The sequence below is a fragment of the Rutidosis leptorrhynchoides genome, chromosome 6 (genome assembly GCF_046630445.1).
Source record: "Rutidosis leptorrhynchoides isolate AG116_Rl617_1_P2 chromosome 6, CSIRO_AGI_Rlap_v1, whole genome shotgun sequence".
NCBI lineage: Eukaryota > Viridiplantae > Streptophyta > Magnoliopsida > Asterales > Asteraceae > Rutidosis > Rutidosis leptorrhynchoides.
In genome coordinates this window covers 109,381,052-109,453,140 of record NC_092338.1, presented here as the reverse complement: position 1 = coordinate 109,453,140, position 72,089 = coordinate 109,381,052, and the positions used below count along the sequence as shown (strand labels likewise).

The 72,089-nt window shown below is 33.7% G+C and overlaps 1 protein-coding gene across 1 annotated transcript; it reads right to left on the bottom strand.

Annotated features, from left to right (window-relative positions):
* Positions 1-49,551: 49,551 nt before the first annotated feature.
* On the bottom strand, positions 49,552-55,463 carry LOC139851797 (probable glutathione S-transferase). Its single transcript, XM_071840973.1, has 2 exons — positions 54,922-55,463; positions 49,552-50,087 (listed from the first exon to the last, which is right to left on the bottom strand). The coding sequence occupies exons 1-2, from the start codon at positions 55,231-55,233 to the stop codon at positions 49,746-49,748; spliced, it is 654 nt and encodes a 217-aa protein (XP_071697074.1). The 5' UTR covers positions 55,234-55,463; the 3' UTR covers positions 49,552-49,745.
* Between the last annotated feature and the right edge of the window lie 16,626 nt (positions 55,464-72,089).

Here is a 72,089-nt window from a genome sequence, read left to right as displayed (position 1 = left end):
ATACATTTTTATATATTACCATATAATAATAATTATTGATAAGAATCATACATATATAGTTTCATATCATATATATGTGTATATATATTCATTCTAATATTACTAAATTATCATTATTATTTTATATTTTTAATTACACGCAATTGTTCGTGAATCGTCGGGCATAAGTCAAATGCATTCATGGAAATAGTTCAAACATTATGAGACTCAGTTTAATAGACTTTGCTTATCGTGTCGAAATTGATGTTATCGCTAGATGTATATAAAATAGCTTATATTTTACAAGGAAATACTATTAAATACGATACAATTTTACACAAGATATTTATTTATTTATAGAATGGATATACTTAAACCTTGCTACAACACTTATAGGCAGTGTACCTAATCGTACAGTAGTGTAGTTTTTTGTAAGTCCGGTTCGTTCCACAGGGAATCTTTTAATCAAAGCTTAACGCTATATTAGTTTTATTTTATAAAAATACAAATATATATATAAGTAATATTATTATAATAAAGGGGGGTTTTTACCGTTTAATGACCGGTTTGTCGATTTTAAAACTTTAGTCGCAGTTAAAACCAAATGTAAAATATTAAATAAATAAAAGACTTAATTTAAAGCGTAAAGTAAATAACGATAATGAAATTGTGATAAATAAAAGTGCGATAAAATAAACTTGCGATAATTAAAAAGTACGATAATTAAAAGTGCAATTAAATACAATAATAATAAAAGTGCGATAATTAGAAGTGCAATTAAATATAAAATAAAGGAAATTAAATATGAAATAAAAGAATTATGCTTATTTAAACTCCCGTAATCATGATGTTTGACGTGTTGATTTTAGTTTTATGCCCATGGGTTAATTGTCCTTTGTCCTGGATTATTTAATATGTCCGTCTGGTTTTTGTCCATAACAGTCCATCAGTCATAAATATAAAGTGCGAGTATCCTCGTCAAATTATCCTTATACCCGAATTTAAATATTCCAACTAATTGGGGACTTAAACTGTAACAAGATTTTAATACTTTGTTTAATAATTACACCAGGATGTCGACTGAGTGTAACCCATGGTTTTAAAACTTTGTTATCAATTATGCCAAGTGTCCTTGTACATAATTTCACCCCTGTTTTAATAATTCCATAGACTATTAATTCATTCCCGTGTCCGGTTAAATGAACGATTATTCGTACATATAAATACCCCGCCCATCGTGTCCGATCGAGTGTATATGGTTATTTATAGGGACGCCCAATTGTAAATCTTTATATTAAAATTAACAAACTATCATTTAGTTAAACAAATATAAAGCCCATTAATAGTCCATAGTCTAATTTCCACAAGTGTCGTTCTTTTGTCCAAACCCCAATTATGGTACAAAGCCCAATTACCCAATTTTAGTAATTAGCCCAACATCATGATTACTTCGGATTAAATAAGCATAATAATAACTTAGCTACGAGACATTAAAAAAAGGTTGAACATAACTTATAATGATTAAAAATAGCGTAGCGTTACACGGACAGAATTTCGACTTACACCCTTACAACATTCGCTAACATACCCTTATTATTAGAATTAAAATTAAAATTAAAATTAAAATATAAATTATAAATATAAATATTACGTATAGATATAGAGAGATTGATATATTGATGATAAAAATGATCAGAATTCGTTTGCTTTTATAGGGATTTGAGTCCAGGGAAGCTCCGCGACTCGCGGCATTTTTGCTCTTCAAACTCCGCGAGTCGCGGAGTTTGAAATTCCAGCTCACTCCATTTTGGCTCCTTTCTTGCCGACGGATTTTTATATAAATATAATATATATATAATATATATAATTAATTATATATTATATTATATTTATATACATAGTTAACTTGTAATTTTTAGTCCATTGCGTCGAGCGTTGAGAATTGACTCTGGTCCCGGTCCCGGATTTTCGAACGTCCTTGCGTACAATTTAATATCTTGTACTTTGCGTTTTGAATCTTGTACTCTTGTAATTTCGAGATGTTTCTTATCAATAATTGGAACCTCTTTGATTGTCTTTTGTACTTTTGAGCTTTTTGGTCGTTTGCGTCTTCAATTCGTCGAATCTGTCTTTTGTCTTCACCTTTTATTATTTAAACGAATATTACTTGTAAATAGAATAATTGCAACTAAAAGCTTGTCTTTCTTGAGGAATAATGCTATGAAATATATGTTCGTTTTTAGCATTATCAAATATTCCCACACTTGAGCGTTGCTTGTCCTCAAGCAATATAGTCTTGAAATACTAGAATCACTTCTTTATTCTTTACACTTTGTACATCAGTGATTTCTTTACAGCGGTATAAACAATGGTAGTAACGATATGGTTTACAGTCCCACATGACTATAAAAATTTAGATCCTTTAGGAAATTGGATCTTTATGAAAACATTTGATCTTTTGAAAATTAAATCTAGTTTTTACCCTAGATAAGTTTTCTGGAATAACCCTTCACCGGTGTTTGCAAATTGTTTTTGTGGGTTTGGTGGGTTTCATATTTGAAAATTTTAGCTCAAAACTTGCGGTTTTGTGTCACCCACTTGCTAACCTTGTATTAGGAAAGCAACACGTCCAGTATACTTGTTCCGAATATTACCTTTCGATAAACTACCGTCCGGTTGTAAAGGAAAGCGTTGAACAAGCAACTGTTAAGGCAATGTCCCCTGACATGCTTTTAATTATGGTCTATAATGTGTCGGACGCAATTACTATCCTTTGTAGGAGCAATAGTAAAGCTCACCCTTATAATTTTCCGGTCTGGCACAAGGTCCTGTCTTTGACCATGCTATGCAACCACCGTTCTTACGGTTGACACCCGATTTGGTTCAGATGACCTAATGAATTCCAGATTAATTCCTAGGATTTTACGTTCAAAGGTAATGAACGCATTGAAAATAGGGTTTTCAGAAAACAAATCGGTTTTAATTTGATCAAAATATTTTCTCGTTCAAGCTTGAGTTTAGATATCATTGAATTCCATGAGTTTGTAATTCTCAATCTTTAAGGTCAATCTCTAGGATTGAGTAATATCAGTCTTAAAAGCTGATTTTTGATCTTTAAAGGAGATTATCCTTTCTGGAGATCTGATTCATTAGTCTTATCCAGCTAATTTGCACGGTGCCCTCCATTGTACGAGATAAATCCTTCTCATGGTTAGGATAAATCTGACCACTTGGCGACCCTGTTTTATGCTGAGGTCCGTGGATTTCATGCTGATTTTAGAGATGACTTTTCTAGATTTTTCGTCAACCTACAGCTGGTCTGGACGACAACTTCCTGACCTAAATCAAGAAGCGCGTTTCTTTTTTGGAAGACTTTACTTCCTTTTAATGATAGAATTGATTCATCGTGTAGATCCATCTCTTCTTTTCTTTCATCGGGTAAAACAGTTAATTTAGTCCAAAACAAAAGTATCTTCAATTATTTGTACAAAAATATGTGATATATATTTTGAATAACTTGGTAAAAATTTCCCACACTTGGCTTTTATTTTCCTTTTTATTGTCCTCTATTCCATTTTAAATGAATTCTAACATTTTGGTTTGTTTCTCAATTTTTGTCCTTTCCGAGGTAACAATAATTTCGGTGTTAAAACCTAGTTTTATCATTCATAAATATGTATAAACATGATTTTGAGTTCATTTAATTGAAAATTTTGTAAAATTTTACTAGAATTGGGTAGTCAGTATATAAGACTAGGGCTGTTCTTTATTATCAGAGAGCACTAGATTCTAATACAACTACTGCTTTACTAGTATTTTTAATGGTAACCAAGTGTTTAAGATAAAAATTTTAAAAATCCGAAAGAATTTAACCCCTTCCCACACTTAAGATCTTGCAATGCCCTCATTTGCAAGAAATCAGTAATAATTTAAATTATTGAGGGTGATTAGCGTAGAAATGATTAAATTTTACCAAAGTTTTCAAACATATTGTTGTTTGTGTTGAATGATAAATGGTGCACATCATTTGTTCATTCCGTCTTGTTGTTATTTCACATATATTTTGCATCTTGTCGTCAAAATTAGTTGCTTTTGCTGAACTTAATGCCAGTCTTTGAAAATGCGTTGTTTTACCCTGTTGTGTACATAAGATAAACTGCAAACATATATACATATTTTTGAAGTTTGGTATATTACCCCACATTCAAAAATTATTAAAATCTAATAATAAAAGTTAGAAAATTATAAAACTATTACAATATTAACATAAGTATCAACATTACAAATAATAAAATAAATAAAACTAAGTAGACTGGGGATGATACTGATACCAGTAGGGGTTCCATGCATAACCGTATGTGTTATAGAATGCTTCGGCTGGGTTATACGTAGGATACGGTGGTTGGATCTCTATAGACCAGGGAGGAAATACGGGCGATGGAGTAGGAATATAGTTTCTACCTACATGTTGGCAATGAGCTATGATTTGGTTTTGATGAACTTGTCAATCTTCAAATGCTCGATGTCTAGCATTTTCATACTCTTGTGAAGCTATAAACCTTTGCATTTCTGTCATTTCATTTCCCCCTCCCACATTACCTGGCTGTTGGTTTCTCTCAACCTGTGGATGTCTACCATGGTATTGTACTGCGGCGTTATTTCGCCTCTTCAAAACCTTCACACCATGGTATACATTTAAACCAATTGTATCGTGGGGTTCTGGTTCTTCGACTAATAATCCCCCCCGACTTATATCCACATTGAGATACTCAGCAATTAATGTAATAAATATACCACCTCCTATTATACTGTGTGGTATCATCCCCCTAACCATAGCTGATAAATAATAACCCACACAATACGGTATACTTACAGCGCTTTGTGGGTCTCGAATACACATATGGTAAAACAAATCCTGTTCATTTACCTTTTCCTTATTCTTACCTCTTTGTGTAATCGAATTAGCTAAAACCCTATGAATTACTCTTAACTCTACTCTATCTATATCCAAATAAGAGTAATTTCCCCCTTTAAATCGGTGATGGCTAGTCATTTGACTCCATACACCATGCGTATCAAAATTTTAATCAATTTTCTTACCGTTCAATATCAACCCTCTACAATCGGCAGATGCTAACTCCTCAGGCGTATATATACGTAAGGCCTGAGCCATGTCTAGTAGAGACATGTGGCGCATCGAACCTCCTAACAAAAATCTAATAAAAGATCAATCGGTTAAACTAGCTACCTGATCATTTATTTCTATACTACACAATAATTCTTCACACCATACTTTATATACAGGTCTACGCATGCTGAATAATCGTACCCAATCGTTAAAAGTAGAATTACCATACCTCTGTGTAAGTAATTCTCTAATTGGCCCGGCCAATTCTACAGCTTCTAATGGTGCCCATTCTATTACCCTAGGTACTTCAACAGCTTTAGAATGAAGAGTATGCAAGCCCCTTTGGTATTTTGGATAATCTATCCAACGTCTGTCAAATCTCAAGTTCGGGTGCAAATCTTCCAAGTGCATATCTGAAATTATCATAACTGGATGAGGTATATCTGGTTTATAATAGCTATCAACATCCTGTTGTTCCGCATTCTCAGGAGGAGCATTGCGAGCTTGGGATGAAGATTCACCCCTTTCAGTCTGCAAAACACATCAAACACAATTTTTGTGCATCCAAATATGCATTAGTGTCAGCAAAATCATCAATCAAAATAATTACAATGACATGTCCAATTTATATCAAACTTATGCTCATTTTCATATTTTTATCAAATCTACACTTTTTCAAATAAGCATATACGAAAATGTTCGCCAAGTTCATAAGCATTCAACTCAAATAACATGTCAAAATAATCATTACTAGCAATTAAACAAGTTTCAAATGGCATTATCTCTCAAAAATCAAATTCATGAATTTTAGACTTGAAAAGGTCCACTTTAATTCTCAAAAATCATGTTTAGGCTCAAAGTTTGGATCATTTAACTACCTAAACATGTTACACTACTTAATTTAGCAATAATTCATGACAAAAATCGGCCATAATCTGTTTATATCAAAAAGCCCCAAATTGCTCAAGAACACAAACCCTATATTATTCAAAATTTGAAGTTTAAAGCTTCTAATCATGTTAAATAGCATCAATCTAGGTTATACAAGCATAATACATAAACAATTTAAGCATAATTACACTAAAAAGCATCAAAATCGAATTGGGTATAAAATTGCTCAAGAACACTAATTTTCGGATTAAATGGTGTTTAGGTGTAGAAATTTACCGTTTTCCTTGAGTAATTCCTTGATAGCATCCTTCTCAACATGATTTTAGTTAAAAATGTGATGAAAAACGGCGAAAAATTGTGAATTTCGGAGGTTTTAGTGTGTGTTTTTTGGGTGTTTTGTTCGCAGTTTTTGTGGATGGGGAAGGATACTGATCTGTTTTTCGTTTTTATTTTTTTCTGTATTTTGGACCCTCCGCGAGTCGCGGCATTTGGCAGTTTCAAATACCGCGAGTCGCGGTGTTTGTTTATTTTTTTTTTTAAATAAACCTTAACTTATAAAACAAATATAAAATAAATTTAAAATTTTGTTTTCCTTTGTTTTAGGACGAGGTCGTTTCGGATCGATGTCCTAGTTCGTCCTTCGACAAAATTTTAAAATTTGTCCTTTTGTAGCGATTGTTTTTAAAAGCTAAGATTTTTGGGTTTTTTTAATGTTTTTGGCATACTTTAATTCAATAAGATTAAAAATAATGATAATAAAAGTTCTCGTCCCTCCCTCGGGTAAAGCAATTTCGGTTCAACGACCTAGTCTTCAACTCACGACGAATTTTAAAAATCATATTTTTAACTTAGCGAAATAAAGTAAATTTTTTTTTGTTTTTAAATTCACACCACTTAAATTTAAAATGCATAAAATTAAAAATTCATATTTTAAAAATTAAAAATTCACACCAAACTTAATTTAAAAATTCATATTATAAATTCACACCAAACTTAAATTAAAAATTCATATTATAAATTCACACCAAACTTATATTATATTTTTGTTGTTATACATACAAACTTAAAAATATTAATTTTTCAAATATTGACAAACTTAAATATATTGATTTTACAAAGTTTACAATATTAATTTAAGATTTATATATTAATTTTAAAAACATGTTAAAAATAAAATTAAAAATCTTTTTGGCTTTTTATCCCACTTTAATCAATCAAATATTATCAAAAATATACGCCCCTCTTTTCGGTAAAGTAATTTCGGTTCCATGACCTAATTTAACTCATGACGAATTTTTGAAATATTTTGGGTTGATTGATGAAAGATATTTATACCTTAAGAATAAACGTTAAATTTCGTCGTGATGTAATAAATTTTTGTATGATATCAATAATTTCGGCGGCCAAACCTAATTTCATCGAATACCAATTTAATACTTTATAGCGAACAAATTAACGTTTATTATCAAAAGGTTAAAATAAAAAAAAAAAAAAACCTGTACAGACTTACCTGTGAGATAGTATTCTTAGTGATACGATCTATTCCACTCATAAGATAGTCGGTTTAATTGATTTTCCATGGCTACATAGGCGTAACCTCGAGCATTCAGTGTTTTTTCTTCTAAACATATGAACGGTCCGTCTCTGCATAAAGTAACAAATTTAGTGTTTGAATAGGTTTGATTATTTGAACATTTACCTCCATGTGACCATTTTTCGCATTTGTGACATCTTTCTAGGTGTCGTGCTCTTCTTTTCGCTGCGGATTTTGATTTTCCTTTACCAAATTGTAACTTATTATCTTCGCATCTGGATTCTTTTCTTACTCCGTCCAATCTTTCTCTGATTACTGATACTATTTCACTCGGAAGTGTGTCATTATTATGTTTAGTGATCAAAGCGTGTAGCATTAGACCATGGTTTAGTTCACAGGAAGTCTTCATTTCGTAAAAACCTAAAAAAAAATAAAAATTCAGAATGGGGGGAGAAGACTAGTTCTTTAGGGTCTGCTAGGGAAAGACCATTCGGGTTCCATTTTCGAGAACTACACGAAAACAGACAATCTAACTCTAACAGAAATACATAATATCCTTTAAAGACTTGATTCTCTCCACACTTAGTTAGATGTGGTATGGAAATTGTGATTAACTTCGTTGTCGACTTCCATCGGACTATCTATGTAATGTTTAACTCTGTGACCATTAACTTTAAATTCAATTCCATTTGAATTTATTAATTCTATCGTTCCGTATGGGAAAACTCTTTTGACTATGAATGGTCCAGACCATCTTGATTTCAATTTTTCAGGAAATAGCTTGAATCGTGAATTGAAAAGAAGAACTCTGTATCCTTCTTTAAATTCTTTTAAACTTCTGATTCTTTTATAATGCCATTTCTTCGTTCTTTCTTTATAGATTAACGAATTTTCGTATGCTTCATGTCTTAATTCTTCTAATATGTTTAGTTGACTTAACCGTAGACGTCCAGCTTCATGTAAATCAAGATTACATGTCTTCAAAGCCCAAAATGCTTTGTGTTCAATTTCTACTGGAAGATGACATGCTTTTCCGTAAACGAGTTTAAAAGGTGTGGTTCCAATTGGAGTTTTGTAGGCTGTTCTAAAAGCCTAGAGTGCATCCTCCAACTTAATGGACCATTCCTTCGGATTTGATCCTACGGTTTTTTCTCGAATACGTTTTAAAGCTCGGTTGGTATTTTCAACTTGTCCACTAGTTTGTGGATGATATGCAGTGGAGATTTTATGAGTTACTCCATATCTTTTAAGAACTTTCTCAAGTTGATTATTACAGAAATGAGTTCCCCGATCACTTATTAAAGCTTTCGGTGTTCCAAACCTTGCAAAAAGACGTTTTAAAAAGTTGACTACAACTCGTGCATCGTTAATTGGGAGAGCTTGTGCTTCCGCCCATTTAGATACATAATCAATGGCTACGAGAATATATAGATTATTATGAGATTTTGGAAATGGACCCATAAAGTCAATACCCCAAATGTCAAATACTTCACATACTTGAATGACATTTTGTGGCATTTCATCAAGTTGACTTATTTTTCCAGCCCTTTGACAAGCATCACAAGATTTGCAAAGAAGGTGTGCGTCTTTGTAAATTGTAGGCCAATAGAATCCAGCATCATAAACTTTTCTTGCTGTTAGTTGAGGCCCATAATGCCCTCCTGTTGGTCCTGTGTGACAATGGTTTAAAATTTTACTAGCTTCATCTCCGAATACACATCGGCGTATTATTCCATCGGGACAACTTTTAAACAGATGTGGATCTTCCCAAAAATAGTGTTTTATATCACTGAAGAATTTCTTTCGTTTTTGGTACGACAATCCTTTTTCAAGGAATCCACATACTAAGTAGTTTGCATAGTCTGCAAACCATGGAATTTCATTATAATCTATCTTCAATAGATATTCATCAGGAAAGTTGTCTTGTATGGCCGATTCATTTAGAACTTCTAATTCGGGATTTTCAAGACGAGAAAGATGATCAGCGGCGAGATTTTCTGCTCCTCTTTTATCTCGAATTTCAATATCGAACTCTTGTAAGAGTAAGATCCAACGGATTAATCTTGGTTTGGCATCTTGTTTCGAAAATAGGTATCTGAGAGCAGAATGGCTGGTATAGACCACCGTTTTTGCTAGAACGTGATATGATCGAAATTTGTCAAAAGCAAAGACAGTAGCAAGGAGTTCTTTTTTAGTAGTTGTGTAATTTGTTTGTGCTCCTTGTAATGTCTTACTAGCATAATATATAGGTTGAAATCGTTTTTCAATCCTTTGTCCTAAAACGGCTCCCATTGCAAAATCACTTGCATCGCACATTAATTCAAACGGTAGATTCCAATTTGGTGTTATCATGATCGGCGCATTAGTGAGTTTCTCTTTAAGAATATTAAAAGATTTGATACATTCATCTGAAAAGATGAATGGAGCATCCTTTTCTAGGAGTTTATTCATAGGAGTGGCAATTTTAGAAAAATCTTTTATGAAACGTCGGTAAAAACCGGCATGCCCTAGAAAACTCCTAACTCCTCTAACATTGGTGGGATGTGGAAGTTTAGCAATTACATCTACTTTAGCTCTATCCACTTCAATTCCTTCCTTTGAAATTTTATGACCAAGAACGATGCCTTCTTTAACCATGAAATGGCATTTCTCCCAATTAAGTACTAGATTTGATTGTTCGCATCTAATAAGCATTCGTTCCAGATTAACTAGACATGATTCAAATGTATCACCGAAAACTGAAAAATCATCCATGAAAACTTCCATGCATTCTTCTATCATGTCATGAAAAATCGCCATCATGCACCTTTGAAAGGTTGCAGGGGCGTTGCAAAGTCCAAATGGCATACGTTTGTAAGCAAAAGTACCATAAGGGCACGTGAATGTGGTTTTCTATTGATCTTCGGGTGCTATTGGAATTTGAAAATATCCGGAAAAACCATCAAGAAAACAATAGTAACTATTTCCGGCTAATCTTTCCAACATTTGATCAATAAAAGGTAAGGGAAAGTGATCTTTTCTGGTGGCGTCATTTAATTTTCTATAATCAATACATACACGCCATCCTGTTACAGTCCTAGTAGGAATAAGCTCATTTTTTTCATTTGTGATGACAGTCATGCCACCCTTCTTAGGCACGCATTGAACTGGGCTTACCCATGGACTATCAGAAATTGGATAAATTAAACCTGCATCTAGCAGTTTAATAATTTCTTTTTTAACAACATCTTGCATATTAGGATTTAGTCTTCGTTGGCGTTGCACATACGTTTTATGACCTTCTTCCATAAGGATTTTATGTGTGCAATACGAAGGACTTATTCCTTTAATATCATGAATCTTCCATGCAATAGCTGGTTTATGAGCTTTCAACACAGAAATGAGTTGTGATTTTTTATTTTCAGTAAGAGAAGACGATATTATTACAGGTAATTCAGATTCACCATGTAAATAAGCGTATTCCAAATGGTTTGGAAGTGGCTTTAACTCTAATGTTGGAGGTTCTTCTATCGATGATTTATATCGATATCTGTCTTCTTCTTTTAGCATTTGAATTTCTTCTGTTGTTGGTTCATATCCATTAGCTATAAGTGTAGCTAACATTTCAGCTTCATCAATTGGTTCAGTACTTTCTCCTAAAGAACATTCTCCTGTTCCTTGTAATTCTGGAAATTCTTCTAATAATTCTGCATGTGAATCTATAGTTTGAATATAATAACATGTATCATCTGCAGATTGCGGTTGTTGCATTGCTCTATCAACTGAAAAGGTAACACTCTCGTCCTCTATACTTAGGGTCAATTTTTTACCAAACACGTCTATCATTGCTTTAGCCGTGTTTAAGAATGGTCTTCCTAATATGAGAGGAACTTGAGAATCTTCTTCCATGTCCAGAACAACAAAATCTACTGGAAATACTAAAGTACCAACTTTAACTAGCATGTTCTCCATTATCCCTCTAGGATATTTTATTGATCGATCGGCTAGTTGTATGCTTATTGTTGTTGGTTTCAATTCTCCAAGGTCTAGTTTAGTGTATAGTGAATACGGCATTAGATTTATACTAGCACCTAAGTCTGCTAATGCTTCTATTGAACTAAGACTACCCAGAAAACATGGAATTGTGAAACTTCCTGGATCAGATAGTTTTTCTGGTATCTTATTCAACAGCACTGCTGAACAATTAGCATTCATAGTAACAGCTGAGAGTTCTTCCATTTTCTTTCTATTCGTGATTAGATCTTTCAAGAATTTAGCATATCTAGGCATTCCTGAAATTACATCAATGAAAGGAAGATTTACATTTATTTGTTTAAACATATCCAAGAATTTGGATTGCTCCGCTTCAAGTTTCTCTTTTTTCATTTTACTCGGGTAAGGAAGTGGTGGTTGGTATGGTTTAACATAAGGTTTAGCCTTAACTGTGTTATCTTCATTAACCTTTTCAACTACCGGTTTTTTTTCCTTATCTTGATCAGGTTGTGGTTCTTGTGGAGTAGGAATAGCTTCATCAGAAGCTACAGGTTTTTCAGGTGGTTTAAGTGTTGTACCACTTCTTGTGGTAATGGCTTTAGCTGTTTCATTCCGGGGGTTAGCATTTGTATCACTAGGTAAACTTACCGGTTTTTTTCACCTATTAACCTTGCTAGGTTACTTACTTCTTGTTCCAAATTTTGAATAGAAGCTTGTTGATTTCTAAATGCTTGAGCATTTTGTTCATTAGTTTGTTTCTGAGATGTAAAAAACTGCGTTTGAGTTTCAACTAGCTTCGTCATCATATCTTCTAAATTCGGCTTTTTATCATCGGTTTGTGGTGGTTTGTTTTGAAAATTAGGTCTTTGCTGATTGTAAGTATTATTGGATACTTGTTGATTGCTAGGACCTTGTTGGTTGTTGTATGGAACATTTCGATTATAATTCTGGTTTTGATTGTAAATCGGTCTTGGCGGTTGATAATTATTCTGATAATTATTTCCAGGCCTTTGGTTTATGTATGAAATATTCTCTCTTTGTTCCATTGTTACTTCAATACTGAGACAATCTTTTGTCAAATGTGGTCCTCCACACTGCTCACAACTAATTCGTATTGAGTGGATATCTTTAGTCATCTTTTCCATTCGTCTCTCGACAGCATCTATCTTTGCAGAAATGGAATCTAAGTCATGGCTAGAATCGGCTCTAGCTGCTTTAGATGATCTAACGATATCTTTTTCTTGATGCCACTCATGTGAGTGGGAAGCAGTGTTATCAATAATTTTATAAGCATCAGTTTCGGTTTTCTTCATAATGGAACCACCAGCTGCTATATCGATGTCTTTTCTTGTAGTGATGTCGCATCCTTGGTAGAATATTTGTACTATTTGACAGATGTCTAAACCATGTTGCGGACATCCTCTTAATAACTTTCCAAATCTTGTCCATGCCTCATATAGAGTTTCATTCGGTTTCTGTGTGAACGTAACAATTTCTCCTTGAAGTCTTACGGCTTTAGATGCCGGAAAGAATTGTTTAAGAAATTTTTCAACTAAAACATCCCATGTATCAATCGCCCCTTCAGGTAATGATTCCAACCAATCTTTGGCTTCTCCCTTTAAAGTCCAGGGAAATAACATGAGATATATCTGTTCATCCTCCACTTCTCTTATTTTAAATAGTGCAGATCCTATTAAAGGTACGAAGATGTTCATTTGGATCTTCCTTCAGCGCACCACTAAATTGGCATTGATTAGTCACCATGTGTAGAATTTGTCCTTTGATTTCATAATCTGGCGCATTAATGTCTGGATGAGTAATTGCGTGACCTTGGCCAGTGCGTTTAGCTCTCATTCGGTCTTCCATACTTAAAGGTTCCAGATTCTCCATAATTGAATTTGTTGAATCGGAATCACTAGAGGATTCTGATTTAATGGTTCGTTCCTCAACAATCTATGTTTGAATGATTGGTGGTTACGGAGGAAAGATTAATGGTTCAGGATCTATGAATTGTCCCTGAATATTCTCCGGATTCTCAATTGTGAGGTCGGGTTCAAAAAATGGATTATCGGAAATTTGAATTGGAGTACTTGGTCGACTGGATGACGATTCTAAAGAAAAATCAACGGCGGTAATATTTGCTAGATGTCTTGATCTAGTTACAGGTGGTGAACGTACAAAAGGTGGTGAACGTCTTGCTCGGTGCATTCACTGAATATCCTATTAGTTTTTAAAAGGAAAGAAAAATTATATAAGTTATCCAATTAATAGACTTTTCTGATTTTGTCCACGTTTCGAATAGCCAAAAGATGCAGCAGAGGGGCAGGATTGGTTTGGTCTCAATATAATTGAGGACTGTTTGGCTCCAATAACCCGGTCCACGTACAAATCCAACTATTACTACGAACCAGAAAATTTTGATGTCTATCAATTTAACCACTTAAAATAAATTTTCGTAATTTTAAGAAATTTAGATAAGAAGTAGAATAAAAATCTATGTCTTAAAACTAGAATAGCGAGAAATAAGAAAGAAAAAGAGCGCGTCGAAAAAGGTCGAAAAAGAAAAAAATTGAAAAAGGCGTCGAAAAATGAAAGAAACAGAGAATGACTATAAAACTTAAAAACACTCAACTAACCCAACCTTATTACTATCACTAACTTAAAATTATAATCGCAAATTGAGATTACTAATTGGAATGATAATTGATACATAGGTAAAAGGCGTCTAAAAATATTAAAGCTTACAAGTAAAACTATATCCCAAATGGAAATAACTTAAAAAGGTACTAAAACTTAAAAAGGCGTCGCAAAATTCTAAAGCACCTAGATCTTAGTCTAAAGAAAAAGCACTTAAGGGATTTTTACGGCAAAGCCTAAAATTCTAGATATAAAAATAACTATGGCAAAAATTATATCTTAAAACTAAATACGAGCGAAAAATACAAAAATTACGCTAAAACAATTAAAAAGAGACAAAATATAAAAATATACTAAAAGTTGTAAAAAGTACAATTTTTATAAAAATATTATTTTTATATTATTTATTTTATAAAACTATTAATTTTTATATTTTATTTAAACTAATTTAACTAAATAATACAACTAATAAAATAACTAAACTAATTAATATAATATAAATAACCTAATTAGGTTTAAAGTTAATAATAATAATAATTACTCCGTATTAATTGCGATTAGGGTTTCTGGTCACGTGTGTCAGGGCGGCTCCGCGAGTTGCGGTGCCTGATGCTGGAAAACTCCGCGAGTCGCGGGGTTCAAAAATTCAGATTAGGTAGCTTCGTTTGACAGGTTTCGGTTTTTTTATTTATTTATATATATATTTTTTTATTTTTCTGTTTTTACTTTAATTAAAATATTTATATAAATTTAAAAAAACTTATATTTTAAAAACTAGAATAGAAATAAAAATATGTTACAATTTTATAAATAAAAATCTTAAAACTAGATTTATATATAAAATTTTTTTCGATTTTTGATTTTATGTTTTAAATAAAAACAAAATATTTAAATAAAACTTATATTTTTATAAAATAAAAATAAAGAAACTTTATAAAAATTAAATATTTCACAAACTCTTAAAAATATTTATATTTTTGTTTTTCTTTTTATATTTTCGAATATATTAAAACGTATTTTTACAAAAGCGTATTTTAATAAAAGTAAACTAAAAAAAAAAAAATTTTTGTTTTTTATATTATATTAGCGTTGCGCTTCCGGCTTTTAAGCTAGATGATCCCCGGCAGCGACGCCAAAAATACTTGATGTTATCGCTAGGTGTATATAAAATAGCTTATATTTTACAAGGAAATACTATTAAATACGATACAATTTTACACAAGATATTTATTTATTTATAGAATGGATATACTTAAACCTTGCTACAACACTTAGAGGAAGTGTATCTAATCGTACAGTAGTGTAGTTTTTAGTAAGTCCGGTTCGTTCCATAGGGAATCTTTTAATCAAAGCTTAACGCTATATTAGTTTTATTTTATAAAAATACATATATATATATATAAGTAATATTATCATAATAAAGGGGGTTTTTACCGTTTAATGACCGGTTTGTCGATTTTAAAACTTTAGTCGCAGTTAAAACCAAATGTAAAATATTAAATAAATAAAAGACTTAATTTAAAGCGTAAAGTAAATAACGATAATGAAATTGCGATAAATAAAAGTGCGATAAAATAAACTTGCGATAATTAAAAAGTACGATAATTAAAAGTGCAATTAAATACAATAACAATAAAAGTGCGATAATTAGAAGTGTAATTAAATATAAAATAAAGGAAATTAAATATGAAATAAAAGAATTATGCTTATTTAAACTCCCGTAATCATGATGTTTGACGTGTTGATTTTAGTTTTATGCCCATGAGTTAATTGTCCTTTGTCCTGAATTATTTAATATGTCCGTCTGATTTTTGTCCATAACAGTCCATCAGTCATAAATATAAAGTGCGAGTATCCTCGTCAAATTATCCTTATACTCGAAGTTAAATATTCCAACTAATTGGGGACTTAAACTGTAACAAGATTTTAATACTTTGTTTAATAATTACACCAGGATGTCGACTGAGTGTAACCCAAGGTTTTAATACTTTGTTATCAATTATGCCAAGTGTCCTTGTACATAATTTCACCCCTGTTTTAATAATTCCATAGACTATTAATTCATTCCCGTGTCCGGTTAAATGAACGATTATTCGTACATATAAAAACCCTGCCCATCGTGTCCGATCGAGTGTATATGGTTATTTATAGGGACGCCCAATTGTAAATCTTTATATTAAAATTAATAAACTATCATTTAGTTAAACAAATATAAAGCCCATTAATAGCCCATAGTCTAATTTCCACAAGTGTCGTTCTTTTGTCCAAACCCCAATTATGGTACAAAGCCCAATTACCCAATTTTAGTAATTAGCCCAACATCTTGAGTACTTCGGATTAAATAAGCATAATAATAACTTAGCTACGAGACATTAAAAAAAAGGTTGAACATAACTTACAATGATTAAAAATAGCGTAGCGTTACACGTACAGAATTTCGACTTACACCCTTACAACATTCGCTAACATACCCTTATTATTAGAATTAAAATTAAAATTAAAATTAAAATATAAATTATAAATATAAATATAAATATTACGTATAGATATAGAGAGATTGATATATTGATGATAAAAATGATCAGAATTCGTTTGCTTTTATAGGGATTTGAGTCCAGGGAAGCTCCGCGACTCGCGGAAATTTTGCTCTTCAAACTCCGTGAGTCGCGGAGTTTGAAATTCCAGCTCACTCCATTTTGGCTCCTTTCTTGCCGACGGATTTTTATATAAATATAATATATATATAATTTATATAATTAATTATATATTATATTATATTTATATACATAGTTAACTTGTAATTTTTAGTCCATTGCGTCGAGCGTTGAGAGTTGACTCTGGTTCCGGTCCCGGATTTTCGAACGTCCTTGCGTACAATTTAATATCTTGTACTTTGCGTTTTGAATCTTGTACTCTTGTAATTTTGAGACGTTTCTTATCAATAATTGGAACCTCTTTGATTGTCTTTTGTACTTTTGAGCTTTTTGGTCGTTTGCGTCTTCAATTCGTCGAATCTGTCTTTTGTCTTCACCTTTTATTATTTAAACGAATATTACTTGTAAATAGAACAATTGCAACTAAAAGCTTGTCTTTCTTGAGGAATAATGCTATGAAATATATGTTCGTTTTTAGCATTATCAGAAATCATATAAGATTAAGTTTAAATTTGGTCAAAAATTTGCGGGTCATCACAGGGTGCGGCAAGGAGACGTTAAGGTACGTTTCGTTTTAATAAATATGTCCTTTGATTATTTATTAAGTGCCGTTCGAATTTGAATTGTTAAATGCCTTGTGTTGTGCATATTGTTGTTATGGGTGACGTTCCTAATGGAAGTACCCTATGGTGACATTTGATTATCGGGCGAAGGGCGTAAGACTTGGTGCAACCAAGAATTCCTTAGTATTTGGGAAATGTATCTACCAAGCCATGGGAATGGGTTTGGTGTTCAGTTGTTAAGCGCGAGTTTGCTTTTGTGTTGGAGTTGATGAAACATGAGGTTCGACGGGTGGGATGAAAACCTTGAGATCGAGTGTTTTGGATCTCGATGTGTGTTGATAAAGGAGTCTACGTGACGCGACATTAGGTGCCTCTTTTATACCTACTAGCGTGGTGTTCGACTCCGATTGTGTTGTGGTTACATTGTACTTAGGGTACCGAAGTGAAACCCTTAAGTACATGAGTGACTAGGTGGAATTTGACAAACTATAGCAATTGGATGATTGCGAGAGTATAGTTTGTGAAATTTGTGGTACAATTTTCGTTCGAAGTGTTTAAGGATTGATTGAAATCCTTCGTGTGCTCAAGGTTGGAGCAAGATGTGGTGATGGGTCATGTGAACCCAATCGTTGTAAAGTCTACCTTTGGTAGCATTGTACGGTTGTACGAGTTGTGGAAATGGAACGTAGTTCCAAGTAGGGAGGAGACCTTAGGGTGGGAAGTCGGATAATGCTTATGGTAGATCCGAAACTTGTGTTGGAACCTAGTTTTGGTCGATTAGTGGTAGAGTACAATTTCGGTTAAATTGTACTTATGGTTTGGATTTAAATTATCACCGAGGTGGTAATATGGTGAATCTCATTGAGAGATAATGGACGTGTTTGGCGAGCAAGGTGAAATCCCTCGGTTAAGGGATGTGCGTATCGGATTCTCTTCTAGAAAATTATTGTTTTGTACCTATGTTTGATATAGGTAGTTTTTGCTCGATTGTGTGAATGGTTAGTGGTATCTGTTAGGATTCACTATGGTGTAGCAGAGCGCGATGTTACGCTACTCGTTGTTCGAGGCCAAAAGGGCGTTGATTGGTGAAGCATGACCTTCGGGGTCCGCTGACTTCATCATGGGATTATCTATTGGTGAAGCATGACCTTCGGGGTCCACTGACTTCATCATGAGAGTGTTGTTATATCGGTGAAGCATGACCGTTGACGGGGTTCGCTGACTTCATCCGGTGTTGAGATTTGGAAGTGGATCGCGTGTGTTTTCGGATTCACAAATGACTCGTGTGGTTTCGGTCATTGTATTGTGGAAGTGAATCTCGTGTAGTTCGGATTCACAAATGACTCGTGTGGTTTCGGTCATTGTATTGAGGAGTGAGTGTGACGACCCCGTCAAAACACTTAACGGATCCGTCAGTTGGTCCCATAGCTTGATCGGACTTAAATGAATTAAATAAACAAAGTTGCATTCTTTTATTTCAAAATGTTCCCCAAAAAGGAAACATACCAAATTAAGTAGTTTGAAAACCAACCAACCATAATATGAAACCAAAAGTTGACACAAAACATTGCCAACAATCCCACAATTTAAATTATCCAAAATAGAATGCAAACTTAAGTTTCATAAATTGTTTCATAAAATCTGCCCAAATGCATGCAGACTCTTCTAACGACAGCGGAAGCATCAAATAACTCAAGTACCTGTGAAAACATGCAAGTAAACTGTCAACACAAAGGTTGAGTGAATTATAGGTTTAAATAAATAAGTAAACTTTAGACCACAAGATTTAAAAATGTTAGAAAACATTAAACATTATTCCATTATCAATGAGCCACCTGGTAACCACTTAACCCTTTATTTACCCTTGCCAAACACAATAAAAATATACACTTGGACAGTGTATCTACAACAAATTACGAAGTACTAAACATTCCGATTATAAATTGCTAGCGCGACTAGCTCGAAATGGGGTTGTCAAACCCGATAGATCTATCCGTAGGATTCGCGTTCACCGGTAGAAACCAATGATTACAGTTACCAGACTAGGGAATATTTTTGTCCAACTCACAATGAATAATTAAATTTAACTGTTACTTGTGTCTAAACGTAAATAAAAATCTGCATGTAATCACATCCCAAAAATATACTTTGAAAAGTATGTAAAAACGGGACTATAACTCACCTTAAATAGCAACTGAAGAAATCTCACAAACAAGCGAACAGCACGTAAAGTAAAGTGATCAAGAAAGATCACAACGCCGACCTATAAATAAAGCAGGTCGAAATAAATAACTAACTTAGGCCAAGTCTTAGTATGATAGCTATTGTACATGTTGCAAGTAGGCATAGAACATTACTCAACAAGCATCGGTTTGATTGGAACAGCATAAGGACACACACTTTCTATTTTTAGAAAGTTTCTATTTTTAGCAGGTTTCCATTTTTGGAAAGTTTTCTATTTTAGGAAAGTTTCTATTTTTGGAAAGTTTCTATTTTTGGAAAGTTTCTATTTTTGGAAAGTTTCTATTTTTGGAAAGTTTCCAAATTTAGAAAGTTCTATTTTTAGAAAGTTTTGAAGTTAGGAAAGTTTCCTTATTTAGAAAGTCAACAGAAGTCAACTGAAAGTCAAAGTCAACCGAAAGTCAACTCAAAAGTCAACCTTGGTCAAACCTAGTCAACATTAATTTTAAAAGTGTAAGTTATAATAATAACATAGGTTATAATGTTATTTAAAGTCAAAAGTGTATAATAATGTCTTAACATAAGTTTAATTAAATAAAATGAATTATTAAAGTTAATATAAGTTGAAATGTTATAATTAGTATAACATAAGTATTTAATTAATTAATTAAATATCAATCATAATATAAATATTATTAATTTATAATAAATTTTAAATCATATCATAAGTATTATTAATTAATAATGAATTATTAATCATATCATAAGTTTCTAATTAAAATTATTAAATCATAAGTATTTAATAATTAAGTCATAATTAAATAATAATTAAGTCTTATAATAATTAAATAATTATTTAATATTTATTATAAGTCTTATAATAATTTCTCATAATTAAATTTAATACTTATCATAAGTATTTTCCTTTAACAATTAAAAGTGTTATTAATCATAAGTTTAGTTAAAATGTTAATTAAATTATAATTAATAATTAAATAATATAATAAATAATTATATTAAAAGTCTTAAAATAAAATAATTACTTCTTTAACATAAGTAATTAATTAATAATGAATTCCATAAATTTTATCATAAGTTTAATCATTAACCATAAGTTTTAAGTTTAAAAGTTCGCCGGTTCGTATCTTGAGCCCCGGGTGTCGGTTTCGGGCAAGCCACATATGTAACTTCACCTACTCAAACCACCCGACACATTTATGAACTCAAGAACACTCCAAGAACAGTCCCTAGGTCGTGGATATCAGCCATGACAACAATTGGGAAATCAATTTACTCAAAACCCTAATTCGGGCAAAACGGGTGAACCGTGGCTCGGATTTAGGTGACCCGAACATGAATATTCGTCTCACCATCAGTCCTAACCAAATGAGACACCCTAAAGACACCAAGGATGGTCACAAAGTCGGACCCAACCTTGTTCATGCCAAGAACACCTTTCAATCTTTAACAAAAACCAAATTAAGCGTATCTAGGGCTCCGGGAATCGAAACGACATGAATCCGGAGTCTAAAATTAATGTCTTGATGAGAGGAACTCATTTATGTACTTTATTTTAACATTCATAACAGTTATATAGTCAGAATATACGAATCAAACTGCTGTCCAAAATTTACAAACCGAACACATGAACAAACGAGTAATTCTACGCATTCAAACAACATTACAACAACTTATACATATCATACTAATCATATAACATCAAAATACAGAAAAATAAATAAAAATGGAAAGTTCTAGGGTTAGGGTTTATACCCTAATCGAGAATCAAAGTATATGATCGCGTAGAGAACGGAGAGAGGAACACGATGGTGTTAATTGATTTATGATCCAAGCTTTAATTTTGTTGAAGAATGGTGATGATGGTGGTGATGTATTCGACGGCCAAAGGGGGAAGAGGGAGGAAGAGAGCACAAAAAAATAAGATTAGGTTTTGATTTTGTAAAATGAAATGGAAAAAAGAAAAATCAAGGGAGTATACCCCCTCCCTTGGTGGGTTTCGGCCGAATGGGGGGTGTGGGGTGGGCCCCACAAGCCCGTCTTGCTAAATAATGAAATCCTTGTGGCCCGAGATCCCGTACGAAGCCCGAAACGCGAAAACACGCTTACGCGATTAAAAATCCGGAAAGATAACAAACGCGCGACGAAAAATAAATATAAACACACCTATTAATAATATGACCTTAAAATATCATATTTAAAATATTTAGGATTTAAAAATCCCGAAAGCTCGACCGTTGGTTTAAAAACCGAAAAGATTCGCCGGATGGAAATCCGCGGAACGTAGAAACGTATAATTTAAAATATGAATACATATATCCACGTAACACATAATAATTATTATATATATATTATTACAAAAATAATAATATAGGTCATGGAAATGACGTGGCACACTAACAGTTAACGGTCGTTAAATAATTAACGGAAAAAGATAACGGAAAAAGTAGGGTCGTGACAGTACCTCCCCGTTATGGAAATTTCGTCCCGAAATTTAAGCAGGCGCAGGGGTTGACTCGGCATCTGAGAACAAATGCGGATACTTCTGCTTCATTTGGTCTTCACGCTCCCAAGTGAACTCGGGACCGCGTCTAGCGTTCCATCGGACCCGAACAATAGGAATTTTGCTCTGTTTAAGAGTCTTAACCTCTCGGTCCATGATCTCAACTGGCTCCTCAATAAAATGCAATTGCTTGTCAACCTGAAGTTCCTCCAAAGGAATAGTCTGATCAAATTCAGCCAAACACTTCTTTAAGTTCGAAATATGGAAAACATCGTGAACAGCACTGAGTTCTTGTGGCAACTTCAAACGATAAGCCACCGGTCCAACTCTTTCAATGATCTCAAACGGTCCCACAAAACGAGGACTTAACTTCCCTCTTTTACCAAAACGAATAACACCCTTCCAAGGCGAAACTTTTAACATAACACGATCACCAACTTGAAATTCAACATCTTTCCTTCCTTTGTCGGCATAACTCTTTTGCCGACTTCTAGCAGTTCTCAACCTTTCTTTAATTTGAACAATCTTCTCAGTAGTCTCGTGAATAATCTCTGGACCTGTAAGTTGAGCATCCCCAACCTCATTCCAACAAACAGGAGACCTACATTTCCTACCGTACAAAGCTTCAAACGGTGCGGCTTTAATACTTGCGTGGTAGCTGTTGTTATAAGAAAACTCAGCTAACGGCAAATACTTATCCCACCCATTCCCAAAATCAATCACACAAGCTCGCAACATATCTTCTAATGTCTGAATGGTCCTCTCACTTTGACCATCCGTTTGAGGATGATAAGCGGTGCTCATATCCAATCTAGTGCCCAAGGCTTCTTGCAACGATTGCCAAAATCTCGATACAAATCGACTATCTCTGTCGGAAATTATAGAAACGGGAACACCATGCCTCGAAACAATCTCTTTCAAATACAAACGGGTGAGTTTCTCCATGGAATCGGTTTCCCTAATCGGCAAAAAGTGAGCCGACTTAGTGAGTCGATCTACAATCACCCAAATCGCATCGTAGCCACCCGAAACTCTTGGTAACTTAGTGATAAAATCCATAGTGATACCTTCCCACTTCCACTCGGGAATTTCTGGTTGTACCAACAATCCGGACGGTTTTTGATGTTCAGCTTTGACCTTAGAACAGGTCAAACACTTAGCCACATACGTAGCCACATCACCTTTCAAATTTGGCCACCAATACAGCTCCTTAAGATCATGGTACATCTTCCCTGAACCAGGATGAATAGAGTACCTAGACTTATGAGCCTCATCCAAAACAAGTTGTCGCAGTTCACCAAACTTCGGAACCCAAAGACGTCCTACAAAGTACCTAGTACCATCTGCTCGAATCTCGAATTTCTTAGCCATACCTCTTACGTTTTCTTTCACAAAATTCTCTTCCTTTAAGGCTTCTTGTTGTGCCTCAAGAATCTGCCTTGCGAGGTTTGATCTAACTGTCATATTCAAGGCCCTAACCCTGCGAGGTTCAGTCCTTTCTTTACGACTCAATGCATCAGCCACAACATTGGCCTTACCCGGGTGATACAAAAGGTCACAATCGTAATCATTCAACGTCTCAATCCATCTTCGTTGTCTCATGTTCAACTGTTTCTGATCGAGGATATGTTGAAGACTTTTTTGATCTGTGTACACAGTACTCTTGACCCCATACAAATAATGTCTCCAAATCTTAAGTGCAAAAACAACGGCCCCCAACTCTAAATCATGAGTTGTATAGTTCTGCTCGTGAATCTTCAACTGACGTGATGCGTACGCAATAACCTTCTTTCGTTGCATCAAAACGCAACCATAGCCTTGTCGAGATGCGTCACAATAAACAACAAAATCATCATTACCCTCCGGTAGAGACAATATCGGAGCGGTAGTCAGTTTCTTCTTCAAAATCTGAAAAGCATTCTCCTGTTCATCCTTCCACTCATACTTTTTCCCTTTATGCGTTAAAGCAGTCAGAGGTTTCGCTATACGAGAGAAATCCTGGATGAACCTTCGATAGTAACCTGCCAATCCTAAGAACTGACGAATTTGAGTAGGAGTTTTCGGGGTTTCCCACTTTTCAATCGCCTCAATTTTAGCAGGATCAACTTGTATTCCTTGTTTGCTAACAATGTGACCAAGGAACTGAACTTCTCTTAACCAAAAAGCACACTTAGAGAACTTAGCGTACAACTCTTCTTTCTTTAACAAATCAAGCACTAACCTCAAGTGTTCTTCGTGCTCTTCATCACTCTTAGAATAGATAAGAATGTCGTCGATGAAAACAATAACGAACTTGTCCAGATAGGGTCTACACACACGGTTCATGAGGTCCATGAACACAGCAGGTGCATTTGTCAATCCGAACGGCATAACAAGAAATTCAAAGTGACCGTAACGGGTGCGAAAAGCAGTTTTTGAAACATCAGATTCTTTAACACGCAACTGATGATAGCCAGAACGAAGATCAATTTTTGAATAAACAGAAGAACCCTGAAGCTGATCGAACAGATCATCAATTCTCGGAAGAGGATAACGATTTTTAACAGTGAGCTTATTCAGTTCACGATAATCAATGCATAAACGAAAAGAACCATCCTTCTTCTTAACAAACAGAACAGGAGCTCCCCAAGGGGACGAACTAGGACGAATAAAACCTTTGTCTATCAACTCACGGAGTTGACTTGACAATTCTTGAAGTTCAGAAGGCGCAAGACGATAAGGAGCACGTGCTACAGGAGCAGCACCGGGAACAAGATCAATTTGAAATTCTACCGCGCGTTGCGGCGGAAGGCCAGGTAAGTCATCGGGAAACACCTCGGGAAAATCCCTAACAATATGAACGTCATCAACGTTCTTTACCTCCTTACTAGGATCAACAACATGAGCAAGAATAGCATGACAGCCCTTACGGAGATGTTTACGAACTTTCATACAGCTAATAAGGTTTAACTGTGTGCATTTCTTATCTCCAAAGACCATCAGTGGCTCTCCAATCACATCAGTAATACGAATAGCCTTATCATAACAGACGATCTCGGCACGGTTCGCGGACAACCAATCCATACCAATAACAATATCAAAACTACCAAGTTCAATCGGTATCAAATCTATCTCGAAATTCCTACCACCCAGATTAATGTTACACTTACGATGTACAGTCTTAGCAGTAAGTTCCTTACCATTAGCTACTTCAACAACATAAGTATTGTCTAAGAGAGCTAACGGCGTTTTGATTCTCGGACTTAATTTACTCGACACGAAACTTAAATCAGCCCCTGAATCAAATAACACATAAACTGATAAATCATCGACTGAGAACGTACCAGTAACAAGCTTAGGATCTTCCTCCGCATCCTTAGCATTAATGTTGAACGCTCGGCCGCGTGCAGTCTCTGCAGTCTTCTTGTTGGGACAAGCATCTCGAAAATGCCCCGGCTTCCCACACTCATAACAAACCCTTGGATTACCTCCATTATTCGATTTCCCATTACCGTTACCGTTACCACCTCTATTACCAACATTATTATTATTACCACCAGTCGCGGGAGTAGCAGACCCCGGCAAAAGCACTGTACAATCTTTAGCAATGTGCCCTTGCTTAGAGCACCTCTTACAAGTAACTGTGCAGTAACCATCATGAACTTTATAGCAACGAGGACACACACGCTGATTTCTGTTGTTAGCACCTGAGGTATCCTGTTTCTTCTGCTGATTTTGGTTTTGATTGCGGTTGTTATCCCACTTTCGTTTCCCATTATCAGCCTTCTTGACAACCTCCTCACTACATTCAACAACTGTAGTCTTGCTTCTTCTCAACACCTTGTCATTAAGTTTGTGGGCCATAGACATAGCTGCCTCAATAGTCTGGGGTTCACTGGACTCAACCCCGTGTTCAATCTTCTCGGACAAACCATCAATGTAAGCCTCAATTTTGCGGTCCTCATCCGCATAAACCCTAGGACACAGCAAAGTTAACTCGAAAAACCTTCGTTCATAGGCATCTAACTCGGTGCCATGCATTTTCAAATTCTTGAGCTCAACCTCTAGCTTCTTAAGCTCACCCCGAGGTCTATAGCGGGTGATCAATCTTTCCTTAAAATCATTCCAGGCCAAACCATAAGCTACATCGCTTCCCAAACTACTAACCAGATTGTTCCACCATGTCAAGGCACTATCCTTGAGAGTGCAACTAGCGAAACTAACTTTGTCCTCTTCACGGACCCGACTGACCCTGAAAATAGATTCGATTTTCTCGAACCAACGAGTAAGCCCTATTGGTCCTTCCGTACCACTGAATTCTTGAGGTCGACCAGCCATAAAAGTTTTGTGGGAGCATCCCACGTTGTTGTTCGCATTGGCGTTAACATTAGCATTTGCTGCCATAGCAGCAGCAATTCCTTCATTGATCAGGCGTTGCATACGCGCTTCAGTGGACTCTCTTGGAGGCATGATCTTCAAAATAGAATAACACATCCGTTAGTACCAAGAATAATACTAGTGTCATAAAGGAATAGATCAAAACACGAAAAGACTAACCATTAAGATATTAGTCAACTAACACTATGAGTAATAACATGACAGTTATGATTGTTATAGAAATAACCATCACATGCATACATATTTTATGATAACATCATACAACATACATAGCACCTAACATACATGAACATATATTACGCATAATATAACATGCCAAGAGCCACAACATCAGAAATAAAACATGATAATGATAATAGATGTCATAAAAATAACCATCCATACATAATGAAAAATATCCCATAACAAAATCTTAATAAAATCCTCGGCAAAACGCCGTACATAACCCAAAATGTATGTATAAAAAGGACATTAAGTCTGATGAAATAGATAATCAATATGAATAATCACATCACATTCGCTTAGAGCGGGTGTGATAAGCTGGTCCAGCATGAGTCTCAGCAGGATCCTCATACTTACACAACTTCCCTTTCACAACATCCAACTCTTCCTTCAACACACGAACAGTGCTCTCGAGAGCCTCGAACTTAGCATTAACTTCCCGATCACGCTTGCGGTTCGCATCCTCAACCCTATGCTTGAAAGTGATAAAGTTACGCATGTCGGCACGGATCTCGTCCATAACTTCATTATGTGGCAAGGTGCGCAAACAATCACTAAGGGCGTTAATACGTGTCACCTCATTATAAGCCCGGTTCATATGAGTAATGGTAGAAAAATAGTAATGAACAGGATCATCGATCTCCGGTTGATTAGCACGACGTCTAGCAGGAGACGGAGGAGCAGGAGCAGCAACAGAGTTATCGCTCGAAGTCGACATCTGCAAACAGCAAAACCGCAAACCATATACCAAAAGATATGAAAGCTAATAATATAACATATACGAAATGAAATGCATAATAATGCTATAGCAAAATGGTCGGGCTGTAGACTAGACTCTAATGCACCCTAATAACCACGGGTTGACCACATTAAGACCGCCTAGTTCCCTACAACCAGCGCTCTGATACCACATGTGACGACCCCGTCAAAACACTTAACGGATCCGTCAGTTGGTCCCATAGCTTGATCGGACTTAAATGAATTAAATAAACAAAGTTGCATTCTTTTATTTCAAAATGTTCCCCAAAAAGGAAACATACCAAATTAAGTAGTTTGAAAACCAACCAACCATAATATGAAACCAAAAGTTGACACAAAACATTGCCAACAATCCCACAATTTAAATTATCCAAAATAGAATGCAAACTTAAGTTTCATAAATTGTTTCATAAAATCTGCCCAAATGCATGCAGACTCTTCTAACGACAGCGGAAGCATCAAATAACTCAAGTACCTGTGAAAACATGCAAGTAAACTGTCAACACAAAGGTTGAGTGAATTATAGGTTTAAATAAATAAGTAAACTTTAGACCACAAGATTTAAAAATGTTAGAAAACATTAAACATTATTCCATTATCAATGAGCCACCTGGTAACCACTTAACCCTTTATTTACCCTTGCCAAACACAATAAAAATATACACTTGGACAGTGTATCTACAACAAATTACGAAGTACTAAACATTCCGATTATAAATTGCTAGCGCGACTAGCTCGAAATGGGGTTGTCAAACCCGATAGATCTATCCGTAGGATTCGCGTTCACCGGTAGAAACCAATGATTACAGTTACCAGACTAGGGAATATTTTTGTCCAACTCACAATGAATAATTAAATTTAACTGTTACTTGTGTCTAAACGTAAATAAAAATCTGCATGTAATCACATCCCAAAAATATACTTTGAAAAGTATGTAAAAACGGGACTATAACTCACCTTAAATAGCAACTGAAGAAATCTCACAAACAAGCGAACAGCACGTAAAGTAAAGTGATCAAGAAAGATCACAACGCCGACCTATAAATAAAGCAGGTCGAAATAAATAACTAACTTAGGCCAAGTCTTAGTATGATAGCTATTGTACATGTTGCAAGTAGGCATAGAACATTACTCAACAAGCATCGGTTTGATTGGAACAGCATAAGGACACACACTTTCTATTTTTAGAAAGTTTCTATTTTTAGCAGGTTTCCATTTTTGGAAAGTTTTCTATTTTAGGAAAGTTTCTATTTTTGGAAAGTTTCTATTTTTGGAAAGTTTCTATTTTTGGAAAGTTTCTATTTTTGGAAAGTTTCCAAATTTAGAAAGTTCTATTTTTAGAAAGTTTTGAAGTTAGGAAAGTTTCCTTATTTAGAAAGTCAACAGAAGTCAACTGAAAGTCAAAGTCAACCGAAAGTCAACTCAAAAGTCAACCTTGGTCAAACCTAGTCAACATTAATTTTAAAAGTGTAAGTTATAATAATAACATAGGTTATAATGTTATTTAAAGTCAAAAGTGTATAATAATGTCTTAACATAAGTTTAATTAAATAAAATGAATTATTAAAGTTAATATAAGTTGAAATGTTATAATTAGTATAACATAAGTATTTAATTAATTAATTAAATATCAATCATAATATAAATATTATTAATTTATAATAAATTTTAAATCATATCATAAGTATTATTAATTAATAATGAATTATTAATCATATCATAAGTTTCTAATTAAAATTATTAAATCATAAGTATTTAATAATTAAGTCATAATTAAATAATAATTAAGTCTTATAATAATTAAATAATTATTTAATATTTATTATAAGTCTTATAATAATTTCTCATAATTAAATTTAATACTTATCATAAGTATTTTCCTTTAACAATTAAAAGTGTTATTAATCATAAGTTTAGTTAAAATGTTAATTAAATTATAATTAATAATTAAATAATATAATAAATAATTATATTAAAAGTCTTAAAATAAAATAATTACTTCTTTAACATAAGTAATTAATTAATAATGAATTCCATAAATTTTATCATAAGTTTAATCATTAACCATAAGTTTTAAGTTTAAAAGTTCGCCGGTTCGTATCTTGAGCCCCGGGTGTCGGTTTCGGGCAAGCCACATATGTAACTTCACCTACTCAAACCACCCGACACATTTATGAACTCAAGAACACTCCAAGAACAGTCCCTAGGTCGTGGATATCAGCCATGACAACAATTGGGAAATCAATTTACTCAAAACCCTAATTCGGGCAAAACGGGTGAACCGTGGCTCGGATTTAGGTGACCCGAACATGAATATTCGTCTCACCATCAGTCCTAACCAAATGAGACACCCTAAAGACACCAAGGATGGTCACAAAGTCGGACCCAACCTTGTTCATGCCAAGAACACCTTTCAATCTTTAACAAAAACCAAATTAAGCGTATCTAGGGCTCCGGGAATCGAAACGACATGAATCCGGAGTCTAAAATTAATGTCTTGATGAGAGGAACTCATTTATGTACTTTATTTTAACATTCATAACAGTTATATAGTCAGAATATACGAATCAAACTGCTGTCCAAAATTTACAAACCGAACACATGAACAAACGAGTAATTCTACGCATTCAAACAACATTACAACAACTTATACATATCATACTAATCATATAACATCAAAATACAGAAAAATAAATAAAAATGGAAAGTTCTAGGGTTAGGGTTTATACCCTAATCGAGAATCAAAGTATATGATCGCGTAGAGAACGGAGAGAGGAACACGATGGTGTTAATTGATTTATGATCCAAGCTTTAATTTTGTTGAAGAATGGTGATGATGGTGGTGATGTATTCGACGGCCAAAGGGGGAAGAGGGAGGAAGAGAGCACAAAAAAATAAGATTAGGTTTTGATTTTGTAAAATGAAATGGAAAAAAGAAAAATCAAGGGAGTATACCCCCTCCCTTGGTGGGTTTCGGCCGAATGGGGGGTGTGGGGTGGGCCCCACAAGCCCGTCTTGCTAAATAATGAAATCCTTGTGGCCCGAGATCCCGTACGAAGCCCGAAACGCGAAAACACGCTTACGCGATTAAAAATCCGGAAAGATAACAAACGCGCGACGAAAAATAAATATAAACACACCTATTAATAATATGACCTTAAAATATCATATTTAAAATATTTAGGATTTAAAAATCCCGAAAGCTCGACCGTTGGTTTAAAAACCGAAAAGATTCGCCGGATGGAAATCCGCGGAACGTAGAAACGTATAATTTAAAATATGAATACATATATCCACGTAACACATAATAATTATTATATATATATTATTACAAAAATAATAATATAGGTCATGGAAATGACGTGGCACACTAACAGTTAACGGTCGTTAAATAATTAACGGAAAAAGATAACGGAAAAAGTAGGGTCGTGACAGTGAGTCTCGTGTAGTTCGGATTCACAAATGAAGCGTGTAGTTCGGTCATTCTATTGGGATAGTGACACTCGTGTAGTTCGGATTCACTAGGGCGCGTGTAGTTCGGCCAATCCCGATTGTTGTGCGGTGGAGGTGGTGAGTCGCGTGTGGTTTCGGATTCACTAAGGCGCGTGTAGTTTTTGGCCAGCCTTCATGTTGTGTGATCTATCGGTTGTTTGATACACCGATAGTGGGGTCGTAAGGACCATGATGTTTGATCTATTGGTTGTTTTATACACCAATGGTGGGGTCGTAAGGACCATGTTGTGGGAACTATCGGTTGTTTTATACGCCGATGGTGGGGTCGTGAGGACCATGTTGTATGATTTAGTGATGTGATAGCCGTGTTTCGCTCACATGTTGTTACGGGTGTGACGATAGTCGATTCTGTACACCTTGGGATTTGCGTTACCATAGTCGTTGGGCGCAATCGGTTTTAGCCGTTGGATTATGATGTTACGGTAGTTGCGCATTGGTCGTGTTGCGCACTACAAAGGATGTTAAGTGATGAGTGTTATCCATAAGGATTCGCTTTTGTTCGGTCTTCGTCGGTTCAGTTGAGTGACCTTATGTTGGTATATGTGGTTACTTTAGCATTGTACATGGTAAGGGTACGCTAAAGGGATTGATATCTCGATTCGAGATTGGTTAAGTTTTTCCCGATGTGAGGGATTGAGTAAGGCTTAGTGCACGGATTGTGATTTGTTAAATCACGTGCGACGATTTAGTTGTTAAAGGATGATTCATTGGGAAGGATTGTCTAGGAAAGTCGGATTGGGACTTACGTTTGAGGACCGTTGAGTGAGGTCCGTTCGGGTAGGTAACGAAGATCACGAGGACGTGATCGATTCTAAGTGGGGGAGAGTTGTAACACCCTGTTTCAATTTCTGTTTTGTTTAGCTAAGTGGGACGTCGTCCAAAATGTTGGACGCCATCCAACTTGTCTGACGGGCCAGCTGTTTTACTTTAAGATATTTAGAGGGGCAAAATGGTATTTTCACATGTGGAACGAGTTAAGGCACAAGATCAGTTCTAGGAGCCTCATTTGCTCCATTATCACCCACACAAACCCTCTCATCTTGTTCTAGTGAGAGAGTAAGAGTTTCGAGAGTGAGAGCTTGATTTGGAGAAGAAGGAGTCAGATTCTCACCAAAGCTCGGGTTCTAAAGTTGTTCATCTCGCTCCTAGCTATGTTGTGGTAGTATTGGTAAGCTCAAACTCCGAATTTCATTTGTTAGATTTGATATTCAAGTTAGGGTTTTGAGCTAGTTTGTTGTAAAACCCTTTTTGATGATGAAGTAGGTTCATGGTGACTAGTTATTCTTGTCACTTGGCGGGTTTTGGGTTGGTTGACGATTTGGCCTTGATTAGGCTTTGATCTTGAGTTTAATCACTAGGTTTAGTGATTATGGAAGTGTTGGAACACTTTTGGGTGTGTTTGGTTAACTAATTTTGAAATGGGTCAAAATTATGGTTTTAGTGTCAAAATGGGTATGACACATGTTTAACGCTTGTATTCAGGTTTAATTGGTGTGTTAGGACCATTTTTGCTTGTGTTAGTGAATATTGGTTAGTTTGGGCGCTGTTGGTGCTTGGAAGTGCATTTGGGTCGAAATTGCACTAAGTGTAAATTGGGTTGGTTTGTAAATCCACCCTAATTGTGTTGTTGTATTTGTGATGATGGAATAGGTACATTCCATCGGCGTGTTGCGGATTTCGGTTGCATTCATCAAAGACGACAAGGTGAGTGTTAATATCCTATGTACATATGTATGTGTAGGATGGGTGCGGGTCGGGTGAAGTGGTTCTCGGTTATAGAGCTCACTTCACATATAGGTGGATTTTATGGACTTGCGTTTAGGTCCAATTGGCACGGTTGTGCATTTTGGTTGACCACCTTTGGCGAGGTACACGTTTTGTGTGTACGTTATCATACGTGTTTGTGATGTGGAGTATATAACCCCAATGGCGAAGGGTTGATATTGTTGTGATGTGGATAACCCCGATGTGGTGGATTTTATAATCCCGTGACCGTGGGTTTTGAATTGTGAAAGTGGATCTCGTGTAGTTCGGATTAACGATGATGCGTGTAGTTCGGTCATCTTATCGGAAGTAAGTCTCATGAAGTTCGGATTCACGATGACGCGTGTAGTTCGGTCATCTTATTGAGGTAGTGATCTCGTGTAGTTCGGATTCACTAAGGCTCGTGTAGTTTGGCCAACCTCGATGTTGTTATGTTAGTGAAGATAGTAGTCTCGTGTGGATGCGGATTTACTAAGGCTCGTGTTGTTCGGCCAGTCTTCATTGTGGTTTTCGGTTTTCGGTATTGGGTTAAGGGGTTAACCTTGGGCATTTATATATTGTTATATATATATTGTTGTATTGTTGTGATGTAGCTAACCCTCCGGGTGTAGCTATTTGGCGTTGTTCACATTGTCGTTGGTGAACTTATATTTGTTGATGTATCTTTAGCTCGTTGCTTAGTGATCGTACAGTATGCTTAGTCTAGCTTGCCTTTATGCTTGGATGCTCCAGTATGCGGTATTTGATTATTTGTGTGGCGTGTCCATTTTATGCATATATATGTATGTAGTATATTTTCACTCACTAAGCGTTAGCTTACCCTCTCGTTATTTACATTTTTATAGATTGCATGGATGCGGTGGATCGGGTAAGCGTGGGGACTGGTGAGCTTGCGTAGTTTGCTTTAGAAGACTTGATTTTGGTTCGATTAGGATTGGGTAGCGTATCCCCAATCCCATGCTCGGTTTATGTTTTGTATAAACTAAATTGGGTCGAAATGGTCACTTGATTGTAATTTGGGTCGATGTGGGCCCGGGGTTGTAAAACTCGATTTTATTATGGAAAACTCTTAGTTTCAATTATTATAACATATTGTGAAAGTGTTTTGGTTTAAAAGTGTCGGAAAGCGGGTTTTTCGCCCGCGAGTATAAGAAAAACTGATCAGAACTTTTTAGTGTATTTGGATGCCGTCCCAGATGGCTGGACGCCGTCCAGGTGGCTGGACGCCGTCCAGGTAGCTGGACGCTGTCCAGGTAGCTGGACGCCGTCCAGATGTGATGTTCCAGATGTTTTTTTTTTATGGCACGTTTTTGGAAGGATAACGGGTTGGGTCGTTACATGCTTGCTTTAATCCGTAAATGAATTTTAGAAGCTTGCATACTTTATTAGGATGTTTAGGATTCATAAAACCTTCCGGCTGAACCATATATCGCTTAGGTAGCCATTTAAGAAAGCGGTTTTGACATCCATTAGCCATATTTTATTATCATGAAAAGTAAACATGGCAATAAGTATCCTAATTGTTTTAAGGCTCGCGACTGGTGAAAAAATTTCATCATAACCTTTTGTCACCAATCGAGCTTTAAAAGTGTTTACATTACCGTCCATATCAGTCTTCCTTTGAAGACCCATTTTTACCTCATTGTCTTACAATTGGGTAGAAGATCAATCAAGTCTCATACTTGATTATCCTTCATGGACTGCATATCTATATTCATAGAATCTAGTCATTTTCAAATTCAGGATCTGATATGGCCTCACGCAGCTAGAGGGTTCATCATAATCCCTTAGTTGAGGTTTATCTGAATTAATCAGATAATTAAACCTCATAAGCCGATGAGTTCTACTAGATCTATAAAGTGCAGGTGTAACACGTTCTGGCTCACCAGCAGTGCTCACAGTTTCAACGTGTGGATTGCTAGTGCTTATTGAAGGTATGTTACTTTAAAGTATTTGAATTTCTTCAAGATCTTCTTTACTCTCACTGACTTCTTGTAAGAGAAGATCTCTTTCCAGGAATTCAGCAGACCAAGCAGAAAACACGTTGTCTTCAGCTTGGTAGTAAAAGTAGTAACCCATTGTTTCCTTTATGTATCGTACAAATTAACATTAGATAGTTCTGGGTTCTAATTTTTTTGAAGTGTCATGCTTCACGTACGCTTTACAACCCCAGACTTTCAAATAAGACAACTTGGGATTCTTCCCATGCCATAACTCATATGCTGTCTTTTCTACTTTCATAGTTGGAATCACATTGAGTATTCCTGCAGCAGACTCTCATGCATATCCCTAAAAGACGGTAGTAGAGAAATCAGACTCATCATAAATCAAATTATATCAAGTAAAGTTCGATTCCTCTTACTCAGACACACCATCGTGTTGTGGTGTGTAAGGTAGAGTGAACTATGAGACAATCCCACAATTCTTTAGGTAGTCCAAAAACTCTTGACTCATAAACTTACTTACTCCATCAGAGCGAAGTGCTTTAATGGTCTTTCCAAGCTGATTATCTACTTCATTTTGGAATACTTTTGAATGTTAAAATAGCTTTATGTTTATGTTTCAGCAAGTGAACATAATCATAGCTACTGTACTCATCAGTAAATGTAATGAAGTAAAATTAACTAAATCTATACATTGTTCTTAAAGGGCTACATACAACAGTATGTATTAGTCCTAAAAGATCTTTAGCTCTTTTACCTAAATCGGAGAAAGAAACATTTGTCATCTTTTCACATAAACATGACTCGCATATATCAAATGACTCACAGACAATTGATTTCAAAAGTCCATTAGATTGGAGTTTTGAAATGCATTGTTTGTTTATATGACCAATATGAAAATGTCATAGATAGGTCTTATTCAAGTCTTGCTTGAAGACTTTGGCTATGTAGGTATACACAGAATTCTCATTTGAAATTACACTATGCATATCAATTTCAAAAATACCATCACGTGGATAGGTATTAAGGTAAATATATTATCCTTAGAAACTGAAATACCTAAGTGTGTAAATGCAAGTTCAATAAGACAGTATCAAAACTATAGTGGACTCTTACTATCAATATACATTATTAGTGTGCGGAGAGTATTCAAGCCCTGAGGAAGCTAGTAGGGGAAGAATAGAACTCCATCGGGTTAACCATCTCTTAGCGATATCACCAAAGCATCCCATCTGGAATCCCCCAGCCTCAGATAGCCAAATTAGGTGTAGGAAAGAAGATAAGCATCCTAATCCTCTTTTTCTTCCTTAGCTTAGTCTGCTCTTAACACTTCTCGACAAGTCCTGTTCCTAGTCGTCATGGGAAAGAAAGGCAGAAAGAAGAAAGAAATTATTCCCTTTTTTCTTGTCCAATACCACCAGTACCTGAAATGCATCTCAACCACTCCCCTATGTGCCAATCGCTAGTGCATCCAGGGCCCCGGCGCCCAGCTCCATTGGAGAGGCCTCGCCTGATCTGAGAAGTGCTAATTCGGTTCGGATAGACTTCATTCAAGAACGCCACCGTCCGAAAGCGCACTCACTCTTCTCAAAATCTAATAAGAGAAGAAGATCTACGCTACGAAAAGGAGCGAGCGGAGAGAGCGAGCTACCATCTTTCAAACTATGTCGCTCGCAGTATTGAGAGCATAATGCTATTGTTCCAACAAAACAATAAGACCACTTAGAGAAGTAAGTTCAGAGGTGCCAATAACTTTAACAAAAGCTTGATCCCCTTTGCCTACTTGAAAATCCAGTGTGTCTTTATTCAGTCTGTTACTTCTTCTCATTCCCTTCATATTGTTACAGGTGTGAAGGCCACAACCAGTTAACAAAGATCTAGAAATCACTAGAAGAAGTATATAACTATATATGGAATATACCTGATTTGCTAGTCTCACCAGCGTTGCCTTTTCTCAGCTCAGATTGGAAGATAGGACAACTTTCTTCTCAAATTGCCAACCTTTTCACAATGAAAATATTCGGCGTCTTTTGTTGGGCTTTCCTTCTTGGAAGGTGGAATATTTTTCCTAGCAAATAATTTGTCGTTTTCCTTCCACAAAGTATTCGGCTTATTCTTTTTCACCCTTCAATCCTATTTCTTCCTGATCATCGAACAACATTCGATAATCATTTTGCTGAGCAGCAGCAACTGTCACAACAGGAAGAAAGGATATGGGTTCTAAACTTTATTCAACTTCGAATTATGCTTGAGAACAATTCTCATGTTGCAGTGCCAGTCTAGGAAGTTTGAACATTGAGTTTATCCTTCTCCAACAAAGAAGGAAGTGTGTTTTGGTTTACGTTTTGATTATTTGACATCTACAACAGATATAAGATTCAATTTAGTATTTTTGATATTGAGCTTTAATAAATTAACTACCCAAGTTTTTATAATATTTTAAAAAAAAAATTAATTTATGAAATCCTAAGATCCACATAGAGGTTCCATAGCTACATCTGTTGATCAGCTAGCAGTTATGGAGTCTATTGGTAGGTAGCGAGTAGCAATTGCATCACAAGTGCAACTCTTAGTTCTTTATGGGACCTAGAGATATGTGTAGTCCAACAAACTACTATTATCTACTGGCGTGTTTGTCCCATCCTTGCCTCGAACTCAGGTCTCACCGTGAATACGATTAAGTCGTCCAATTTGGAAACAGTGGAAATTCACGCTAGTCTCACTAGATCGAAAAATCCACCTCGTGGCTATAATTCAGCCTAGTCTCACTAGATCAGAAAAATAACGAGGAGTGTTTGCAAGCTCATTGTATGGCATGACTTAAATTTGACGGGTATTTTGGAAAAATTTTGTGTCAACGAATAATGCATGCACACAAGATTCGCTACACTATTAGTTAAAAAACATTTTAACCAATTGTATATGTTGATTATGTTTGTGATCTAATTTGTTATTTAATTTATAGTATATAAAAATAACAAATACACAAATGTGTATCGTTTTAAAACCGTTTTAAAAGATGTCTTCCATATATATTATTTGACTTTCAAAATCATTTAACATTAAACTCGTTAGAGTTTAACTTATTTTAAAATCATCAATTTTAATATTTGAAACTCGTTTAGAGTTTTATTTAATGTTTTCATCAAAAATATATATAACTTGAGTCTCAAAATTATTTAACTTTAAACTCGTTAGAGTTTAACCTTTTAATCAATTTTAATATTTGAAACTCGTTACCGATTTTATTTAATGTTTTCATCAAAAACATTTAGCATATATATTCTAATCAACAATTATATATAAATGCAAAATTAAAACAAAACCATGCATCACACACACATAGCCTAGCCCAAAAATTCTATGCTTGATCCAATGAGCCGACATGGGATCAAGAGGTCAAACTAAGGGTAATATCGTAGCTCCCACTTAATTCAAGAATCAAGTGAAACCTGACAAACGCCATCGTTGTCAACTTGACCTGTTCGCCATCTTCTAAGTCAAAATCCACGTTGCATCTTTATCTTTAATTTTCATCTTATTACATTTATTTAAAATTGAAAAGTACAACTAATCTAATACTTTTACAATTTAGAATAAACTTAAATACAATACTATGAAAATGTAAAATAAATATAATACAACTTTGGCTTCAAAATGGCCTTTCTAATAAAATAAATAATCAACATGACATAATATTGCCGTAAGCAACAATCACAACAACACATATAATCAAACACATAGGTCGGGGCATTACGGGCTATGTATGCAATCACAATTTTAATAACTACATTATTAAAACCTATATATGGCTTGTCCATAGTTATAATGCATGTGTATAACCATGGAATATAACAATCAACAATTATAATAAATATTCAAGCCATAACAATTAAATCTATAATTTAAAATAGTGATATTCTTACAATCATATTTGTTTTTTTTTTTTTTTTTGAAAAGCAAGAAAGACTTATATTAAACAATCACGAATAGTACATGGTTGACTGGGCACCCTTAACAGCACGATACATCACGAAAGAAATAAGGAAAAACAAATTACATCGCCCTAAGCTAATTGCAAAGATTGCAACTAATAAAAGGAGTTAAAACTAAGGGTGTGAGAACCATTGTAGCCAATCCATAATATGACCCTTGCAACGTCGTGAAATCCAGTCATATGAAAGAACTTGAACCTCGCTAAATAAGGATGGGACCGTCTCGAGCTTATTCTTGAACACCTTTGCATTTTTATTCTTCCATAGAATGTAACAAACCACCCAACTAACCGCTTGCCATTGATTCTTTTTATGATCCTATGCTACACAGCCGAAAGTACCATTAAAAATATCCTTAAACCCGAATATAGCCGAATTATACCCCCACCATTTAAGAACTTTAGCCCAAATGTCTTTTGCCACTTGACAGGAAAAAAGTATATGCTCCACCGTCTCAATGTCATCATCACAAATCGGGCATCTCACACTATTCAAGTCGATGCCCCGTTTATCTAACTCGAATCTTACCGGTATACGTCCTAATCTCGCCAGCCAAATAAACACCTCCACTTTTTTTGGAACCAAACCATTTCGCAACGACTCAATAGAATTAACCGCACGTAGTAGAATGACTTTGTCGACAAGAATCGAACAGTCCTTGACCGTATAAATGCCCTCTGAATTAAGATTCCATCTCCAACAATCTTTTTTACCTTCGGTCAGCTGTAAGTTCCGAACAGTATCACGCAACTCATTTAGTTCACTATTCGTTCGGCCCATCGGTGGATAGGCCCAATTGCCAAGCCCATCTCCTTTGAATTCTTCGATTTTGTTACTGATGTTGATATCTTTGTCAATCTCTAGCCTGTGTAGTCTTTTGAATCTGTCCTTAAATCTTGCGTTCCCCACCCAAATGTCATCCCAAAAAGAAGTGCTTTTCCCGTCCTCGATTGAGCGTATGAAAGAATTAGAGAAAGAAATCCCTAACCCGTCTACATGTTTTCCTGCATCATAAATAGAATTCCAAAGGCTAGCGTTTGGATTCCGGACAAGCCCGTTACCAAGCTCAAGACCTCCATTAGAGCTATAAATGCTACGAATAACGGTGACCCACAAAGTGTTAGTTTCGGTTTTAAAACTCCACCACCACTTACAAAGAAGAGCCAAATTTTTACTTTTTAAGGACATGATATTTAAACCTCCTTCTTCGTGAGGAAGAAGGTTTTTTTCCCACTTAACCCATGACATTTTAGAATTAGAACCCGTCCCGCCCCAAAAAAAATTCCGTCTCACACTCTCGAGAGAATTAAGCACACAAGTAGGGGCACGAAAGAGCGAGAAGTAATAGAGAGGTAGGCTAGAGAGAACCGACTTAACTAAAGTTAACCGTCCACTGAAAGAAGTCATTTTTGCTCTCCAATCCGCTAACCTCTTGTTAAATTTATCGATCACCGGGGACCAATCATTCAATTTCTTCATCCTATTACCCACGGGAATACCCAAATACATGAAAGGCAATCGACCGCCGAGACACGAACACCAAGACGCAAGAGCTTCCACGTTATCATTACTGATGCCTATCCCAAATAATTGACTTTTATTATAATTAACCTTCAGCCCCGAAGCCCGTTCAAAACATTCCAACAAGTACATTAAATTTCGCGCATTACGTCTACTCCATTCGCCAAAAAAATCGTATCATCCGCATATTGCAAATGGGAGATGACGACTTTATCTTTACCCACGTCCACCCCTTTATACATTCCTCTCTCAACCGCCACTTTCGTTAGGATATTAAGTCCCTCCGCTGCAATAATAAAAAGAAAAGGCAATAAAGGGTCACCTTGGCGAACGCCCCTTTTAAGATTAAACTCACTTGTCGGAGACCCGTTTATGAGAATGGAGATTGTAGCCGATTTAAGACACGAGGAAATCCACTTGCACCATTTGGTACCGAACCCCATACATTTCATCACTTCAAGAAGATAATCCCAATTAAGCGAATCAAAGGCTTTCTCGAAGTCTACCTTAAAGATTAGGCCGTGCTTTTTGTTTCGTTTAAGATCTTCGACCACTTCATTAGCAACTAACGCACCATCAAGAATATATCTACCCCCAAGAAATGCACTTTGTTCCATCCCTACAAGACGAGGTACCACTTTACGAATTCTCAAGGACAACATTTTCGCGATAATCTTATAATAACTGCATATAAGACTAATCGGACGATAATCACTAAAGTTCAGCGGATCCGATTTCTTCGGAATAAGGGAAACAAAAGAAGCATTGCAACCCTTTGAAAACTCACCAAAAACCCAAAACCAGTTGATTGCACCTACCAAATCATCTTTGATTATGGACCAAAACTTTTTGAAAAAACCAAAGTTGAACCCATCCGGTCCCGGGGCCTTCGAACTACCACAACATTTGACCGATTCCCAAATTTCCTCTTCCGTAAAGGGAGCTTCTAAGAGCTCATTATCCGCTGATGTAATTGATTCAGAAAACAGCCCTTCAAGGCTTGGTCCATCCGAATTATGCACCTCGAAAATGCTCTTAAAGTGGTTGAAAGCAACTTCTTTGATTGTGTTAGGATTTTCACACCAAGACCCGTTAACATTAATCCCCCGGATGTTGTTTTTATTATATTTTCTCTTTAAGGAATTATAGAAATATTTTGAGTTTTCGTCTCCATCAATCATCCATCGAACACGTGCTTTCTGCTTTAGCATCCCTGTTTTAATTTTTTCCTTTTCCATCCATGTTTTTCTCGAGTTTAGCCATTTAGCTCGCTCTTCATCATTTAAACAACCTACTTCAGCTTTCAATTCAAGATCCGTTACTACCTTTTTAACCGTCTCAATCTCACTATCAAGCTTACCAAAGTGAACTTTACTCCATTCTTTAAGGTCACCTTTTAATCTTTTTAACTTGTTGCGGAAAACGCAATCCTTCTGGTTACCCCCCATTGGACCAGACCAAGAATCGGCAATAACCTTGTCAATACCCTCAACCACGAACCAATCATCAAAGATTTTGAACGGTTTAGGCCCAAAATCCACCTCACCATCCAACAACGAAATAGGACAATGGTTCGATACACTTCTATCTAAAGCCACCACGTTTAGATCGGTCCAAAGGTTAAGAAAGTCGTCCGAAACCAAGAATCTATCTAGCTTACTCATTTTCATCCCATCATCACTAACCCTAGTAAATTTCCTCCCACCCAAAGGAATGTCCACTAAACTATTTCTGTCAATGAACTCGTTAAACCTCTTAGCCCGATTATCAAAAAATTCACAATTCAATCTTTCTGACTTATCTCTAACCTCGTTAAAGTCCCCACAAATGACCCACGACACACCATCAGTACACAAAATCTTATCAAGCGAATCCCAAAATTTACATTTGTTAGCGTCATCATGCGGACCGTACACATTGACAATAATCGATTCATTACCCGACTTTTTCCATTTTCCCCGTATAGCAATAAAAAAGTCACCAATTAACTCAATAGAAACCTCGAAGATGTTTTTATCCCAAATTAATAATTGTCCGCCCGACTTACCAACCATTTCTTTTTGAACATACCCACAATCAATAGAACCCCAAAGCCCGAATAACCAATTGTCGACTAGGTTATGACATTTCGTTTCTTGCAACGCTAGAATAGAGGGCCTTTCTACGAAACATAAGCTTTTAACATCACCAAATTTACTTTCTTTCCCGGACCCGGACCCACGAATGTTTAAGGAGATAATCTTCATTAATAAAAAGAAGATACGAACAGAGAAAAAAGACACTTACATATCTTTCTTGGTCCATTTTAGACCAAGATTGGTGCTGAATTCCTCTACTCCAATACTGCTTTCTGATATGAATTGGCTCACCTCCTTTTTCTTGCTATTCCTAGACGACGATGACTTCTTACTCAGTTTCGATCTTCTACTACCACATGTCACACAATTAATCCCATTTGGTTCCTCAACGCCTTTTCCTTTCCTACTCGATCTCTTCGCATGTAAAATTTTTGATGAAGCTTTCCAGTTGCCGATGGAATTCCAGCAGCAATTGGAAGAATCAGAAGCGTAAACAACCCCTTTACTTGCTTTTTTAGGCAAATAATTGTTAGCGGTATCCATAACATTCAAAGAGGATGAATCACCGGAAATCTTAGCCTTCTCCACCCCGTCACCACCGAAATTCTTAACAGGACTGTTATAATCATCTTCCTCCGTTGAGCAATCTGTATGACCGAGGTCCTCTATCACCACATTATCTCTTGGATCGGCCGAACTAATGACATTAGAATTATTTTGATTTTTAGGCCCATCAACACTCGTCTCCTTTGCTGAATTATCACGAGTTACTGGGCCAGATTTATTAGCATTGAAGTTGGGCCCATTTAAGTGAGTTGGCCCAACACTGTCACCCGAATAACAACCCTCCGGGTTTACTTTTTTACCCGAGGCGTTTGAGTTGCCAAGCAAACTATCATTCTTCACCTTGGTAACTGGAATCTTGGACTTGGAGAGATTTGCGGCTCTAGGTGACTCTTTCACGTTGGACAAAAAAGCATCGTCATTAATATCTTTATCAAAAAGTTGGTTAATTCCCATGCAGGAAGACCCATCTTCTTCCATCTGCACTGGTAAGCTGCCATGACCGCCACCAATCTCCTGCCCTTTTACCGATCGAAACTCCCCATCTTCAAGTTCATCGGAAGCTTCATCACCGGACAAAGAATCCGGAATTCCTTCCTCATCTTCTGAACTATCCCAGTCCGACTGTGAAACATTTTCCAAATCAAGTTCTACTTTATCATCACATTCAAGAATACCAACATGTTTGCACCATATTCCTGCCACCAATTTTACTATTCCATTGATGCGTTCGTCATTCTTAGTATGGATCAGGACTTTTCCGGAAACTAGATTTTGATTCCCATGAATAATATTGCAATTTTTGAACTCTAGGGCTGGCCCCCACCACTCCGCAATTGATTTAAAGGTACTACAAGACCAGTATTTGAACGGAACCCCTATGATCTCGACCCATGTTAATCTACCCGAATTGACTGAACGACCATCCCACAGTTTTAACTCATTAAAACACTTTTTCACCGGCGAATTAACATCACTTACAATATTTTTGGCCATAACACTGTTGGCACATATCAGTAACACATGTAGGCCACCAATGTACTTAATATGTATACCATCTAATCCGTTTACCAGCCCTATCGTGGAAATAAGGTTAAGTGCACCAAAATTTTTAAGTTCACCAACGATAATACAATCTTCCATCCCAACCAATGGAGAGTTATCTTCAACCTCCACCGTACGAAATCTTTCCGCTTCTTCCGATTCCCAGGCCTTTCTCGATCTAGATTTGGTCAGCAATGTTCTTAAATCTTCTACAGGTTTAGTGTCATTGACTAACCTAGATTTAGATCCGCCAAAAAACTCATTAAGAGCAGGGAAATCATCTCCACGACTAGTGCCCATCTTTGATGACCCCTTCGGTAACCAGACAGCACCATCAGTATTACCTTTTGTTCCATTACCTTGAAAACCAGGCCTAGGCCTGGTATTGAAACGATTTGAGACCAGGTTATGCGAACGATTGACGGCTCGAAAAACCCTAATTGGCCTTGAATCCAACTTTATGCCTTCTAGTCGACGAAGAAGCTGTGCCTCATCTCCAACACCATGGAACCTAGCAAAAGCGAACTTGAGTCCATTTCTTAGTCGTTTGCCTGCCAAGTAGATGTCCCTAAGATCACCGAATTGCTTGAAGGCCCGCCAAAGATCAGAAATGGCCCAATGGTCACCGAAATTAAAGAACATAAATGAAGTCAAACGATGCCCGAAAAACTTTGTTGTCGTCGGAACCCTCGGCTTTCCCTCTCCACGGTCTCTCTGCCCTGTCGTACTAAACCTGTGTGCATTACTCTCTCTCCTCTCACTCTCTCTCACACACATTTTTTTTTTATTAAGAAAAAGGATAGAATGGAATTGAAATGAATTGAATTGAAAAGGGATCAAAATCAAACAGAATTGGACTATTAATTGAGTGCCTGGCGAGCGGATCTCGATAAAAATCGAGCCATGAAACCTGATAAAAGTCGAACTATTAATTGGAAGGATTTGATTAATGAGACGCTATATACATAAACGAATCGATAAAAACATATTACAATGAATCAGATAACGATAATCGATTATGGAATAAAGCAGTTACCGGGAAAGTGGACCGGATAATGGATTTGAAGTGTTGATCAGTACCTTTTTGGGCGATTGAAGAACACCTTCACTGAAAGTGGATCGGATTGGAAAGGCTGAATCTAATATGTTGAAAACTAATATTGATGAAGAAGAATCGACTGAAAATCCTTAGATGAACAAAATACAAAACAAAAAATTTATATAGATTGATTCTTCTGTGTGGAGAGCAAGTTAGATAGCTGGATCGATATCAAAGTTTTAATTAATTTGGTTATGAAAATGAAAGAAGATGTTGATGAAAAAAAACAGCAATTATTGATAATAATAATCAAAAATGATCAAAATCAAACTAAAATATCAGCGATGAACATTGAGATAGAGCACAGATCGGAAGAATAATTCTTTCAATCATATTTGTGCGTCATGAGGTTAGTCTAAATCAACCGTGTTGACTTTAAAAACCAAAAAGGTTTCTACTTTTACCAATTCACCACAAAGCTAAATCTAAAGAAAATCACACGACAATTAAGATGGTGTAAAAGCGGCTCGGATACCACTGTTGGAAAACCGTGTGCACTTTTACCAATTCAGATTAACGCAGCGGATAGTTAAAATAATAATTTTTTAATATTTCATAAAACATTTACAAGATTAAATATTCATATATTTAATGAAACATGCACACGATTAATTTATCCCAATGAGATCCAGTTACACCACTAATAATTGTCAAAATATGTAATTCACAAAGTGAGTAAACGATATACCTTTCTTGAAGAAACTGATTGAAGGAGAGAAACCTTTCTTGAAGAAACTGATTGAAGGAGAAAAACCTACGATCAAAAATATGACCATCTCTTAGGATAGTCCACACTACACTTCAAACAACCGTCAATGGATGCTAGTCCAAAACCAAGTAACTAATTAATCAACCCTTGATTAATTGAGTGAAAAATTAAATAATAGTAATACTCCGTATGTTATTTGTCGAAAGGAATAAAAGAAATGAATTGTGTGGTTTCTTGACCTTTCTTTAATTGGCACCACCAATCAAAGAGGTGAATAATGGGTTTTCGTATCTGATGATCACCAACCATAAACTTGAGGTTTTTTTTAATAAAAACCAAATTTCTCAGTTGCACCAAATTAGACCAAATATATATAGATACTTTGAGAAAACCCGTGAACCTCTTTTTTGGAATTATATTCACTACACTAACCCGTGAACCTTTTACTTATTAATAAAGAATGAAAGATAAGATATTGTTTTCGATTTCTATCGGATGTAATATATCATAAAGTCGTATTTCTCAAATACTTTAGGAGTATGTTATGTAATTTATAATTAATAATTTCTATCATGTCGCTTTCATGTGAATAGTAAATTAATTAATTTCTTTTCATTTACTATTCATAATGAATTAATTTCGATTTACTATTTTGTTACTTGAGTAATATATATACATCATATATATATATTTTATTTGACGTCTCGGTGTATATGTGTGTGACCCCGAAGGCTCAAATGAAGTTGGCCATATAATTATATGTTGTACCTTGCACATTAATCCTACATGTTAGAGTAGACTAGTTGTGATAGCCAGCCGAGATTAATGATATTGGCTCATTTCAGAACAATCCAAATAAGATTCTAGTTATTTGAATTCAGGTTATTTAGATTGGGGGATGATTCTAACACACCCTTTTTTGATCCTCACACACCTATTTTAACCTTTTACTCTTCTAATAATACTTCATTTCTTTAAATTGGTGCGTGAGAATCAAAAAAGAGTGTGTTAGAATCATCCCCATTTAGATTGGATTAACCAAATAAGCTAATGTGTTTGACACAATTCCATTAAAGTTGGATAGGTTATTTGCGACTCCCTGATACTTTTTCGTACCTGAAACAAAAAACGAATTTGTTTGAAGTGAACATTGTTGAGTTTCGTCTTTTAACTTTCTATGCTTGATCTCGTGTTTATGATTTATTACCTTGTTTACTACATATATTGAAAAAAAGTACGCACATATTCTCCCTTTATCTAAAAAAATTTAGTGTAATGAACATTATCCAAATTGTGCTTCAATCACTTGTACATTATGCTTAAACACATGTACTAACAATGAGCAACACTACAAATTAACACCCTTGCCAAACTTAAGAGGTATAAATTGTAAATTTTCAAGGGTGTAAAGGTTCAATACAAGAGGACAAAAAGTAACTTCTATATCTAATAAAAATCCCACCAATAAATGTTTGACGGAAATAATCTTTTCGTTCGGCGCGAGTTAAGTTCCACCACCATAACCGTTAAACTCGAAATAATTTTACGAACTAAACACAACAAACTATATTCGAAACGGATCTTCCACGCACTACCAACGGGGCTCGATTTTAATGTAATAAACATGAAATTGAATTACATTTACATTTTAGGTCCCTACATTATTTATAAACTTACAAATATACTTGGCATATTATCAAATATACATGATTACCTCCCGAATTACCCTTATGTTACTGAAATTGCGACTATTTAGATTTCACCACCATAAGTGTTAAGTTCAAAATAATTTTACGAACTAAATGATATTCGAAACGGATCCTCCACGCACTATCAGCGGAGCTTTGTTTTAGAATAATAAACATGAAACTAAATTATATTTACATTGTAGGTCCCTACATAATTTATAAATATACAAATATACTTAGCATATTATTAAATATACATGATCACCTTCGAAATTACCCTTATGTTACTGAAATTGCGACTATTTTTTTTCTTTTTATAGCCAATCAAATTTAACAAACGTTCCCCGCCGCGAAGTGAGGGCTTCTCAACTAGTTTAGACTAAACAAGCAACAATACCTCAATCAATCAACCACGAAAATCAAACCACAATCTCTTTTTTAACTTGGAGATTATGAGAAGTACAAAGTATAATATTTCGTGTATCAACAAGAATGAAAACGAAATCTATCAGGAATCAAGAGATTTGATCTTGGGAACAAATCAAACCCTAATCTCATAAGAGAGCGTATAAAGAGAGAATACATAGATATTTTTTACGATTGAATTAACATGAAAATATTTAATAAACGATATTCATTAATATTAATACTTACATACTTTTACATACTAAATGTGGTGGAAATGTCTGTCGTTTTAGTTATATCGGATTGTCGTTTTGAGTTTGCGTTCACACTAAATGTGGTGGAAATGTCTGTCGTTTTAGTTATATCGGATTGTCGTTTTGAGTTTGCGTTCACATTATAAACGGTCTCTCAACTTCGGCTATATTTACACAACGACCCCTCAAATTTACACTTTTTCAGGGGTTAAAAGTGTAATATATAATTTTATTAAAATAAAAGAAGCTAATTCCACCCGAATTTATAACGTGCCCTATCTTCTCGCTCGGTGCGAGTTAAATTTTTCCGAGACCACCGTTCAACTCGAAAAAATCTTACGAACCCAACGGGACTAACTATACGCGAAACGGACAATTTTTTAAAAAAAAGCTAAACACAACGACAACTCGTATCTTCCCGCTCGCCACGAGTTAAATTTTTGACTCGAAATAATTTTATGAACAAAACGAAACTAACCACGTTCGAAACGGACACTTTTTAAAAAACGCTAAACACAACGACATCTAAAACGGCGCTTAACACATGGGCCGTGTTCCCCTCTTTAAATACAAAACGCTATGTTAAATATGAATACGCAGCCCGAAAGCTCCGCTGCAATGCGCGGGCCGGTCCGGACTAGTTTTATATAATATTCTAAATTAGCTCCAGCAACCTTCAAGTTCCAGCTTTAACAACTTTAGTCCTTCTAATTGCTACACTCTTGAACAGCTGATCCTTTCCAATTACAAAGCCTCTCATCACAAGTCCTACACTCACACAGATCAGGTTAGAAGTAATTACATTTGTTAACTAAGATTGCATAATCTAACTTAATGAGGTTATTCAATATATATCATTTTAATCATGTCATGATTTCTATTATTTGCTCAAATAGAATTGTTTCAGTACATAGTATGCATGTTTCCTACACGAGTTTCATACATGTTTTATTTCTTTTTCTACAAATAAATGAAGAGCTCAAGCTATTGGTTTTGGTCCTTTTGGATCCCTTGATCAGAAAAACAGAGTAAATGTTTGGCTTATTCATTTATATAATTGATGTCCTGAACAAGGTGTATAAAAATACTCGCTCTGTATCCTATCATTTTCATTACGTCTCAATTTTATTTTTTAAATACAATTTTCCTACTTATTGACCGAAGGTCATTTTTATTTTATTTTTTAAATAAAATTTTCCTACTTATTGGCCGAAGGTCCTCTCGGAAGCAATCTCTTTATCCGTCAATGAGAGGGAGGGAAGACTTTTTTTTTACTCTTGAAATGTTTTCACTCTGGATGGAGAAATGACTTCTCAGGATTGTCTACACCTCACTTAACTCATACTTCGCATATACAAGATTGAGTTTTGATTATCTGCCCATATTGACGATTCTAGATCATGGGCTTATAGCTATATGAAATGGGGGCTGATTTGTACACCACTAAATTTAGCCATAAACCACCAAATATGTATTACAGTGTTGTACAGTACAATATTTTAATGCACTTTTGATGATGTATGGCTAAAATCTAGTGGTATACGAATCAGCTCCCATATGAAATTAGAAATAACTTTATATAAGAAAAACTCCATATTATAAGTCACATACTACATATTACATGGCATATATAAGAGCTATTTATTGAAACATCAATTGATGTGTACACAGAACTTTGATAAGCCTGAGGGCCTTCTTATTGCAAAAACATAGATTCCAGGAGCACACATCATCAATCAAGACTATACTATTACGCATTACCAAATCGCTTTTTGAAAAAGCCAAGAAGATGTTCTCTCGACGGCAAGACATCCTTGACGACTTGACAGTTAACAAAGTCATCAGACCATTCGGTTAGTTTAGGGAACTTATGTTTTGTGACCAACTTTATTCCAGATGCTTCTTCCATCACTCCAACCCAATAAGCTATGAAAGCAGCAGCAATGTCAACTAGATTTATGTTATCACCTCCGAAAAACTTCGTGCCTTTGACTGCGATTGCTTTTTCTAGTATTTGCAGTTGTTCATGAGCTTCTGCGACTGCCTGTTCCTCTCCTTTGCTACGAAAAGCATTAGACACAGCAGGAATGCACTGGAGAAACCATATAACTTGGAAATTAATTTTGTTTAATTTACGAATGATACAAATGAGATACAAGTTTGACATATTTTACAGTATCATGGCCACTTTATGCAGAGGAGGAGGTGATCATTACACTACTATTACTAAATTAATGCGCTCTAAGGTGTAGTACGAGAAATTATTTAAGCATAGGGATATAAGGGGGAGATACCAATTAAAAGAGAAACAAAAAGTAAAAGTAGAACTGGAAAGTAAACAGAAAGTATAATATTTTTTAACATTTAAACTTTATATTTTTTTTATTTGAGAACAATTAATATGAGACAAGGAGTAATAATTTTTTACCAATGAATGTGGTACTCTATGTATCAAACCCTACCAAACCGATTAGTACTATTATGTTTTTAACTCTAATCATGAGTAGCTAGTAATGCTTTTAGTTTTGAGATTTTTTTTTATTTTTTTATTATTTTTTTTTTTGGCTAAAATAACGCTAACATAAAACTAAGTTTCATCGATCAATGAAGAAGACGAACTATTATGTTTTTAACTCTAAGCATGAGTATCAAATACCATTCATGAGTAGCTAGTAATGCTTTTAGTTTTGAGATTTTTTTTTATTTGGCCTAAGTGAGTGAACCAAGGGCAGATCTACCTTCAAACCAGTGGTAGCACGTGCCACCAGTCAACTTAACCGAAGAAGTGTAAATTTTTCGGAGTTTTCTTTAATTTTATGAAAGTGCAACCAGTGGTGGAGCCACCATGGTGCAAGATGGGTCACAACGACTGAAATTTTATTGATGTGTATTTACATATATGGATTTGTGTAAGAAAAGTTGAAAAGCCATTTTAATGGAGGTTTTGAAGATGAAAATGGTGAAATAAAGGTACCATGGAAAGAGACGATATATCAGGCCCACTAACAAAATTTTATATCAAATATTTCATGTTAATCCCCTAAATTTATGTATATAACTCAATAAGCACCTTACCAGTTTGTCTGTTTCTACTTAATGTTTCATTTAAAACCCACCAACTTTTAATTTAACAGTAATTTCAGTCCTTATAATTTTCAATTTAACCTTCATTGAATCGGTGAGTTGTTTCATCTAATTTTATGTAATTGAGTCATGACATAACTAAAAATCATGCATATATTACATGAAATAAGCTACTTCATAATTTTTCTTTTTAATATTGGTTTTGATTATTGTCTTCTAAAAAACAAATATCTTGGTCGTGATAATTTTTTCAGGTGATATTTGTTCATAAATTTGTAAAACTTAACATATTAATCATCTATTTTCAAAATCAATGACGTGTACAAAGTTAAGTTATAAAATATCTAAATAAATGATTTTATAGTACGCAAACACTTTATATATGTGTTAAAAATAGAGAAGCTAACTACACAATCAATTTCATTAAACATATATAAATTTTTTTTTTTTTGAAAGGCAAAAAGCAATATATTAAACATCAAGGAAATTTACATGGAGCATACAGTGTTATGCTGGGAACAGAAAAATACAGCAGGCCATAGAAAATCTTGCAGGCCTATTACTTGTGAAACAAAATGACGTGTGAAACAAAAAAAAAGTTTTTGTAGTTGATTTTTTAGTCGAACATTGTGTTTTACTTCAACTCATATTTTGAATAAAAAGCCACAACTCCCTTTATTCCATTAACCCATACAAAAGTTAATAACTGTAAGAAAGGTAATTTTGAAATATATAAATAGTGTTTAATTTTTTAGATTTAGGTTTTTTTTTTTTTTTTTTTTGAACATCAGTACCGGATCACCTAGGGGACTTAACCATCAACGCGTTCATCTCTCACAGTTGCATAACCCGCCTCCAATTGCTGCCTATGAGAACCCGACTCAATCTGAGGGCATAGACGGTAAAACCCCCATCCCCCACTGCCCCCCAACTCGATATGCGGAAGGCACTCTTTGGTGGAATTCAAGGGTGTGATGACCCGAAAATTTCTGACCAAATTTAAACTTAATCTTTGTATGATTAACATTTCCGACACGATAAGCAAAGTCTGTAAAACTGAATCTCAAAATTTTTGAACTACTTTTATATATTTAAATACCCTTCGATTGTTTTCGACGATTCGCAAACAATTATATGTAAATAGATACATATATACTATAACTTGAAAAGGTAACAATGTATTAATTGTTTGATACCGTACATTAAACTTATTGGTTTAAATATCTATTTGAATATATATGATAAGTTGAAATATTTATTATTAAAATTTATTTATAAATAACTTCCAATGTGTATTTAACAACTGATTTATGTATATTAAAAAGATATATACATATATATAATTTCAAGTTATTTAGTAAATGATGGTAACATTCGTTTATTGATTCGATTGATATTCATATAAGTTAACTAATGCGTTTAAGATGAACCAGTAAAACACTAATTTGCTACAGTATTTTCAAATTGCTATAGTACCCAAAAAATGCTACAGTGTTTTCGAAAATCACTATTTGCTACAGTGAAATTGACTTTGCTACAGTAAAACACTATTTTAAAATGTATTTTAACAAATAGCGAGACGATGATTTATAGAAGTAAATGACCAAAACACTCAAATGTATAAGCTATATTTTGAGTGATATAATTTAGGGATAATTTAAGGCTATATTTTGACTAAGGTACTTGTCCCAAAATGTAATGTACAAGTTTTCTCAGCGTACGAAGGGACATTCGAAAAACCGGAACCGGGACATAAGTCGAGTGACGACGTACGACTTATCGAAACAAAAATTACAAGTCAACTATGCACGTAAATTTAATATAATATATAATTAATTATATAAATTAAATATATAATTAATTATATAAATTAAATATATATATATATATATATATATATATATATATATATATATATATATATATATTAATATTTAATTACGTCGACAAGCTAAATTACAAAATCATATGTGAGCTGGAAAAGGGGTCCATGCGATCGCATGGAGTCCCCTCACAACATCCATGCGATCGCATGGCAGGGATTTTCAGGCCACATTATAAAAGCTCGATCATTTTGACAGTTTGAAGAACACACATACACGATACATCTTACATTTATATTATTATTATTATTATTATTATTATTATTATTATTATTATTAAGATTAATTATTATTATTATTAATCTTTTTATTAGTAGTATTATTATACATAAAATACTACGACGAAGTCATGAGTGTGTTATTTTAAAAATGAGTTTTACGAGCGGGATAGAGCTAAGAAAATTATGGGTTATTGCCAAGGAGGTTATGGGTAATGTTCAGGGGTATATTTATGAATCAAACCTAATGTTTATCATCTCCGTTACGTCTACGTACTTTCCTACAATATTGAATCTCAATATTGATACGTTGAGATCTACGGTTATTTGGTAATCCGAGTTTTGGTCACATTTTGGTGAACGACTTTATATGCTGCTAAGGTGAGTTTCATAAGATCCCTTTTACTCTCTACATTTTTGGGCTGAGAATACATGCAAATGCTTTATTAACCGATATACAATATTTATATGCGTGAGTTTCATTTGCTCCCTTTTTAATTTCTTTTGCAATCTATATTTTTGGGCTGAGAATACATGCACTTTATTTTAAACGCAATGGATACAAGTACATACTAAATTCTACACTGAGTTTGAACCGAAAATCCCTTAGCTTTGGTAACTGTTAACTGCCAGTTATAAGAACTGGTGGGCGCGAGTAGTAGTATATGGATCCATAGGGCTTGATATCCCCGTCCGAGCTAGAGCACTAGCCTTTTAACGGACGTATGCTATTTGAGAAGCGTACACGTTGGTTTGCGTGTATTATTAAGATGATTATACAAAGGGTACAAATTATATATACGTTAAGTTTAGTTACCAGGGTGCTCAATTTCGTAGAATATTTTGATAAACATTTCTGGATTGAACAACTGAAATCTTGTGATCCACCTTTATATACAGATTATGCGCAACATTAAAACTATGAACTCACCAACCTTTGTGTTGACACTTGTTAGCATGTTTATTCTCAGGTTTTCTAGAAGTCTTCCGCTGTTTGCTTAGATGTTAAACAAGCTATGTGTATGGAGTCTTACATGACATATTTTTCAAGGAAACGTTGCATTCACAAAATCATCACCATGTATCTTATTTTGACTGCATTGTCAATGGAAATACTGTTATAAACTATTATTTATGGTGATTGTCTATATGTAGAAATCATCAGATGTCGAAAACCTTTGATTTAAATATTCATTTATGGTGTGCCTTTTCAAAAGAATGCAATGTTTACAAAATGTATCATATAGAGGTCAAATACCTCGCAATGAAATCAATGAATGACGTGTTCGTCCATATGGATTTGGAGCGATTGTCAGCCGTTTAGTCTTTTGATTTTTGATCAAACATTTCATGAACAAATCGTTAAGCTGATCATGAAATTTTTTTGTCAGTGATAAAATGTTCTGATCCGCCACGGGAGTGAACATGTTTTAAATGTAGTCCAACTTATGGTCCCATCACAATTTTCAGAGTCAGAGAGAATTGATTTTCTATTTAATTAAAGTTTTTTTTGCCAAAAAAGAAAAAAATCAAATACCATTCCAATAAGAATTAATTTTGTACTGGTACGGCACAAGCTTAGTATCGAAATACTCCGTAAAAAATATATAAATGTAAATATATAACAATCGAAATAATAATAATAATAAAAATAAAAAAATAAAAAAAAAAAAGAATCAAGCAAGTTTAAAAAGCAATCACAAACAAACTAAAAAGGAATAAGAGACAGCAAAAAGATTACCTTGTCATCTATGAATTTAGCCCAAAACCGAGCAACAGCCTTATCATAAGGATCTTGAGGCAAAATAGCAACTCCTTTCCAAACATCATCAATATATTCAATGATCACAAGTGACTCGGATATCGGTTTCCCATTATGCAACAACACGGGCACTTTTTTATAAACCGGATTGTACTTGATCAAATCAGCACTCTTGTTGCTAAGATCTTCTTCCACGTTTTCGTACTTAATTCCTTTCAGATTTAACACAATTTTCACTCTGCAAACAAATGGACTTCCACCAACAGCATATAACTTCACTTCATCTGCCATTTTATTGTGATCTGAATTAGTCACTAATGATTTTGGGTATGGTATGGTTTGTATCTTTTGGTAGGTTGATCTCCTATATCTATATATGTACTAGCTAGAACTGAGTTGTTGAATCATAAAGTATTTACTCCGTATTATATAAGGAGTTGTAGGATACGCATAACATGTTGTCCCTTAACATGTGGAGCTGTCAAGTATTTAATTATGGACATTGGTACGTGTTTATGAGAAGAAGGTTGTTACAAGTAGTGGTCTTAAATGTGTTGATATTTTATATCTTATGATTTGACTCAATTATATCCTTTATAGTGAAAGTGATTCCTATTATGCTAATTTTCAAATCAAAACTACTAACAATATATTACCCCCAAGTAATTAATTAATATACAATATTTTTTTAACGGCAATTAATATACAATACTTAAGTAATGTAAGTTGGCATATAGATAACTAAAGTAATAACCAAATGATATAAAAAGAAGGCATAATCACCATAAGCCCACAACAATTAAACACTACAGGAAAAAAAAAAAATCGTGTAACTCATATAAAACTGAAACTGAACTCATAACCTTTAGTTAAGCGTAAAATCATTTGAAAAAAAAGGGGTAAAATCATTTGAAAAAAAAGAGGAGTAAAATTGTCATCGTAATAATTATATTATGCTTAAACTTATCTGGATACAATTTTTTTTTTTTTTTACTGAGATCACCCAAGGGGACTTAACCACTCATGCATTTATCTCTCGTAGTTGCATAACCCGCCCCCAACTACTGTCCTGGAGAAATTCATTATTTTGATACAATTAAATTGGGATAGTATTAGTTTTGTCTAACCAAAATAATTCGTTATTTATGAGTTATTGTTATTAATAACTTATATATTATATTATTACAGATATATTTACCTACATACTAATATGCATGGGGATTTTGGCCGTTTAGACCTCCCCATGCTTGGCAAACAACAATTAAAAAAAAAAAAACAAAAAATTATCGAAATCTCCCCAAACTTTAAACAACTTCCAACTTTAATCCCCAAATTAGGGGTACAAAATGTAAATTTACTATTTTAATTAAAAAAACTTAATCAAACTTCAACCAAATTTTCAACGGGACATATCTTCCCTCGCCAAACATTAAATTTTTCCTAACTCACCGTTCAACTAAAAAAAAAACTTACGAACACAACGGGACTAACTATACGCGAAACTGACACTTCTAAAAAAACGCTAAATACCTCGAACTATCTTCAATATGTGACGACCCGGAAATTTCCGACCAAATTTAAATTTAATCTTTATATGTTTCCGACACGATAAGCAAAGTTTGTAATGTTGAGTCTCGAAAACTTTGGAACAGTTACGTGAATGCATTTTCCCTTTTGACTATTCCCGACGATTCACGAACAATTGTTTGTAAATAAATATGTATATGTAAATGTAAGTATACGTATATTAAATTGAAATTTATAAAATATAATTTAAGCACTAGAATTAAATATATAAAATAAGATAAAACATAATTAAGTGAAATTTAAAATGAATCTATAAAAAAAAAATATATGATTTCTATGTATAATCCTTATCATATGTATAGGGTAATATATAAAATTTATAAATATTAAATGTAATTATAAGTTGGTATATTAACATTGTTATTTTTATTACTAATATTAATGTTAATATTACTATTGGTATTATTATTATTAATATAAGATATGAGATTTGATACATTTTATTTGTTATAATAATATTAATACTAATATTATAGTTATCATTATTATTAATTATTATTAAACTTATTAGTTTCATTAAAATTATCATTATTGTTATTAATAATATTATCATAATTATCATAATATTATTATCACTTTTATCATTAATATCTTTAACAACATTATTAACAGATCTGTTTCCTTCATTATCCATATTATTTATTTTTTATTTTTTATTTTTTATTTTGATTCGATTTCAGTAAAATCCAATTACATATCCCTATCCAGCTTTTTAAAGTTTTGTTTCTGTCCTAAATCGTTACAAATTTTCTTCAATCTGGTACGAATTTTGTTAGCAGTCCCTATCTGCTTTTGAGTTTGATTTTTTTTTTCTGAACATGTTTGATATTCTGTCGACCTCTCAATGGAATATAAAACGATCAAAAACTCTATAACATTGACTAACTCATTCATTCCTTCAATACTATTATCAATTATCACGTTCATTTAGTTTAATTGTTGTTTTAAAAAAAAAGAACTGAAGTAATTCCGTCAACTACTCTGTTCTTACTTCCAATTTCAAACAGCTAAATTTTGTAACGAATTTCAAAAAGTAGAAATGCAGTTATGTTAGGATTACTCTAGTCAATCTTTCTGTAAAGTTTTAACATTTAATTCCTCTTATCGGTTTCTAATTTCTGAGTCAAAGTTCTAAATGGAAAAAGTCAACCATTCTTCTTCATTAAAATTCGAGTTCAATTTTATGTTTCAAGTTAAATTAAAGGTTCAGAAAATTTCAAATGATGATCTAAAACCCTCTTCATGTTTTAAGTATAAGCTAAAACGTCCTACAAATTTGAATTAGATTTTGAGTTTTAACGAGTTCATATAAACTGTAACAGGTTAAATTCTTTTTATTTTCTTTCTGTTTTGATTACTCTAATTAGTTTCTAAACGTTTCTATATCATTTAAGAATCCAAAAACTAATAAAGTAAATTATTTTATACATGGTATTACCCTGGTCGATTTGTACTTGGTTGAAGAAGATGCTGATAGTTAATTAGTGGATATATATTTATATATGGGTATTAAAACAGAAAATCTCTGATAGCTCGATGGTTAGGATGTTTGTGTTTAAGCAAGTGGTCGTAGGATCGAATCTGAGCTGGGTCATTTTCTTTTAGAAAGCTGATTTCACTTAAGGTAGTTTACTTACTTATTTATTTGTATTATTATTATTATTATTATTATTATTATTATTATTATTATTATTATTATTATTATTATTATTATTATTTTTATTATTATTATTATTATTTGTATTATTATTATTATTATTATTATTATTATTATTAGTATTATTATTATTAATTATTATTATTATTGTCATTGTTATTGTTATTATTGTTAATATTAATGTTATTATTATTATTATTAGTATTATAGTTATAAGTATTATAAATATTATTATTATTATTATTATTAATATTAGTATAATAATTCATAGTAATGTGATTAATAAGATTATTATCATTATTAATAGTATTATCATTTAAAAACTATTAGTATTATCATTGCTAACATTATCATTATTAGCATTATTATTGTTATTATTATTAACAGGATTATGAACATATTAATAACATTTATATTAGAAAAATTTATAATAAAAGTTGATACGACAAGAATTATGAATATGATTATAATTTTTAAGTTATAGGAACTATAGATACAGGCTTAGAAACTAAACATGAAGTTTATGATAAATCTGATTATTATTATTAACACTGCTATTACTATTATTATTATTATTATTATTATTATTATTATTATTATTATTATTATTATTATTATTATTATTATTATTATTATTATTATTATTATTATTATTATTATTATTGGAATATATCACTTTTATTAAAACTATTATTCTTATTATAATTAACATTATTATTAAAGTTAATATCTTTGTTAAGGTTATCATTATTAAAAATTAATATTATTATTAATAATATTACTACCAATATTATGACTATCACTCTTATCATGTTTAGTGTTATTACAAGTAAATATTTTTATATAAAGATACACTGCAATAATATTAATATTAAATAATACTATATATTCTTATAATATTAACTAAACTATATATATATATATATATATATATATATATATATATATATATATATATATATATATATATATATATATATATATATATATATATATATATATATAAAATGTACCAATCAATACATAAATATATACTGATATCTTATATAAACCTTAATATAGATTTTTATTATTAACATATTAAAGAATGGTAAATAATAATTATATAAGATATATAAATTAAATATATTAAACTATCTATATCTACATAACATATAATATAACAAGTATATTATTAATAATAATATATATAAACTTGCTCGATTACGATTACATGTATTAATAAATATACAATTGATATAGGTTCGTGAATCCGAGGCCAACCCTGCATTATTCAATATCGGCATATGTATTTTTACTACAAAGTACATTATTGTGAGTTTCATTACTCCCTTTTTATATATATTTTTGGGACTGAGAATACTTGTGTAGTGACCCGAACTTTTCCATGTTTATATATATTAATTGAGATTGATATTTACATGATTAAATGTTTCCAACATGTTAAGCAATCAAACTTGTTAAGACTTGATTAATTGAAATATGTTTCATATAGACAATTGACCACCCAAGTTGACCGGTGATTCACGAACGTTAAAACTTGTAAAAACTATATGATGACATATATATGGATATATATATAGTTAACATGATACTATGATAAGTAAACATATCATTAAGTATATTAACAATGAACTACATATGTAAAAACAAGACTACTAACTTAATGATTTTTAAACGAGACATATATGTAACGATTATCGTTGTAAAGACATTTAATGTATATATATATCATATTAAGAGATATTCATACATGATAATATCATGATAATATAATAATTTAAAATCTCATTTGATATTATAAACATTGGGTTAACAACATTTAACAAGATCGTTAACCTAAAGGTTTCAAAACAACACTTACATGTAACGACTAACGATGACTTAACGACTCAGTTAAAATGTATATACATGTAGTGTTTTAATATGTATTTATACACTTTTTAAAGACTTCAATACACTTATCAAAATACTTCTACTTAACAAAAATGCTTACAATTACATCCTCGTTCAGTTTCATCAACAATTCTACTCGTATGCACCCGTATTCGTACTCGTACAATACACAGCCTTTAGATGTATGTACTATTGGTATATACACTCCAATGATCAGATTTTAGCAGCCCATGTGAGTCACCTAACATATGTGGGAACCATCATTTGGCAACTAGCATGAAATATCTCATAAAATTACAAAAATATGAGTAATCATTCATGACTTATTTACATGAAAACAAAATTACATATCCTTTATATCTAATCCATACACCAACGACCAAAAACACCTACAAAAACTTTCATTCTTCAATTTTCTTCATCTAATTGATCTCTCTCAAGTTCTATCTTCAAGTTCTAAGTGTTCTTCATATATTCTACAAGTTCTAGTTACATAAAATCAAGAATACTTTCAAGTTTGCTAGCTCACTTTCAATCTTGTAAGGTGATCATCCAACCTCAAGAAATCTTTGTTTCTTACAGTAGGTTATCATTCTAATACAAGGTAATAATCATATTCAAACTTTGATTCAATTTCTATAACTATAACAATCTTATTTCAAGTGATGATCTTACTTGAACTTGTTTTCGTGTCATGATTCTGCTTCAAGAACTTCGAGCCATCCAAGGATCCGTTGAAGCTAGATCCATTTTTCTCTTTTCCAGTAGGTTTATCCAAGGAACTTGAGGTAGTAATGATGTTCATAACATCATTCGATTCATACATATAAAGCTATCTTATTCGAAGGTTTAAACTTGTAATCACTAGAACATAGTTTAGTTAATTCTAAACTTGTTCGCAAATAAAAGTTAATCCTTCTAAATTGACTTTTAAATCAACTAAACACATGTTCTATATCTATATGATATGCTAACTTAATGATTTAAAACCTGGAAACACGAAAAACACCGTAAAAACGGATTTACGCCGTCGTAGTAACACCGCGGGCTGTTTTGGGTTAGTTAATTAAAAACTATGATAAACTTTGATTTAAAAGTTTTTATTCTGGGAAAATTATTTTTATTATGAACATGAAACTATATCCAAAAATTATGGTTAAACTCAAAGTGGAAGTATGTTTTCTAAAATGGTCATCTAGACGTCGTTCTTTCGACTGAAATGACTACCTTTACAAAAACGACTTGTAACTTATTTTTCCGACTATAAACCTATAATTTTTCTGCTTAGATTCATAAAATAGAGTTCAATATGAAACCATAGCAATTTGATTCACTCAAAACGGATTTAAAATGAAGAAGTTATGGGTAAAACAAGATTGGATAATTTTTCTCATTTTAGCTACGTGAAAATTGGTAACAAATCTATTCCAACCATAACTTAATCAACTTGTATTGTATATTATGTAATCTTGAGATACCATAGACACGTATACAATATTTCGACCTATCATGTCGACACATCTATATATATTTCGGAACAACCATAGACACTCTATATGTGAATGTTGGAGTTAGCTATACAGGGTTGAGGTTGATTCCAAAATATATATAGTTTGAGTTGTGATCAATACTGAGATACGTATACACTGGGTCGTGGATTGATTCAAGATAATATTTATCGATTTATTTCTGTACATCTAACTGTGGACAACTAGTTGTAGGTTACTAACGAGGACAGCTGACTTAATAAACTTAAAACATCAAAATATATTAAAAGTGTTGTAAATATATTTTGAACATACTTTGATATATATGTATATATTGTTATAGGTTCGTGAATCAACCAGTGGCCAAGTCTTACTTTCCGACGAAGTAAAAATCTGTGAAAGTGAGTTATAGTCCCATTTTTAAAATCTAATATTTTTGGGATGAGAATACATGCAGGTTTTATAAATGATTTACAAAATAGACACAAGTACGTGAAACTACATTCTATGGTTGAATTATCGAAATCGAATATGCCCCTTTTTATTAAGTCTGGTAATCTAAGAATTAGGGAACAGACACCCTAATTGATGCGAATCCTAAAGATATATCTATTGGGCCTAACAAACCCCATCCAAAGTACCGGATGCTTTAGTACTTCGAAATTTATATCATATCCGAAGGGTGTCCCGGAATGATGGGGATATTCTTATATATGCATCTTGTTAATATCGGTTACCAGGTGTTCACCATATGAATGATTTTTATCTCTATGTATGGGATGTGTATTGAAATATGAAATCTTGTGGTCTATTATTATGATTTGATATATATAGGTTAAACCTATAACTCACCAACATTTTTGTTGACGTTTTAAGCATGTTTATTCTCAGGTGATTATTAAGAACTTCCGCTGTCGCATACTTAAATAAGGACGAGATTTGGAGTCCATGCTTGTATGATATTGTGTAAAAACTGCATTCAAGAAACTTATTTTGTTGTAACATATTTGTATTGTAAACCATTATGTAATGGTCGTGTGTAAACAGGATATTTTAGATTATCATTATTTGATAATCTACGTAAAGCTTTTTAAACCTTTATTGATGAAATAAAGGTTATGGTTTGTTTTAAAATGAATGCAGTCTTTGAAAAACGTCTCATATAGAGGTCAAAACCTCGCAACGAAATCAATTAATATGGAACGTTTTTAATCAATAAGAACGGGACATTTCAGTTGGTATCCGAGAGTTGGTCTTAGAGAACCAGAAAATTTGCATTAGTGTGTCTTATCGAGTTTGTTAGGATGCATTAGTGAGTCTGGACTTCGACCGTGTTTTCTTTAAAAATGGTTGCTTAACATTTTTGTTGAAAACTATATATTATTAACATGTATATATTATGTGATATATTAATCTCTTAACATGTTTGATATTGTGTGATAGATGTCTACCTCTAGCACAAATCCCATTGACTCACCTAATAATAACGAAGAGTCGAATATATATTGGACTGATTCACAAGTTCCCGAAGAGGAACCAGAAGAAGAATCAGAACCGGAAGAAGAATCAGAACCGGATGAGGAAATAGAACCTGTAGGGGAAATAATAAAATGGTTAAGTAAAAGAAAATCCTCAACCAACCGACCAAGGATAATTATGGTCAATGGTGTTTCCGCCAAGGAAGCAAAATATTGGGAGGATTACCAATTCTCCGATGAATCGGATTCCGACGAGAATTCCGATGATGTTATAGAAATTACCCCAACTGAATTTAAAAAAGCAAAAGAAAATAATAAGGGAAAGGGCATAAAAATAGAGAAATCTAATTCCAACCCCGATGAACTTTATATGTATCGTCAACCTCCGAAGTCCTTAAGTTGTAACAATGACCCGGGAACCTCTAAACCACCGGGTTTTTCTAAACCAATGTGGAAAACGACGGCTCGTATTAGGGGAACATCATATATCCCTAGAAACTTGGTAAAACGTACCAAAACCGAAGAAGAAGAAACGAGCGAGTCGGAATAAGATAGTTGTATTCGTGTGGTGTAATATATGTAATATAGTGTGCTTATGCTTTATGATATATGTAAAAATTGCTTGTATTAATAAGTATTTTTTTATGAATCTAAATCTTGTCTATTTTACAGTTTAAAAACACAAAATGGATAGACAACCCAATATTTTAAGAGACTTACCCGGAGACATGATTGATGAAATCCTGTCTAGAGTCGGTCAGAATTCCTCGGCATAACTATTTAAGGCGAGATTAGTTTGTAAGACATTCGAAGAACGTTCCAAGAATGTCTTGGTTTATAAGAGAATTTCGTTTGAAAGATGGGGGATATCACATTGGGAAACCCATAAGTTACGATGTGTTTACTTTGACGCATATATTGCAGGGAACCCAAATGCTATTTTACGCAACGGGTTAAGAAATTATTTTGACTCAATGTATCCGAATATAGGACTTCATGATTTAGAAAAAGCGACTAACATGCAACATAAAGAAGCATGCTATTCTTACGGGTTAGTAATGTTCGCTTCTCACCAAAGTGAGAAAAAGAACATCGGGCTACAACTATTAAACAAAACGTTCCCACAAGTGACGGAGTCGGTAATTGGGGTAAGAAATGAGGTTTTTAGGTTATTACGAGACTGTTGGTCATTACGTAACCCTCATCCCTTTGATGACGTTACAACACGCTGTCTTATCAACGGCCATAATGGTTATGTTCCACAAGACCAAGGATGGGAAGTAGTCCTAGTAAAACTAGAATGCATGACTTGTTTCTGGACGTATGAATTACGTGTCTTTATTGCCTTTGCTGAACGACTTGTGTACTAGCTAGAATTATCTTCACAACTATCTTGTATCAAAGTTATTGTGTGCTATATTTCATGCTTTATGTAAAATAAGCGGTATTGTAAGTTTGTAAAATGTTGTATAAAAGTTTGAACGCGAAATATTATTACAATCAGTTTTTCATATAGAATTGTAGTAGTTGAATTGTATATTAGCTACTAAGTATGAACTTAACGGGTAGGTACTACCCGAATTTAAACTTATAAAACGCTAATATGAAGAAAAAGATTTTATAAATGAGTTCATATTATGCTACGAAATACTATTAACTACTCTTAATATTCTGTATGATTAACTTGTTCCATTTGACTATTTTGAAGGAAATGACACCGACTACTTGACACACCTTGAATATGAATGAAGTGGAATTCCGTACTTTCCTAGCTTCAAACATAGCCACAGTACAGGCTGCGCTACATACCAACAATAACCTTGGATATAGCAGTACAGGAAATCGTGTAGGATGCACCTACAAAGAATTCACTGCCTGCAAACCTTTAGAATTTGATGGAACCGAAGGACCGATCGGATTGAAACGGTGGACCGAGAAGGTCGAATCGGTGTTTGCCATAAGTAAGTGTACTGAAGAGGACAAAGTGAAGTACGCTACGCATACCTTCACAGGTTCTGCGTTAACATGGTGGAATACCTATCTAGAGCAAGTGGGACAAGATGATGCGTACGCACTACCGTGGTCAGCATTCAAGCACTTGATGAACGAGAAGTACCATCCCAGAACCGAGGTCAATAAGCTCAAGACAGAACTTAGAGGGGTACGAACCCAAGAATTTGATATTACCACGTACGAAAGACGATTCACAGAATTGTGCCTATTGTGTCCGGGAGCGTTCGAAGATGAGGAAGAGAAGATCGACGCGTTTGTAAAAGGATTACCGGAAAGAATCCAAGAAGATATAAGTTCACACGAGCCCGCCTCCATACAACAGGCATGTAGAATGGCTCACAAACTAGTGAACCAGATTGAGGAAAGAATTAAAGAATAGACGGCTGAAGAGGCCAATGTAAAGCAAGTCAAAAGAAAGTGGGAGGAAAACGGTGACAAGAATCACCAATACAACAACAACAGCAATTACAATAATAATCGCAACAATTATCCCAACAATCGAAACATCAATCGCAACTACAACAAACGGCCCAACAACAACAACAACAACAACAACAACAGCAACTACAACAATCATCCCAACAACAATAACAACCGCAACAACAACAACAATCAGAAGCAGCTATGCCAAAGGTGTGAAAAGTATCACTCAGGGTTCTGCACCAAATTTTGCAACAAGTGTAAAAGAAATGGTCATAGCGCAGCGAAGTGTGAGGTCTACGGACCAGGGGTTAACAGAACGAAAGGAACAAATGGTGTCGGAACGAGTAATGGCGGAGCAAGTAGTGTCGGAGCAAGTTATGCCAATGTAGTTTGTTATAAATGTGGAAAACCGGGCCACATTATTAGAAATTGCCCGAACCAGGAGAACACGAATGGACAAGGCCGTGGAAGAGTTTTCAATATTAATGCGGCAGAGGCACAGGAAGACCCGGAGCTTGTTACGGGTACGTTTCTTATTGACAATAAATCTGCTTACGTTTTATTTGATTCGGGTGCGGATAGAAGCTATATGAGTAGAGATTTTTGAGCTAAATTAAGTTGTCCATTGACGCCGTTGGATAGTAAATTTTTACTCGAATTAGCAAACGGTAAATTAATTTCAGCAGATAATATATGCCGGAATCGAGAAATTAAACTGGGTAGCGAAATATTTAAGATTGATTTGATACCAGTAGAGTTAGGGAGTTTTGATGTAATAGTTGGCATGGACTGGCTGAAGAAGGTGAAAGCAGAGATCGTATGTTATAAAAATGCAATTCGCATTGTACGAGAAGAAGGAGAACCCTTAATGGTGTACGGAGAAAAGGGCAACATGAAGCTACATCTTATTAGTAATTTGAAGGCACAAAAACTAATAAGAAAAGGTTGCTATGCTGTTCTAGCACACGTCGAGAAAGTACAAACTGAAGAAAAGAGCATCAATGATGTTCTCGTCGCAAAAGAATTTTGATAATGCTAAAAACGAACATATATTTCATAGCATTATTCCTCAAGAAAGACAAGCTTTTAGTTGCAATTGTTCTATTTACAAGTGATATTCGTTTAAATAATAAAAGGTGAAGATAAAAGACAGATTCGACGAATTGAAGACGCAAACGACCAAAAAGCTCAAAAGTACAAAAGACAATCAAAGAGGTTCCAATTATTGATAAGAAACGTCTCGAAATTACAAGAGTACACGATTCAAAACGCAAAGTACAAGATATTAAATTGTACGCAAGGACGTTCGAAAATCCAGAACCGGGACCAGAGTCAACTCTCAACGCTCGACGCAACGGACTAAAAATTACAAGTCAACTATGCACATAAATATAATATAATATTTAAATAATTCTTATAATTATTTAATATATTATATTTATATTTAAAACCGTCGGCAAGAAAGACTCCAAAAGGGACTGAGCTGTAATTTCAATCTCCGCGACTCGCGGAGTTTGAAGGCCAAAAATGCCGCGAGTCGCGGAGCCCCAAAAGTTGAAAATCCCTATAAAAGCAAACGAATTCTGATCGAAAAAAAAATCCATCAATATATCAATCTCTCTATCTATATCGTATATATTTATATTTATATTTTAATTTTAATTTTAATTTTAATTTTAATTTTAATTCTAATAATAAGGGTATGTTAGCGAATGTTGTAAGGGTATAAGTCGAAATTCTGTCCGTGTAACGCTACGCTACTTTTAATCATTGTAAGTTATGTCCAACCTTTTTAATTTAATGTCTCGTAGCTAAGTTATTATTATGCTTATTTAATCCGAAGTAATCATGATGTTGGGCTAATTACTAAAATTGGGTAATTGGGCTTTGTACCATAATTGGGGTTTGGACAAAAGAACGACACTTGTGGAAATTAGACTATGGGCTATTAATGGGCTTTATATTTGTTTAACTAAATGATAGTTTGTTAATGTTAATATAAAGATTTATAATTGGGCGTCCCTATAAATTACCATATACACTCGATCGGACACGATGGGCGGGGTATTTATATGTACGAATAATCGTTCATTTAACCGGACACGGGAATGGATTAATAGCCACTAGAATAATTAAAACAGGGGTGAAATTACATTCAATGGTAATTGGTGTAATTGTTAACAAAGTAGTAAAACCTTGGTTTACACGCAGTCGATAACCTGGTGTATTCATTAAACAAAGTATTAAAACCTTGTTACAATTCGAATTCCCAATTAGTTGGAATATTTAACTTCGGGTATAAGGATAATTTGACGAGGACACTCACACTTTATATTTATGACTGATGGACTGTTATGGACAAAAACCAGACGGATATATTAAATAATCCAGGACAAAGGATAATTAACCCATGGGAATAAACTAAAAATCAACACGTCAAACATCATGATTACGGAAGTTTAAATAAGCATAATTCTTTTATTTTATATTTAATTTCCTTTATTTTATATTTAATTGCACTTCTAATTATCGCATTTTTTATTGTTATTGTATTTAATTGCATTTTTAATTATTGTACTTTTTAATTATCGCAAGTTTATTTTATCGCACTTTTATTATTCGCAATTTCATTATCGTTATTTACTTTATGCTTTAATTTAAGTCTTGTATTTATTTTTAATATTTTACATTTGGTTTTAACTGCGACTAAAGTTTTAAAATCGACAAACCGGTCATTAAACGGTAAAAACCCCCTTTATAATAATAATATTACTTATATATATATTTGTATTTTTATAAAAGTAAACTAACATAGCGTTAAGCTTTGTTTAAAAAGATTCCCTGTGGAACGAACCGGACTTACTAAAAACTACACTACTGTACGATTAGGTACACTGCCTATAAGTGTTGTAGCAAGGTTTAAGTATATCCATTCTCTAAATAAATAAATATCTTGTGTAAAATTGTATCGTATTTAATAGTATTTCTAGTAAAATTTAATAGTATTTTATATACACCTCGCACGACATCAAGTTATTTTTGGCGCCGCTGCCGGGGAACTCTCTTAAACACCGGAAGCGCAACGCTAATATAAAAATAAAATAAAAAAAATTTAGTTTACTTTTATTAAATTTTGTTTTTATAAAAATACGTTTTAAATATTCGAAAATATAAAAAGAAAAACAAAAATTTATATATTTTTAGGAGTTTGATAAATATTTAAGTTTTATAAAGTTTCTTTAGTTTGTAAAAATATAAGTTTTATTTAATTTATTTTATAAATATATTTTATAAATATTAAAAAAAATATATATATATATATATATATATATATATATATATATATATATATATATATATATATATATATCTAGCTTTAAGATTTTTATTTATAAAATTATAAAGTAGTCTATTTTTTATTCTAGTTTTGTTTTAAATTTAAGTTTTTATTATACACATATTTTTTTTATATAAACAGAAAAATTATAAACAGAAAAGAAAAAAATAAATAAAAAAAAAACGCGTCAATTTAAACTGTACCTGAGTTGAAATTTGGAACCCCGCGACTCGCGGGGTTTGCTGCTTTAAATACCGCAACTCGCGGAGCTTTTCTGACACGCGACAGAACCCTAATTCAGCATTAATTACGGGTATTTATTAATTATTATTATTATAAACCCTAATTATCTTTTATTATTATAATTAAGTTTTATTTTAAAGTTTCTTTTTTTATTTAATTTGTTTTATTTAGTTAAATTAGTTTAATTAAATTGTAAAATTAATAGTTTTAATAAATAAATAATATAAAAATAATATTTTTATAAAAATTGTACTTTTTACAACTTTTTGTATATTTTTATATTTTGTCCCTTTTTAATCATTTTAGCGTAATATTTGTATTTCTAGCTCATATTTAGTTTTAAACTTAGTTTTTGCCATAGTTATTTTTACTTCTAGATTTTTAGGATTTGCCGTAGAATTCCTTAAGTGCTTTTTCTTTAGACTAAGATTTAGGTGCTTTAGAATTTTGCGACGCCTTTTTAAGTTTTAGTTTCTTTTTAAGTTATTTCCATTTGGGATATAGTTTTCCTGTAAGCTTTAATATTTTTAAGACGACTTTTACCTATGTATCAATTATCATTCCAATTAGTAATCTCAATTTGCGATTATAATTTTAAGTTAGTTGTAGTAATAAGGTTAGGTTAGTCAAGTATTTTTAAGTTTTATAAGTTTCTTTTATTTTTTTTCGTCACCTTTTATTTTTCAACCATTTTTCTTTTTCAATCTTTTTCCGACGAACTCTTTTTCTTTCTTATTTCTCGCTATTCTAGTTTTAGGACATAGATTTTTATTCTACTTCTTATCTAAATTTCTTAAAATTACGAAAATTTATTTTAAGTGGTTAAATTGATAGACATCAAAATTTTCTGGTTCGTAGTAATAGTTGGATTTGTACGTGGACCTGGTTATTGGAGCCAAACAGTCCTCAATTATATTGAGACCAAACGAATCCTGCCCCTCTGCTGCATCTTTTGGCTATTCAAAACGTGGGCAAAATCAGAAAAGTCTATTGATTGGATAACTTATTATAATTTTTCTTTCCTTTTAAAAACTAATAGGATATTCAGTGAATGCACCGAGCAAGACGTTCACCACCTTTTATACGTTCACCACCTGTAACTAGATCAAGACATTTAGCAAATATTACCGCCGTTGATTTTTCTTTAGAATCGTCATCCCGTCGACCAAGTACTTCAGTTCAAATTTCCGATAATCCATTTTTTGAACCCGACCTCACAATTGAGAATCCGGAGAATATTCAGGAACGATTCGTAGATCCTGAACCATTAAATTTTCCTCCGGAACCACCAATCATTCAAACAGAGATTGTTGAGGAACGAACCATTAAATCAGAATCCTCTAGTGATTCTGATTCAACAAATTCAATTAAGGAAGATCTGGAACCTTTAAGTATGGAAGACCGAATGAGAGCTAAACGCACTGGCCAAGGTCACGCAATTACTCATCCAGACTGATAATGCTAAAAACGAACATATATTTCATAGCATTATTCCTCAAGAAAGACAAGCTTTTAGTTGCAATTGTTCTATTTACAAGTGATATTCGTTTAAATAATAAAAGGTGAAGACAAAAGACAGATTCGACGAATTGAAGACGCAAACGACCAAAAAGCTCAAAAGTACAAAATACAATCAACGAGGTTCCAATTATTGATAAGAAACGTCTCAAAATTACAAGACTACAAGATTCAAAACGCAAAGTACAAGATATTAAATTGTACGCAAAGACGTTCGAAAATCCGGAACCGGAACCAGAGTCAACTCTCAACGCTCGACGCAACGGACTAAAAATTACAAGTCAACTATTCACATAAATATAATATAATATTTAAATAATTCTTATAATTATTTATATATTATAATTAATATTTAAAACCGTCGGCAAGAAAGACTCCAAAAGGGACTGAGCTGTAATTTCAATCTCCGCAACTCGCGAAGTTTGAAGGCAAAAATGCCGCGAGTCGCGGAGCCCCAATTTCAGAAAACCCCTATAAAGCTCGCGCATTCTGATCGTAAAATATCTGTAACATCCCGCGTTTTTCCGTTAAATTTAATTTTAACACCGTCTTTTTTTTTTAAAACATAATCTTTCGTATTTAAATTAATAGTTTCCGTGAGTAACGTTCATTATATTTCCGCTATTTAATTTTGACATCACCCGTTTACTCGAGCGTTTTAAAATATTCGATCGGTTAAATCCCGCACCCGCTTCTAAACTCGAGGGACTAAAATTGACACGGGGCAAACTAGTTGACTAGGTCAACTAGTCCACCCCAATCACCACCATTCAATCACCTCCATCTCTCTCTCTTTCTCTCTAGCAAGAACACACACACAAACACCCAATTCAATCATTCATCATCTAAATTCGATCTAGGAGGCTTACAACAAAACAAATTACATATTTGGAATCCTCTCTTCATCCTCTACAATTTGATACCAATTTCATCAAGTTTGGGTAACTTTCTAAAAACTCTAGATTTCTATAAATTCGTGTTTTTGACTTGAAATTGTGTTAGTTAGTGTCTATGGCTCGTGTCTAGCATGAATATATGTTTTGTTTGCTCGATTTGTTGATTTGAGTAACTAGTTTGAACTTTTGAAGTGGGTTAGCTTAATCTTTGATTTTGGATGATTAAAAGTTGTTTAATTGTTAAAGTTCATGTTTTAATTGTGTTACTAGTATCATTAGCTACATTTTGATGTGTAGGTTGATTAAGAAAACTTCAAAAACCCGATTAAGGATTTTGTGATGTTTGACTAGGGTTTGATAGACTTTGAAATGAACTTTTGATGCGTTGAATACTTGTTAATGTTGTTAGTAAGTGTTTAGATGCAATGTATGCTTAATTACCTTTGAAACGGCATATCGTATGTGTAAATTGGATTCCCGAATCATAAAATACGTTTTACGAACTTGAAACTTTGAAAATAAACCTTTCTTGATCAATTGACGAGTTTTCGGTTATTGTAAATGATGTTTTTGATTGATGATATGTGGTTAGTTGTATTCCTCGTCAAAATA

What these genes read in the sequence shown, in the direction of transcription:
- LOC139851797 (XM_071840973.1), bottom strand. Translation starts at nt 55,233, where the DNA reads ATGGCAGATGAAGTGAAGTTATATGCTGTTGGTGGAAGTCCATTTGTT. An exon ending in CTAAATTCATAGATGACAAG is followed by an intron (nt 50,088 to 54,921) that starts GTAATCTTTTTG and finishes TGGTTTCTCCAG; the next exon opens with TGCATTCCTGCTGTGTCTAA.